The 71,697-nt window shown below is 47.8% G+C and overlaps 1 protein-coding gene across 3 annotated transcripts; it reads left to right on the forward strand.

The window, feature by feature from the left end:
• The first annotated feature begins 2,792 nt into the window (after positions 1-2,792).
• Positions 2,793-51,725, forward strand: TUNAR (TCL1 upstream neural differentiation-associated RNA). Of its 3 annotated transcripts, XM_057541989.1 has the most exons (3): positions 3,003-3,134; positions 3,410-3,733; positions 51,178-51,725. In XM_057541989.1, exons 2-3 carry the CDS (start codon positions 3,722-3,724, stop codon positions 51,361-51,363), a joined length of 198 nt encoding a protein of 65 aa, XP_057397972.1. In that variant the 5' UTR covers positions 3,003-3,134; positions 3,410-3,721; the 3' UTR covers positions 51,364-51,725. The 3 variants fall into 3 exon arrangements, with proteins under 3 accessions (XP_057397974.1, XP_057397972.1, XP_057397973.1); XM_057541991.1 differs by lacking the exon at positions 3,410-3,733 and having other exon boundaries at positions 2,793-3,134; XM_057541990.1 differs by lacking the exons at positions 3,003-3,134; positions 3,410-3,733 and adding an exon at positions 11,841-11,859.
• The last annotated feature ends 19,972 nt before the right edge of the window (positions 51,726-71,697 follow it).

Consider the following 71,697-nt stretch of genomic DNA (forward strand, 5'->3'; position numbering starts at 1 on the left):
CACATACCCAACATCTACTCATGCCTGGAGACCCAACTCAAATGCCACCTCCTCTGTGCAGCCAGCTGCAGTCCTGCAGACAGATGTCTGCACTTTTATCACTTCTGTCTATGCCTCCAAGAATAGTACTTGGTAATCCCGATAAGACAGAGCTTATGAATTCAAAATAAAATTGAGGGTCTAATGATGGTAACAATAGGTAGCTTTTATTGACAGTTGACTCTTCCAGGAACAAATCCTGGTGACTTTATACACACATCTCACTTGTAATCCTAAATGTCAGGTAGGCATTTTCTATATTATTGTTGTCTCCGTTTTTCTTTAGCCTGGCAGACAAAATAGGGAAATGGTTAGGAACGTGGCCTTTGGGGTTAGGGAGACCAGGTTGCAACTCCCAAGTCCATTCATTTGCCAGCTCCGTGACTTTAGGGAACCTATATAACCTTTTTGAGCATCCCGCGGAGAAGGGTTAATGAGGTTAAAATTAGCACTTGTAGATAAAGCCCTCAGTACCTAGAGTACCTGGCATGAGTTAAGCCCTCTATAAATGTCTCAAGGAGGCTTCAGAAGACAGAGGGTTTATCTAATTCATCTTTGCACCCCTAGTGACTAGTATTGTGCCTAACTTCCAGTGAACGCTCCTTACAAATTTGGGGACATGTTCCTCCACTGCCACGCAGATGGACATCCTGGAAAGATGTAGCCCTGGGCATTCACGGGTTTCCTTAATCTCAACGCGCTCACACATTCCCCACCTCTATTCAGAAAAGCATGAGGAATAACAATACGATGCAGAGGAAGTCCCACCTGTTGCCCTCTTGCCCCGCCCCCCACACACGCACTGTAAAGGGTGAACATGCCGGCTTTGGCTTTGACGCAAGCCAATATTTTTCAAATCTTTGTGCACAGTGAATGAGATGTTTGTACTGTCAAATCACATTTCCCCACAGGCTGCCTTGTTTGCTGAAATAGTGGGGCCCAGATACTGGTTGTGCGTGGAATACAAGCTCTGAGATTTTATTTATTGTGAGCACGGGGTTCCCTGACCAAATCACATGTCCACTTATATCTGCATATTGGGAAATCTGGGCTGAAGAAAGAGCCGGCTGCCAACATAGCACCAGGAAACAGTCCTTCTGCAGCTTCTGTGGACCAGCTGCCTGGCTGCCGCCACCCGTAAAAACTGGTCGGGCAAAAGCGTTGCTCCCAATTTCACCGGAAAATGTTGGATCTCACCTGGCACATGGGCTGGGATGCAAAGTGGTTTTCTCAGAAAAGTGCTGCCTTTGGGCCTCTGTTTCTCAAGATACAGGTTTCTGTTTGGATGGGTTTGCAGGGTTTTTCAACAAGAGCTACTGACATCTGAATAATAATTATGGTAATAATCATCACCATCATCATTATCATCATCATCGGAGGAAGAGTCCTGTCAATGGGCTGACAAAACCCACTCGGGTCCTGGTATTTCCCAAAGCATCCTCAGGGATGGGATCTGCCCTGGTGAGACCCACTGCTAGGATGTGGGAACTTTCTTGGGCAAAGAGGTTCCCCTTCTCCTCTTTGGGGTCATCTTCTGCCTCTTTCTCACCATATCCACACCAGAGAGGAAGAGAGGACAGTAGGGTGAGGAAGGGGTGTGGGCTTGGTCCAGGGGGTGAGGTGGCAGGAATGAGCGGTCTTCCCAGGAGCGGGGAAGTGAGGCTCTCTGCACCCAGCTGCTGAAGAGGGGCAGTGGTGGTGTGTGGGAGCTTGGAAATCAGGAGGCCTGGGCTCTGCTTGCTTTGAGGCTCCCAGGGGACCTGGGCAAGTCATCTCCCTCATCCAGAAAAGTGGTCCCTGCCTGCGATGAGGACTTTCACAGACCCTTGCCCCACTTTCCTGGGCTTTGGGGTGTATTTTGGGGGAGGTCCTAGAGGATCAGGAGACAGGCTGTAGCTTTACAGCTAATACGTGTTCACATTTGTGGGGCACCTTAGGTGCTAGCATTTAGCTACAAGCTTTGGGGATGAACACTCTATTTTACAGAAGATGTGAAGTAACTTAGGGCACATTCTATATACATATTGTGGGAAATTGGAGGGGCCCCAAATCCCAAAATAGGAAGGCATCCCGACCCAGATTAAAGGGTCCACCCCCAATGTGAGCAACTGGATACAGGGGTGGGGTAAGCTGGGGAGGTGCCAACACTGGGGTTGGTTTGATCACAACGAAACTGCCCCCTACATCCTGGGCCATCCTTTTGGTTTGGGGAAGGAAGGAGGAGCTCAGAAAAGGGAGCTGAGCGACCTGGGCTTCCATGATGAAGAGACAGCGCAGGAGCAAAATGTCCAGGAAGGAGTGAGAGAGACCAGAGGAAAGAGGTGCCTCTTCCACCCGCGTCCTCGGGTCCCCAAGTACGCCACGTGGGTGGGAGCGTGTCACACACACCCACGCGCCCACTGCCACATTCCTCGCGCTCTCGCCCCGGCCGGGCCCATATCCGCGCGCCTGTAGGCGCCGGGCCTCCACGGGCCACGTCGCCGCCACCTGCTGCTGCATCCCTAGTTAAGGGGAAGGCGCATCTCCGCGCCTCCCCCATCCGCCCCCCCCCCCGCCCCGGTGCGGGCCTTCTCCCCACCCCCATACTCCAGGGCCGTGCTGTAGGACGTCTTCCCCGGGCCCCCTCCCCAACGTAGAGGGGGAGGCGAAAGGAGGAGCTCCGGCTGCAGCCACCCGCCCTCCCCCACCTCCGGAGCTCCCCCTCCCCTCCCCTCCCCTCCCTTCCCCTCCCTTCCCCTCGGCTGCCGCAGCCCCGCCAGTCGCGCGCGTCAGCGTGGGCTCCCCAGAGCGAGTCGCTAGGTAACAGGGCGGGCTCCGCAGACCCGGGGCCGGGGAAGCCCAGGCGCGTCGTCAGCAGCGGCGCTGCGGGGCGGGGGCGGGGGGCGCACGGACCCTCCCCCGTCCGGGCCTGCGGACCCAGGCTGGCCCGCCGCCTCCTCCCAGGACGCCTTAACCCGCGCGGTACGCCGCCGCCGAGGTGCCCCTCCCTTGCAGGGACCCCGACGCAGCCAGCCCCTTCCTCCTTCCGAGCCGGTGCGCACAGCTTTGCGCGCGGCAGGGTGGGCGCCCCGCTGTCGCGGTCGCCGTCGCCGCCGGTAAGCTGCTCTCGGGGGCCGGGGCTGGGGCGGGGAGGAGGGAGAGCGGGAAGAGCGGGGCAGCTCCCGCCACCACGGCCGCCGGACCGGCCATGTGCTAAAGTTTCTGGGGCTCTGCGCCCCACCGGGCGGGCGCGCGGCGCGGGGCTCAGCGGCGCGGTGGGTGGGGCGGCGCGGTCCTGCCGGGTGCCTGCCACCCCCGGACCCGCGGGGCGCAGCTCTGCGCGCTCTCACGCTCTCTCTTCCTCTCTTCTCCTCCGCGCTGCCTCCCCGAGGTCCTCCTGCCGAGCCCCGGCGCGGGGCATGAGGAGCCCCGGGGCGCCGCCCGGAGACTACCTGGCTGCGCGCACACCTCGAGAGCGGCGGACCGGGACATGAGCCGCGCGCGCGGGGTCCGGCGCCCGGCGGCCAGCCCCAGCTGGCGGCGGCCAGCGGATCGGCGCTGCCCGGGAGAATGAGGCAGGAGCCGGCGGCAGCCTTCTCTTTCTCCTCTTCCTCCTCTTCGCCTTCCTCCGGCTCAGGCACCCCGGGCCCGGGCCAGGCTGTGGCTCTGCTGCGTGCCCCGCGCGCCCCCCGCCCGCCTCCGGATGCACTGCTCGGTAAGCCAGGCCCTCCGCCGCGGAAACAAAGCCCCTTCGCCCGGCCCCGGAGACTGCCTCTGAGACCCCTGCTCGGCCCCCACCCAGAGCCTGCGGCATTTCTTACTGAACCCCTGGATTCCCCTGTTCCCCAAACCCTGCCTAGAGGCCGAACTGCCCGGGCGCCTTCGAGACCTGGTGCTTTCCTGGGCCATCAGGGAGGCAGATGCGGGCTTGACACGCAGACAGGAGGAGACCTGTTTGGTCTCCATAATGCTATATGCCACCTGGGTTCAGACTCTTCATTTGTGGAGGGAGTCGACTCATATATAGTGACCTCGAAACTGGTGTCCAGGCTGTGCTGGGTAGTATGTCTCCAAACCACCGGAGGAAGTGCGTTTCCCTTCTTCTCTGGCTCAGATGAGGAAACTGAGGCCTGGGGAGGTTGAATGACTTAATCAAGGTCACAGGGCCAGGAAGCGCAAGCCAGGGAGACCAGGATTGGAAACCAGGGTGCTCTTTCCACCTCTCCCTCGAGCTGATCCTTTGGAACAAACACACCTGTCCCATTTCTTCTACTAACTGCTTCCGTCTGGAGTTACTGCGTGTGTGTGAAAATACTTGTGCTGATGAGTATCTGCTTGGATGAAATAAATTGCTGGTAGCATGTATTTTTTTTTTTTTTGCCCATCCCTCCATCACATAGCTGCTCACCCTTATGTGATCTGTAAGTGCATGGCTGCTTCTCTTCAGGTAGGAGGAGGATATGTTCCCCTGGGTGCTCTCTTTCCTGGGATTCTGTTTCTCTCAGGCCTCTGAAAGGTGGGAAAGGGCAGAGTTCAGATCCTCCTGTGTGCCTCTTCTATGCTGTGTGTGCCCAGCACATGCTCGGCCTCAGAACCATGTGGTAAACCTTTCTGTGGGGTGAGGACTAATCAAAGCTCCTGCCCCTGGTTGTGTAAGTCTTAGAGATGGTTACTTAACAGGCTGATCCCAGATGGCCACTGTGTAGGAACCAACCCTGCCCGAAATTTTATCTTGGCTCACATTTGCCAACCCTCCATGTCAGCAGAACTTCCCACATCTCAATCCAGAAGAAAAGGGGGGGGGGTTTAATGTAGACAGGAGGCCTTAGTTTGCCCCCAATTCTCTGGTTTTGTAGCTCTTAACTGTTTGCTTAGGTGCATTTAGGTCGACCCTGAAAGGGGAAGCCACGCGGAATCATTTGGTCCTGGTCTGAGTGGCTTGTTTACTCGGTTGAGTCACCAAGTGTTGAGCTTGGTGGTCTGCAGGACTCGGACGGTGTTGGTGTCAGCGCAGGGAAAGGCCATTGGTTTCCCTGTCAGTGAAATGATGGGTCACAGTGGATGAACTCTCTGATCCCTTCCAGTGAAATGATTGTTCGAGTGGCAGAAGAGGGGGTTACAGGCCGGAGCTAGGGGGTGTGAGCTGATCAGACCCACACATGTGGACAGATAGCTTGTTGGTTGAATAGGTTGTTGATTTCCAAGAGGAGGATATGGTGCCCGAGGGAGCTGCAAAATTCAGGTTCCACCCAAAGGAGGTGAAGCCTGGGCAGTGCTTTAGTGGATTATTTATTGGGCTAAAGCATGGTGGCTATAAAATGTCCCAACGTGCCAGATTGGGTTCATGGGACAGGTTAGGCATTTCATTGGGAGAGATGACATTGACCCCTAAGAACTGATGAAATACAACGCATCAACTAGATGTCCAGCCGGCTCGAAAGTGACCAGCTGGTGAGCCTGCCTGTTCCTTTCAGAAAGGATCTGTCATAGCTGCATAGGTAAAACCTTCTCAGCCTAAACAATTAAAGCAAGTAAATAAAGTGATTTTTAGACTCTCCTCTCTCCATTGTTTGCTGATTATATTAGGGAAGGGTGGAGCCTCTCTCAGCAGTAATAGAGGAACTGTCACAAGGAAGGGGGGCCACTAGGATGTTTAGACCCTGACTTAGTCTTTGCCTGTTGATTACAGCTAAATTCATCCACTTGACCTATGGGCCCTTAAGGGGGTTGTTATAGGTCTTTTAAAGATGTGGATCAATGAACCTTTTAAAGCGTTACTGAATCTCAAATGAAACGGGCATGTCCCACCTTTTTTTCCCAGAAACTAAGCTCCCAGCGGGTTTTATGACTGTTTGATATTTACAGAACCAGAGCAAAGCTTTCATTTTTGACAAGCTCATGGGGTCTGTGAATGGCAAGTAATGCATCTTGTGTGGACATATTAATCTACCAGCATTGTGTGTTTTAGCTCCCCATGACTAACGGGTGAGGTTTTGAATAAAAATGAATGCAGAGAAACAATCTTCATGAAGTTACTTTTGAAAATGATAATGTAATTATGAGAGAACAGTTTTTCTGTCACATATCATACTATTGCTACCCAGAGCCTGATTACACAGAAAAATATTACTCTTGTTCCTCATATTCAGTTTTTAATTCATCAGTTCTCGCTTATTTTTTGCTCTTTTTTACCCTCCTGGCGTGAAAGTGTGCAGTTGAGAAAAAGAGTCTCCCTTTTCGATTCTGTTTTGTCTTAAACCCACTTCTTTTCTGGAAGATCGCTAAAGCTGACCTCTTCCACACCATATATAATGGCGTCATGTTCAGGTATATTCTAGGTGCCTCATGTTTCTCTTGGGAGAGCAGGAGGGGTATGTATCACAAATGAATGACAACAATGAGACGTTTCCCTGGTGGGCATCCCATTTCTAACTCAGGAGTCTAGACCAGGAACTCTTTTGATCAGAGCTGACAAGCCCCGCATTGTGAGAACCCGCTTCGGATACTGCAGCATTTGTGCAATGTTAAGGATGTACACAGGTACCTATGGGGCGTGTTCCTTTTCTCTAAAAGGAACATCCTCCAGAGGCCAGGAGACCTGGGATTTATTCTTGACTCTGCTGTGAATTGGCTTTGTGACCTTGGATAAGTCATCTCCATTCTTGGCGTCTTCATTTACATCTGTGCAATGAGTGTGTATGTTTGTATGTTCCCCGTGTTCATGTGCATGTGTATATATTAGTGCCAGGAGACCCCCTCCAACTCTAAGCCCGAAGAGTCCTTGGAATCTGGATGTAGCTGGTTATTAATAGCTCCAGAGTGCCCTGTGCTTTAAGGTTACATAACATTTTCAATTAAACATCTGTATAAACAGTAAAGAACTGGTTATTATAAAAAAGTGTATTGATTATCCTAAGCAGGGACTCTATCCTGTGTGATGAACTTTTCATCTTAAAGGCAATAATGCCAGCTTTCCCATCATGGCATCTTGTGGGTGGCATCTTGGCACACAACGGAGAGGGCTGAGCCAGGACCCTCTCTAGGGTCCATGCGGCAGGAACCACAGGAGCCACTATGTAATTTGGGTCGACGGGGTAGGAGAAATGTCACATCTAGCTGTATAGCTCGAGGTCCAGGGGACATGGAGGTTTCGCCGTAGTCTTAGGCTGTTCCTGGAAGGTAGGAGGGGAAGTATTTAATTACTGTTTGCCGTTGTTTTGAAAATGGAAAGTACTTTAATTAGAGCCTTGAATTCAGCTGAAGCTGAAAAATGGTGAGAAGTTCGTAGATTTGGCAGTGGTGTTTTTGCCGGGTTCTCTGGGCAGGCTTGCTTGTCACACTTTAAATAGTCTGTGGTCAGAGGTCAGGTTTCCTAGCGAAGCTGCAGTCATCATCAGATAAAGAGAATGGGAGAAAGGAACCACCAGTCCTTAAAACATTTTGTCCCCCTGGCTCTGCAAAGTAGATCTTGCGAACCCTTGTTCTAGATTCGGAGCCTGAGCTTGGAGAGCTGAAGTGTGTCGCTCAAAGTCGCACGGTTATTGAATGGCAGGAACAAGCACGATTTCAAGTGCATTCTGCTGGGGTTGAAAGCATCCTTCCCTTACCTGCCACACTTCACGTCCACTGATGCTGCAGCGTGTCTGGAAACCAAATTGCGTCCTTCTTCCCGAATTTTTCAATAACACTATGTCACAGAGAGGGCATGCCAAAGATTTGGCGTATATAACATATGGGGGTGATTTGGCTCTTGAGAGACTTCTGAATCCAAAATGTTGGATTTCTTCGAACTCTATGTCGAACGTGTTAGATTTGAAAGATACTCAGAAATAAGCCAGGTGTTACCCTACAAGGGTTAGTGTTGGTAGTTCTTCGGGGGAAGCTAAAATAACTCCTTAGATGCCATGTCACCCTAAGTTCTATGGGAAGTGACCACAAGCTGGCACGTGGGATGTTTTGGAAGGCGTTGCCAGCCTGCACCTCGCGAAAAGGGACACAGGATAAAAGTTACGTAACAGCAGCTTTCGGAAAGAGCGTGACTCCTCTTCCAGCATGCCACACGGGTTAATCCTCCCCCAGACAGCAAACTAGAGAAAGAAGTAGGAGGAACATATACAGGAACTTAAAGGTTCACCTACAGCTTTTAAGAATTTCCAGGACTTAGAGGAGGAATGGTCAGTCTCAAGAACTTTTCAAGCCCCCAAATAGAGATGCCGTCACAGCAGATATTTCGTGGAGCCTGCGGAAGTCCACCCACGTTAGTATAGCTGCTGCCGTCTTTGCTGATAGCTCTACAAATCTGGGTGAGTCTCATCCATACCCAGGACAGGAGATTCCAGAATCCTGTCTGCAACACACAATTTGCAGAGTTAGGTAAAGGGAAGTCATTGGAATCACCCTTCCTTACATTCTAGTAATGATACTCAAGCTGGCTGTCTTCGCCAGCAGTTTAAATTCCTTCCGGCACTGATACTGGCCTTGCCCATGTCATAGGAGTGATGTCTTAACAAAAAGGACCTTCCCTCCACCTCTTCTGGATTCCTGAACGGCTTCTGGGCCAAGAGCTTCGAGTTTCATGAAAGGTGATTAATGAGAAAAAGCAGACAGAATGAGTTGGAAAACTCAATTGTGATTCACCTGTCATCTGTAAAATACCAAAACATCTTAGCAGCCAGCACAATTTTTCGATATGGTGAATGAGAAATTACATTGCATGTCCCTAGTGAGACCCATAGAGTTTGTACCCTTTGCCCCCAAGCCTTGAGAGAACAGATTCCTGGTAGCTTCAGTTCTGGGCCAGATTTTTAGTACCTTTGGCTAGTCAATGGCAAAGAATGCAAAAGTGGCCTTACAGAGGCATCGGCGGTTAGGCAAGAAGGCAGTGAAGTCCCTGGCCTCTGATTTGTGATTCCTGTGAACACTTATTTGGGGCCTAGTAAGTAGAAATGATTTAACACCCATTTCCAGCATTGAGAAGCACAGAATTTTACTAAATTTACTAAAGAATTTTATATATTTCATGCTGTCTTCATATGTGGCTTGTGACAAGTGTAAATGAGACTCTACATGGGTTTAAAAGCCTACACCTTTACAAGCCCTTCTGGTAGACTTCGAGGGCTTGCCTTAGTATTTGCTAGGCTGAATGCTTCTGCACTCAACATCATTGAAACCAGACTTACAGGTCAGGTGGGGTGTTTGGGAGGCTCTGTGTATTCTCACTTGGTTCAGTTTCTCAACAAACTGTGATGAGCCACTCTATATGCCTCATTTAACATCCCCAAGCAGAAGCACACATAAGGAATGCCCAGGGCCTCCTATTTTTCCATCATCCCAGGTTTTGAGCCTATGTCTGCTAATATAGTCTGGGATCCTGACCAAGACCATTTCGTTCTGCCACAGATAAACCACTCAAGTTACATTGGCTTCTGTGTGACCCGCCCCGCCCCCCGAAAGATTCTTGATTCCTTTTCATTCAGAAGATCGATGATAATGGCGATCATCTTTTAATGATCAATATTGACAAGTCTTCTGTTTTTCAATAAAGTGAATGTGTCTTGAGAGCATCATGCATAAGCTGAAAATGATTTATGAGTGCATGTAGTCCCATTAACTTGCTGAGAGGGCTTTATTGAAAACTTCTGAAAAAGTAAGCCCGGCTTTGCAGTGTTAAAACATTAAAGGTAGAAATGGAAGCCCGTGTTCTCCACCCAGAAAGCAGGAGTAGAAGAATACACTTGTTCTCTAAAAGGGAGTGTTGAGACTTTTCTCAGTTTTACCAACAAGATCAACGTCGGTCCGAAAATTTCCTGTAGGTGCTGAGGTGGTCATAAGCCTGCTCCGGGATATCCCTGGGGAGTTGGAGAGCTGCTCTGTCCATCTGTCCAGGCATGGTGTCCTCTCTTCCATTGGGTGTGCCTCCCTGGTCCTGCCCGATCACTTTGGTGATCACTGGGGTCATTCTTCCATCGGACAGGTGTTGATTGTCAACAGCAGAACAAAAATCCATTGAACACCAGCTCTGTTCCAGGCACTGCAGGGCACTGGGGCTGCAGTGGTGGACCACAGACAGCTGCAGTGTATCCACACATGGCTTCTGTTCCCGTAGGCCTGGGACGTCACCACTGCCCTTTAGGGCCCATTCCAGATCTGCAGCGGAGCAAGGAGGCCAGTGAGGAGAGCCCAGCCTGGGAGTGAGGGGGCCTGCTTGTCAGCCCTGTCTCACCTGGGCACCTGGGGACAAGCCTCTGCCCCACCCTGGCCCTCCACTGGCTTCCCTTGGCTGTGAAGTGCAAGGACTGAGCCATGCAGGGTTTTTTCCAAGCGGGATCCAGGTACCACTTCCACGGAAGCATCCGGGAGCTTGCTAAAATACAGATTCCTGGGCCTTGTGGCAGACCTATTGAGTCAGAACCTCAGAGGGTAGGGGCCCAGAATCTGTATTTTTAGCACCCTCCCAGTAATTCTTATCTCAGGAGCAATAAAAATGCGAGAACCACTGATTCTTACAGGTAGTTAATCACTCATCCCCCTTCTTGCTCCAAAATACTCAGAATATGGTGCACCCTCCCATGCTGGCCACTCTCCCCACCTCCACCCAAGCCATCCTCTTCTCTCCTGCTCTTTCTGCTTCCGTGCTGCCCTCTACAGTTTGCTTTCCAGTGGCCCCCAGAGGGAGCCTTCTAAAGGACCATGACCTTTTCTGCTCAGAGCTCGCCAGTGTCCCTGAGAGCAATGGCCAACAACTTTGGCAAGGCCTCCAGGGCCCTGCACAATCTGGCCCTGGGTCCGACCTCCACTCCTGCCACCTCCCCTTGCTTCTCCCCTTCTAGCCACACTGGCTTCGTGCCGTTCCTGAAACCCACACAGCTGCCCGAGAGCCCAGTCACTCTCCGTGAGCCCATGGGACCTGGGGACCGACAAGGAAGGGGGCTCGGCAGGTGGGGAACAGCCCCAAGGAGCTGCTATTCTCTGTCCCCCCACTGCTTTGAAACCCTGTACAGACAGATGCTCTCACGCTCCCTGGGGCCAGTCTCAGCTTCCAGGCCCTCCACCAAATACACGCTGTTTTAGGAGCAGTCCTTTAATTCAGAGCACCATATTATGGGGTGAGTCATCACTGGACGGGATCATTGAAGTGGGCCTGGAGATCTCTTTCAGAGGAATCTTCTAGAAAGACCCTGATCCCCTCCCCTTAGGCTGGATGTTTCTTCAGCCACAGTTAACCCCAGGGGCCCTGCCATCCCTCCTCTTCCGTCCACAAACATTCCCAGGGCAGCAGCTGTGTCCAGGCATCATTGCAGGCCTGCTGTACACGGGAGACGCAGTGGCTCTGGGGTCTGCTTTGTTTCGTCTCCAACTCCGGCTCTTGCTTTCATAAAGATGGAACAGGGAGGCCTGGACCACAGTCCTCTGGCCTCTGTCTTCTCCCACCGGGGAAGAGGAGCTCTGGCCTCTTTTTCAGGAGTGGCTCTCCTGGGGCCCGGGTGAAGCAAACCGATCTCAGAAATATTGAGTGCGTGCCGAGTAGGAGGGAGAGATGGACCATCTCATAAGATTCGCCTCCAAGGAGACCTGACCGCGTAACCTGGTGTAGAGATTTAAGACATAAAGAGTGTCTTAGACAAGTCAACACATGGCACTAGTTCAGGGTCCCTTGAAGCCAGCCTGCCCGGCAGTGTATCACATGAAAAAGACCATGAAATCCTCAGACCCTACTGGGTCCTGCGCATGGTAGGTGCTTCTCCTTGAATCTCGTGGAAAGAACCATTTTCACTCTTAGCATCCATCTCACAGGTTCCTGCAGTGGACACGTGGACCAGGCCGTCACTGAGAGGCCATCAGGTAGGATGGTTTGGGGATACAGGGAAAAAAAGATGCTCTCTGTCTTCAATAGACTCAGAGACAGTTGGGGAAACGCGTAACTACCCTATAGCTAATTAGAGTGGCTGACATGCCCCGAGAAGGCAAAGGTGGGAACGATGGCTTTGGATGGGGGAGGGTGGGGGCATGAGCCTTGAGAGATGAGTAGGAATTTGTCAAGCAGAGATGAGGGCGAAAGGCATTCCAGGCAGGAGGGAGAGTGTGAGCAAATGTGCAGAGGCTGGACCATCGGGGGTAGGTGAGCAGGTGGTGTAGGGCTGTAGCGTCGGGCTGCTGGAGCACAGGTGCGTCAGTCCTGTCCCAGTGGGAGTGGGCCTGGAGTGCCAGGTTAAGGAGGGTGCCCTGTCTCACAGGTGATGGGGAGCCATAGGAAGTGCTCGCGTGAGGGTGTGGGCTTTAACAAGACAGCTGGTGGTCCTGCTTCCTGCTCCCCTGTAATGTCTGTATTATGGTGAAGGTGTGTAAAAGGTATAAATGTATTAAAAGGTGTATAAAAAGAAGGCGTCGTCTGTGCAGGATGAGTGTGATTGTCTGGGGCGTGACCTCCAGGCCCTGTTTCTCTGATGCCCTGTGTCTACTGCTGTGTATCTGTTGAGTGATCCTCCAGGCCCCGCTGCCCAGACCCCAGCTCCACTGACCCTGCCGGACTCGGAGGGGAAGCGAGGTGGCCACTGGCTGTAGCACTTGCTGCCCAGCCGTCGTGGACTCCGGCCAACGGGAAATGGAGCAGGCAGTGTCCCAGCCTGATTCACTGAGCCGTGGGTCTCCCTGCACCCCTGCAAACGCATTCAGGCTGCTCCTGGCCTAAAAACAATGCTCCCAGACCTACAAACACAGCTGAGAGAATCCAGGGCATGCGTTCGCCGGCCAGCTTCCCTGAGCTTCCCTCAGCAACGGGCTCGATGGGCGGGAAAGGGGTCAGTTTCAGAAACCAAAGCCCATGCCATTCTGATCGTTAACTTTGAAATCAACATGCTCGGTGGGATGGGTGACTTCTGCAGAGCCAGTGGGGTGGACACAAGGAAGAGGGTCCCAGGGGTCCTCTACCTTCTCATTGCTAAGAGAAGGAGAGGGAGAGAAAAGGCGTGTTCCATAGTCCAGTGGGCAAATTCTTAGCTGTTTCTGGGGAGTTTGGTCCTGGAAAAGAGCCTTCTTTAGGAGAGGTTGACTGCAAAATCATGCCAAGGGCAAAGCATCCCGGGCAGTTTGAAGAGCTGCCGCCTGCTGGAGAGCTCACCACCCCAGAATGTGGGCTCGGGAAAGGGATGCAGCTCCACCCTCTCAATGGCCCCATTTACAGGTCAAAAAATTGAGGCCCAGGGAGGAGAAGCAACTGGCCCAAGGTCACACAGTGGGATTGGAACCCAGCAGGGCATCAAGTCATTCTGGAGTTGGTCACGATCTTTGAAGCTGGCCAGTGCCCAGTGTTGGCGGAAGTCCATGTGGAAATGGACAGTTTGTACTCACACTGCTTTGTCCGCAACCAGTCACAGAGGATGTGGCTTTCTCCTTGTTCCTTTGCCCTTCCTCTTGGAAGCCAGGCCCAGAGCCAGGGTCCTGGGCAACCAGAATTGGAGGGGGCTGGGAATACCCCTAGATCTCTGGCCCTTTCTTCACTTGCTCGTTTCTGAAGCTTGTGTGGATGTTTGATGCAAGGAGAGAACAGTATCAGAGCAAATCAGAATGCTTCTCAGCGTCTGGGCATGGGAAGAACTGACGCTGAGGTCCATTTGGAGCTCAGGGTATCATGAAAAGCCCCACCAGTTATCCAGGAAAGCCTGCCACCCAGACTCTCCAAGCTCCTTGGATGTACCCGAGTCTAGCCCAAACCGCCATTGGCATCTGCATCGGTGTCTCTTGTCTCCTCCCAACTGTCTGTTCCTGCATCTCCAGCACCAGGGACAGAGCTTGCTTAGTGCTAGGAGTGGCTCTAGGCCTCTTAGTGGCTGAGTGAGGGGTGCTATGTGGAAGGGGATCTGTTTGATGAGCTTCTGCAGCAACCCGGCTCTTCTGGCTGTGTTTCGCCTTATCAAGGAGGTTCTCCCAAATGCGTGAGAAGCTGATTGATGTCAGTCCTGCCGGCTGACTTCAAAACAGTAAAACCTTCAAGACTTTATTAGGCAGATATATAAGTACAGTTCCCGTTCATGAAGTGCGTCCGTCACAGCCCTCAGGAACATGAAGGAATTGTTTGCAAACTTTCCCAGGTTATTACCCCCAAACTTGGTAGATGTATGTTTTAGATAAATAATCTTGGCAGGCCCGTATGTTATGGCAGTTCGGGACAGAGGTAATCTACCTGCTGGCAGGTTTCATAGGTTTCACCACCTTATTTACACTTATTTTTAATGGAAGAGTAGAGCAGAGCTAAAAAATATTATCCTCATGTGGAGGGAGGCTAAATGTTTTAGAAAATGTATGGGTGCCACGCAGGTAGGCAGGGTGATTATTCTGAAGACATTTTGAGTGTCTGACCTCAGTCCCTCTGTTTTTCTGGTCAAGGACCTAACCCCTCCCAGATGGGAATGGCAGTTCTTCAATGAGATTTTGATTACTGTCACAGCCTCTTCCGGGGGGCATGCGTGTTTTAGTTGAACCTGTTTTCAGAGTCAAACCATGGAGCATCTAACTCACTGTGCAATTCTTGGACAATTTGCTTTCGCGTTTTTGGACCTTGTTTTCTCTTCTGTACGATGGCCGTAATAATAACAATTAGTGATAATCATAGCTTTTTTTTTTTTCTTCAATAGAGCCCTTTAATTTTTATTTATTTATTTTTGGCTGCGTTGGGTCTTCGTTTCTGTGCGAGGGCTTTCTCTAGCTGTGGCAAGTGGGGGCCACGCTTCATCGCGGTGCGCGGGCCTCTCACTATTGCGGCCTCTTTTGTTGCGGAGCACAGGCTCCAGACGCGCAGGCTCAGTAATTGTGGCTCACGGGCCCAGCCGCTCCGCAGCATGTGGGGTCTTCCCAGACCAGGGCTCGAACCCGTGTCCCCTGCATTGGCAGGCAGATTCTCAACCACTGCGCCACCAGGGAAGCCCCATAGCTTTTATATACTAGGTGGTTACTCTGGGTGGAGACTTTGTGCTGAATAAATACTTTCCATGGACTATTTTATTTAATCTGAGCAAGAGCTCAATAAAGCAGTTACTTTTCTTATTCCCATTTTACAGATGGGGAAACTAAGGCTTAGAGAGTATTTATTGCTGCATATAAAACACCTCCAAATGGTGGCTTCAAACACTAGTCATCCTTTAAGTCCAGGGGCCGCCTGGGCTCAGCTCGATGGTTCTTGCTGAAGGCCTGTGAGATCAGTCAGGTTGTGGCTGTGGCTGGAATCATCCAGAAGCTTCCTCACTTCCATGCCTGGTACCTGGCCCAGGAGGACGCACACAGCCTGGGGGTGTGGGGGGCTGTACAGCTGGGGCTCCTCGGATCTCTGTGCAGCCTCTCCACGTGGTCTCTCCAGCAAGGTGGGCCAGGCCAGCTGGACTTCCTACATCGTGGCTCAGGGCTCCAGTGCGCATGCCCCAAGAGGGAGGGCGGTGTGGGAGGGCCGTCTGTATCGCCTTTTATGACCAAGCCTTGGAAATCACACAGCATCACTTCCGGCATATTCTGTCCCTTAGAAACAAATCACTAAGGCTGCCCACAGTGGAGCCCACATTGATGGGAAGGGCGTTGCAGAATTTGGGGCACGTTTTAAGCCACCATGGAGAGCATAGGTGGCTTGTACAGGGGGTGGACTTTGGTAGGCGGCAGAGTAGGGTGTGACCCAGGCGATAGGATCCTGAGCACATCCGGTCACCCCCCTGACATTTATAAACACTGACCACCTTGCTCTGCGGGAAACCGGAGCTCCCTAAACCCCAGCACACTCCCGTCCACCTTTCAGGTGTGCTCCGCGAAGAAGCAAACAAAGCTGCTAAGAGCCCCATGTCTGCTTTTCGGTTCAAAGAGGTGCTGGTGCAGACCCTGTGTGTGCCCCACCTCGCCTCCCCTTTCGTCCCCTCGCCTCCCTCCCCTGCACCCTGGCCTCTGCTCACTTTCTTGGGCCCTTTGGCACTTTTGCCTCTGTGAACATTTCTACATCAACAAGTATTAAAAGTTGTATCTCATGATGGAGTTGATATCAAGATGAATATTTTAATGTTACATATTAAAGCATTTTCTTCTAAGTAAAAGTTCATTTTTTTCTTCTGATTTTAAAAGAAATGGAAACGTTTCTGTGAGTCCTGAGCCCTGTGCCCCCTGCATCTGATGGAAAAGTCAGGCCTGCCTGCACCTACCCTCCCTGCCCTCCATTCCCTCCCCGTCCTCTCCTTCCCTCTCCTCCCTCCACCGGCACTACTTCTCTCTCTCTCTTTTTTGTTTTTAATGCACATTCTTTTTTGAAAGTTATTTGTTTTATTTATTTATTTTTGGCTGCGTTGGGTCTTTGTCGCTGCACACGGACTTTCTCTAGTTGTGGCGAGCGGGGACTACTCTTCGTTGCGGTGCACGGGCTTCTCATTGCGGTGGCTTCTCTTGTTGCGGAGCACGGGCTCTAGGCACGTGGGCTTCAGTAGTTATGGCACATGGGCTCAGTAGTTGTGGCGCAGGGGCTTAGTTGCTCCACAGCATGTGGGATCTTCCCAGACCAGCGCTGGAACCCATGTCCCCTGCATTGGCCGGCAGATTCCTAACCACTGCGCCACCAGGGAAGCCGCACATTCTTTTTTTTTTTTAAGTTAGTTATCTATTTTATACACATCAGTGTATACATGTCAATCCCAATCTCCCAATTCATCCCCCCCACCCCTCCACCCCCACTTTCCCTCCTTGGTGTCCATCCATTTCTTCTCTACATCTGTGTCTCTATTTCTGCCTTGCAAAGCAGTTCTTCTGTACCATTTTTCTAGATTCCACATATATGCATTAATATACAATATTTGTTTTTCTCTTTCTGACTTACTTCACTCTGTATGACAGTCTCTAGGTCCATCCACGTCTCTACAAATGACCCAATTTCGTTTCTTTTTATGGCTGAGTAATATTCCATTGTATATATGCACCACATCTTCTTTATCCGTTCATCTGTCGATGGGCATTTAGGTTGCTTCCATGCCCTGGCAATTGTAAACAGTGCTGCAGTGAACCCTGGGGTGCGTGTGTCTTTTGAATTACGGTTTCCTCTGGGACTCCTTCACGCTCGATTCCAGTCCCCACTCTGCGGGCCGTTCTCCTCTCCTGGACCGTGAACCTCTAGGTTCTCGTCTGTATCCCCTGGGCTAGAACCAGAACTGGGAATGGAATGCTCCCCTGACTCTGCGCCTCTTCTTTCCACTGGTGCTTCACCGGGGATGGACCTTCCTTGTGAGAAGGGACTTAAGCAGGGGCTTCTTCCCCATAAGCCCACGAGCAGTCACCCCTGTCTGGTTCTGGTTTCTGGCTTTCTCACTTCTTGTTTCCTTGAAAGCTTTAAAGAGGTGGCAGCACAGAGAGATGACTTCTCTCGGGGTTGTTGCCGGAGGTCCTGCATCTTTTTTTTTATAAACTTATTTATTTTTTATTTTTGGCTGCATTGGGTCTTCGTTGCTGCGCACGGGCTTTCTTTAGTTGCAGTGAGCGGGGGCTACTCTTCATTGCGGTGCGCAGGCTTCTCATTGTGGTGGCTTCTCTTATTTCGGAGCACGGGCTCTTGGTGCGCGGGCTTCAGTAGTTGTGGCGCACGGGCTTAGTTGCTCCACGGCATGTGGGATCTTCCCGGACCAGGGCTCGAACCCGTGTCCCCTGCATCGGCAGGTGGATTCTTTTTTTTTTTTTTTTTAACACCTTTATTGGAGTATAATTGCTTTACAATGGTGTGTTAGTTTCTGCTGTGTAACAAAGTGAATCAGCTATACATATACATATATCCACATATCTCCTCCCTCTTGCGTCTCCCTCCCACCCTCCCTATCCCACCTCTCTAGGTGGTCGCAAAGCACCAAGCTGATCTCCCTGTGCTATGCGGCTGCTTCCCACTAGCTATCTATTTTACATTTGGTAGTGTATATATGTCCATGCCACTCTCTCACTTGGTCCCAGCTTACCCTTCCCCCTCCCCATGTCCTCAAGTCCATTCTCTACGTCTGCATCTTTATCCCTGTCCTGCCCCTAGGTTCTTCAGGACCATTTTTTTTTTTTTTTTTTTTTTTAGATTCCATATATATGTGTTAGCATACGGTATTTGTTTTTCTCTTTCTGACTTACTTCACTCTGTATGACAGACTCTAGGTCCATCCACCTCACTACAAATAACTCAGTTTCGTTTCTTTTTATGGCTGAGTAATCTTCAATTGTATATATGTGCTGCATCTTCTTTATCCATTCATCTGTCAATGGACATATAGGTTGCTTCCATGTTCTAGCTATTGTAAATAGTGCTGCAATGAACATTGTGGTACATGACTCTTTTTGAATTATGGTTTTCTCAGGGTATATGCCCAGTAGTGGGATTGCTGGGTCGTATGGTAGTTCTATTTTTAGTTTTTTAAGGAATTTCCATACTGTTCTCCATAGTAGCTGTATCAATTTACATTCCCACCAACAGTGCAGGAGGGTTTCCTTTTCTCCACACCCTCTCCAGCATTTATTGTTTGTAGATTTTTTATGATGGCCATTCTGACTGGTGTGAGGTGATACCTCATTGTAGTTTTGATTTGCATTTCTCTGATGATTAGTGATGTTGAGCATCCTTTCATGTGTTTGTTGGCAATCTGTATATCTTGTTTGGAGAAATGTCTATTTAGGTCTTCTGGCAGGCAGATTCTTAACCACTGCGCCACCAGGGAAGCCCTGGAGGTCCTGCATCTTGATTGGCACATGGGGTGGCAAGAATCAACACCCCCTCCCCAAGCAGGCTTATAATCATCCTTCCATCCATCCAGAGACTTTTCATTGAGTAGCTGTTGTGTGCCAACAAGTCCTACCTGGTGTCTGTCCTCGTGGAACCCAGAGGGGCAGAAAGACAGAAAAATCAACACGTGAATTATTATAATCACTAGGAGATTGTGGATAAGGAACCAACATTTCATGAAAGTCTGGCTTCACAAAGGAGAAACGGTCACAGAAAAATCATCATCAGCTGTCAGGACGTCTCCCTTCCCCGCTGTCTGGAGCCCCAGGTCTCACCATCTGGTTCCTCCCTTCTCCCCCCCGTCTCTCAACTCTGGCTTTCTCTTCCTGCTCCTCTGAGCATACGGCTCAGTAATGGTCACCCCAGAATGACAGCCTCAGCCTTATGTCTGCGTGACCTCACAACTCACTCCATCTCCTTGGGGGCCTAGATTCCCAGGAGAAAAGCTAAGTGGCCTGGCTTGGGTGGGGTCTTCTGTTCTAAGCAGCTGTGGCTGGGTGGGTGGGGTCACGTGGGGAGAGCTGACTCTCCTCACCTGTAATTGGGAAGGTTCCCCCGGATGGGCGTGCACGGGTGGCGTTTCCCTACCCCGTTTCATGGTTTAGGGTTGCGGTTGCCAGCCTTCTGGTATACACAGGTGGGGAAATTTGTTTAATGGAGGAATTGGCATGAGATCGCCAAATTCCAATCTGCCCTCTGTTACCACCATCATATGATAAATATTAAGAAAAAATAGGAAAACCCTACTCCTGGAATTTTCAAAGAGTAATTATTTTTCATGAATTCATTTATTTAGGTCTAATTAGCCAATCACCATGCATTGTTCTTGGTTTGTTTTCATTTTGCCTAAGAGAACTAAGACCTTGGTCATAGACCTGATCTGGTCTGTGGACCCACACTGAGGACCCGAGGGCATTAAGGAGCCCACAGAGGTCACTTAACCATCGTAACAAAACACTGGCATGTGCTGGCACTGGGCTCAGAGCCTGACAGCACTATTTAATCCCGAGCCTCCCATTGCCTCCACCTTGTGAGATGGAGAAAATGAAGCTCAGGGCCTTGTCCAGAGTGGCACAGACAGCAAGGAAAGGAGCGGGATTTGATTCCAGGTTGTTGACTCCTAAAAAAGGGTCCTTTCGGGTGAGGGAGATGGATGGGGTCCCATCTATAACAGAGGCAAGCCTGTGATATGGGTGAACTAGCAGAAGGAACGAACTGCTCAGGGACTAACAGAGCGACTCTGGAAACTTCCCCAGAGAAGTGTTTACTTAGGCCTTGAAGAGCAAGAAGGAAGCATTGGCCAGAGGAGGGAAGGAGGCACCCCAGGCAGGGGATGGACACAGGAGTGTGGATGCAGGTCTGGGAGAGTGTGGAGAGCCCTGGCCAGACTGTGCAGTCAGAGCCAGCCGAGCCTGGGGTGCAGGGAAGCCACGCCAGCCAGTCTGCGATTTAAAAAGACAGCCTGTTGGTAACGTGGAGGTTGAACCAACATTTGCAAATTAGAAATCTGTGCTGGAAAACACTTTTAAATAAAGCAAATGTTTGGCATATGCAGAGAGACGCAAATGGGCTGATTACTGCAAATGCATTCTGGTGTAAAAGCTACACCAAGGTTTCGCCTCCCTGGGGGGCAGCCTTGAGTGTAACCTCGACTTTGAATGTTAATTCCCTTCTTGGAGAAAACCGCTGCCTTTTAGAGCAACTTCCACCCTCTTCCCTGAGAGTCTCGTTGTAATTCATACAATGATTTTGTTTATAAAGCCCATCAGGGCACAGTCGAATTTAGCAGCTCTGTGGGTGGGCGGGGCTTAATGGCCCGAAATGACAGATGAGGAAAAAGGCTCAGGCTACCTTGGGAGCGTGCCTAAGGTCACACGGGTAGAGCGGGAATGTGGACCAGGGTCTCTGTACTGCCAAGTCTCACCCCGATGGATGACTTCTTACCAAGTTCATAGCCCTGTGATTATGCAGTACACCTGCAAGTGGGAGGGTTTTTCTGATCTGGGCTCTCCTTTGTCATGTGTCCTTGCCGAGTGCTTAGTTTCCTGGGCTGCAGTAACAGCAACACAAGCTGCGTGGCTCAAAACAACAGAAATGTAATCTGGAGGCCAGAAGTCCGAAATCAAGGTGTCAGCATGGCCATGCTCCTTCTGAAGGTTCTAGGGGAAACCCTTGCCTCTTCCAGGCTTCTCGTGGTTGCTGGCAATCCTTGGTGTTCAGTGGCTTATAGCTGCATCGTTCCAATCTCTGCCTACATCTTCACATGACATTCTCCCTGTGTGTCCTGTTTCTCTGTATCCAAATGTCCCTTAGGACCCACCCTGATCCAGTATGGCCTTATCTTAACTTGCTTACATCTGCAGAGACCCAAATAAGGTCATGGGTACCAGTGGTTAGGACTTGAACATATCTTTTGGGGGACACAGTTCAACCCATTCCCCTGAGAGACTGCCTGGGTGGCGGGGTCTCTAGTGGACCATGTCATGTCCTCAACCAGAAGGTTCTATGAGTAGTCACTTCTCTCCGGCCCGTGGGGGGTCTTACCTGTCCCCTTCTCAGGCTGACTCAGCACATACCCCCAGGGAGCCCCTGGATCCCTCTGGCCCCTGTGCCAGGATGGGGCGAAAACTCAGCTGCTGCCAGCTCAGCGCTCGCGGGGATGGGTTGTGCCGCTTTGGCATCTGTTTGGGATGCTGCCAGAGCCTGGACGCAGTGAGTGGGTGGCAGCATGGGCACATTGCGTGTTTGGGGGAGCAGGGTCGCCCCCGGCTGGCTGTAGCATCCTTCCCTGGGGCTCCAGACAGCACCTAGCGCCTTGCTCGGTCTGGGCATCATTCTGACTTCAGGGCGGCCAAGGGGCAGCTGTGTTTGGGGAGGTGGCACAGAGCTTAGACATTCGAGCTAGTCTGGTTCTTTCCCCTACCAGCTCACAGACATCTCCAGGGCAGGGACGTCTGGCCATCTCTGTTTTCCCTTCAGCACAGCTTTGGATGCGTGGGAGCTGCCATGTATTTACAAATTCAGTCACCCTGTGGCAGGCACTTGGGGCCCCCGAGATACCCCAGGGTGCATCTCTTCACTCCGTGTGCACTGCAGGGCTGCTGCGGGATTCGATGAGCTCGTGTATGTTAATTAAAACCACACGGTCGAAAAATGTCAACTCTGGTTATAATCCAGGGGATGTTTGAGGAGGAAGTGGCAGGACTTGACTGAAGATCAGAGCGTAGTCAAAGATGGCTCCTCGCAGGGACGGGTGGTAACGTGGCCCCGGTGGGAACAGATCACAGGAAAGGACGGTGGGTTTGGTCCCCTGTAGAAACTTGTTGCATTTGCAAGTGGAAACATGGCAGATGAGTTATGCTCTAGATCTGTCAAGTCTGCAGCAACTGTGGTCCATGAGGTGGGAACATTATGTCACTAGAGGAGACCAGAGAGAGGAGCACAGGCCGGGACCCTTTAGAGAATTCTATAAGAGGCCTTCTGCCAAGAGCTGGAGGAGACCCAAGAGGAGAGGGGGGGACAAGGCTGAGGGCAGCACGGGGGTCTGGGCAGGAGCAGTCTGTCCTATTGGTAGCACAGAAGGCAGCCTGGGACGTTCAGGTTTGTAGGATGGGAACTCAGGGTCTTAGGAAACGGGAGCCTGGGGCAACCTGGGCGGGCGTGGGGTTGGCAAACCTGAAAATATAGGCTGCCTGGCCATTTAAGGAAAAAAGTTTGCTGCAGAGAAGAATCCAAGTGGCCCAGGGCCAGCAGGGCAAGGGCCATGCTCTACCATCTCCTTACGGCTCTGATGGTTTGGATCTGTCCTCACCCTCCGTGTGGCCTCGAGCCCCCAAGTTGCTTGAATGCTCCCTGAGGGCAAGGGATGCTTCTGAAAGACCACAGGCTCCGCCAGCAGCCAGCAGAGTGCCAGATGCCTAGTCCAAGGGCGCAGTTGAGGAGACCTGTTGCCCAAGGCAACGTGCCAAGTGCTGAGTTCCCAACCCCCACTGCCTTTGAGGATATTTTTCCCAGGGAGCATTTGGAAATGCCTGGGCCCCCTCGCTTTGCATTGGGATTCAGCTAGTCTGAGGTGTGGCCTGGGCAGCAGTACTTTTGAAAGCTCCCACGGACCCCGCCTCCAGGGCTGAGATGCGAGACCTGGACTGATCATGGCTCCACTGCTGGGCCCGGGCCCTGCCCCGCTGGGCCTGACTCACTGTTCAGCCCAAGGCCCAGCCTTGCAGACATGATGCTTGTGGTGGGTCTAGCACAGTGCCTGGTCCGCAGACACCCTGGCTCCTGCTGATTGAAAGCAGAGAGCCGATTTTGCCACGCACAGTCTGGGCAAACTCTGCTCAGGGGAAGCAGCAGGTTTCTGGAAGAGGGAAGAGGGGCAACCAGTGCCGGGTGGTCCCAAGCTGGGTCAGTGGCCGTGGGCACTGGAGAAAGGGCCAGTGGGACGGGAGAGTGTTTCAGGGAAAAGTGCCCATCTCCTTGGACTTGGTGTCCTTTTGGGGTGAAACAAATGCCATTTTGTCAGAGCTCCTCTCCTTGGGGACAAGACGATACAGTTCCCGCTAATGAGCTGTCGTTGAACACCCGCTATGTGCCGCATCTGTGCAAGGGGTTGGGGACCCCTAAATGAATTGGACAGATTAGACAGCCATGCCTGTTGGAGCCCAGCGGACTCCGGGCTCCCCGGACCCCCGGCCCCGTCTAACTCTGGGCAGCCGGAGAGCAGAGGAGGGAGAGAGGCGGTGCCGCTTCGTGATGATCGGGCTGGAGGCTGGAGAGGGACGGGGCTTGTGGGGCCTCTGGTGGCCTTTGTGCTCATTAAAACATTTTTCTTTTCTTGGTATAAACTGTTCCCAGTCGACAGAGGAAGGAGGTTTGGAATCGGGCCCGTGACCTTCTGCAGGTGCTGAGCTGTGGGTCTATATAGATGGTTAGGTTTTTACATTTTTAAAAAATCCCTAAGGTCGTGCTGTGCCTGAAAGAACAAGCTTTTCCACCAGTTGACCTGGTTCTCTCTGCCTGTGGAGCTTCAAGAGGTCTAAAAAGAGGATCCTGCCTGCCGGGCCCCTCAGCAAGCCGCTGATGGGACTGCAAGGGTATACAGCCAAGGTCCAGAGGTCGTTACGGGCAGGATGGGAGGATCCAGGCGCCCGAAGTGTCCTCATTCCAAGGGCTCTGTTGGAGTCGCTGGGGCGCTCTGTGGCATCCCCACTGGGTGGACCACTCACCCACGCGTAACCCCTGCCCAGTAGCTCCTCTCTGCTGGTGCTGGCTTGGAACCGAGGGCAGATACTGATCAGGCAGACTCACCGCTCTGGGAGTCAGGTCAGACAGTGGTGTCTCTAGAGGATGTGACAAATGCTGTCGGCCAGGTAAGAGCAGGGAGCGTGGACCAGCATTGAAGCCAGAAGAGGCTCATCAGAGAGGCTTCCTGGGGAGGGGAACCTCTGAGCTGTGTCTTAAAAGAGGAGTAGCAATCAGCCATGTGAAGGAGGGCAGTCCAGGCAGGAAGAACTGGGGAGGGGAGAGCTCTAGGCAAAACGTGCGGGGACCTGGCATGGGCCAGTGGGAGGGGCGGGACGCCAGGCCTGGGGCGGGAAAGACAGATGTGCATGCAGGTTTGACCTGCTGGGAGAAGTGCTGGGACCCCAGCCTGGCTTGGGGTCCACAGAGCTGGGTTCCAGCAGAGCACGCGTGTGGACCTGTATTCGGTGCGTGTGTGTTCATGTTGGGGGTGGGGGGAAGGTCAGGGGAGTGGAGAGTTGCTGCAGGACGAGGCAAGCCAAAATCCAGGCAGTGGGATGGTCAAGTCAACCAGTCAACTGTGCTTTACTGGGTGGCTCCCAGTACAGGCTCACACGAGGTCCCAGGGGTCAACCCTCACCCCAGGGTCACAGTTCACTAAACCTCCCAACATTTCCACGAAGTGGGAATTACCATCGCATGTTAGCAATGATCTCAAATCCTTACAAGGCACCATCAGGGACTCAGCCTCTGCTCTTCCTGGCAGAGTTTTCTGGAATCTTCCCTCACCATTACCACTCTGTGCCCTAAACCTTCAGAACTTCTTTCACATCCATTTTTCCTTCCTTTGAGCCCCCACACCTGCTCTTTTGTCCTCTGGAGCACTTCTTTGCTTTTGCCGCTCCTTCCCATCTTGGCTCAGGTGCCACCTCGGGCAGCCCCTTCTCCTTGACCTTGGCCGCTCCCACCTCAGCCTGTGGTCCCACATCACTGGCTCCTCTAGTGCACAGGGCTTTCCCATCACAGCATCCACCCCCAAGTGTCTTTTACTTGCTAATCCTTGCATGCGTACATCGTGCCTTGTGCACCTAGCGTGGTACCTGGCCCCAGGTAGGTGCTTAGTAAACTATCTATTAAATAAATTCATGACTCGTTGAGAAAGCAAAAGCTCAGTGAGATTAGGAAATGTTCTCAAGGTCGTGCTGCCAGTGAGGCCTTCACATGCCAGTGATGGCATTCAAAGCCGGTCTTCTCTTTGGCTCCACACGTGTGCGGGTCCCCCCTGCACCACCCCAGCCTCTGCTTCCCTAACTCAGAGCCCAGGCTCATGAAAGCCAGGCAGAGTGTCAGGGCCTAAGTATTTGGGTTTCATGGGAGACTGAGGCAGAGCTGAGAAACAGAGATTGGACTGATCCATCTAATTCAGGGAAGTGTGCAGACCTCACTCTGAGCCCACTGGAGACTGTCTTGGGCAACAAGGTTCATTCCAGCCACATCTTTTGGGATGAGGTACCTCCTGCCCTGTTTGGTTCATAATAAAGCCGGGACTTTTCAGAAGGGGCTGGGGCAGGCTCGAGTCAAGCCAGGGCCTGCATCACGCCCACCTGAACTCCGGAGGCCATTCGAGCCTCCGCTGTCTCTCTTTTCATGAAAACAGAAAGACCTCTGCAGCATTTGCCTAGCTCTGCAGATAATGTAAGCACCAGAGCAGCTGTTTGAATCCCACTTGCAAATAGTTCTTTAAAGTCCCCAGGCCCCCCCCAAAGGTGTACAGACTTGTTTTGTGCTGTATTACTTGAAAAAAAAAATACTACTACTTTATGTCAATCTAATGCAGCAGTAGAGAGCTCTACAGTTTGCAAACAGTTTAGGAGCGCAAAGAAGAGAATCTCCTTCCAGGCTTCTCTCTGGGGAGCCTTCCTCACCAAAGCTCCCCTCCCATATTTTCCGGGCCACCCATTAGCTCCCAGCAGGAGCTGCCTTGCCCTGCTTATTAAGCAGCCTCTAAAATAGTACTTTACACTTCATGCCCTGATTCGAGTTCACTTTTGCATTTGTTCCTTCAAATAGCTCTGCTTGGCATATCTTTTAATTTAACATTTGAAAATTTTTAAAATCAATACATGTACATTGTAACAAATCAAATTGTGTAGGCAGGGATACAATAAAATACCTGATATATTTTGCTTGCTTATTTTGTGGCAAGCGCTGTTCTGGGGATGCTACTTATATAAACTCATTTAATCCTCACCTCGACCGTTCCCATGTCTGCGTGAGCCAGGATTCACATCCAGGCAGTGGATTCATCACCTTTAGGCCATAGCTGTGGATGTCAGCTAAAGTGAAAAAGAAGGTTTGACTCCTCCTCCGACCATTCTTAACCTATTTTTATTAAAGTGCTTCAATCAGTTACTTTTTCATCTTTTAAATAAATGTCTTTGCCCATCATCTTTTCACAGTGCTTCTGTCTCTGCATTTTGGAAGATGAGGTTATCAGTGTCTTGCCATTTTTCCTGCCTTCCCTCTCAGATTCAGAATCACACACCTTACAGGGTGGATATTACACTGGGGTGTTTATATTTACCTCCTGTCCTATATTCTCTGCCATATGCTTTGTCTGTAGATTGACTTTAAAAATCAGAAACAGCAGGCAACATTGATACAATTATTGCTCTATCAGAAGTATCTGATGCTGGGTTAAACCATGTGCTGGGATGACATTTCTCCCTCTGGAGATCAGCGTCACAAACCCTGGATCACTCAAGGCAGAATGTCCCGTTAACAGATTCAAATGGATTCTCTTTGCTTGTACTCCATCCATTGCTTAAAATCATGCCATATTTTCGTTTGCTTCATGTTTGGATCATGACCTTATTATGAAAGATTTTGTTTTTTGTTTTTTCTTCCCCCCTGGAATTTCTAGTTGCCTTTCTTTTTTCCTTCTTGCTTTATCTGCCTTTGTCATATCTTCGTTTTTTTCACACTCTCCCTTTTTTCATACCACCTGTTCTGTTGAGCCCCTCCCAGTTTTTTGTTTTCGTTTTTATCCTCTCAGGACCCTCTCTGTTCCTGAACCAAACGTTGCTGCTTCCTCTGCACATCTGCTGCCTAGAGATCTTTCTGGGCTCACCTTTGCTGCTTTCCTGGGTTGGAGCCTCCTAAGAAAAGACACATGGAAAGTAAACTGTCTGAAAATGTCTGTATCTTATACTCACACTGAGGGCAGACTTCCAGGTTCAAAATGATTTTCCTAAAGAATCTTGAAGATTTGAGAGCTTTCCATGTTGCCCATGAGAAGTCTGATTCTAGGTTCCTTGTAGTTTTTCTATTTTCCTGTTTTTGTTTCCTGGCAGATTTTAGGACTCTTTCTTCATCCTTGGCATTTATGCATTATATGAGGATACCCTTCATTCATTCATTCTTCTGGACAGTTAACAGATCCCTATAATCTGAAGACTTGGTCCTTTAGCTCTGGGAGATCCTAATATATTTGATTTTTTAAAAATCAATTTGTTTCCATTCCGCATTTCTGAACCCCTTATTTGTTGGTTTTTAAACCTTCCAGAATGGGTCTAGGTACTTTCCCTTTTTTTCTCGTATTTTCTTATTTCTTTGCCTTTCTCCTAGAAATTTGTTCTGGATTTTGTTAGCTTCATTTTCCTGTCCATCTTTTTAAAAAATTATTTCTAAAAAACACTTTGGCCCTGATATTTTTAATTAAGAGCTTTTACTTATTCTCTGATTGCTCCTTTTCCTAGTAGGAAATCGGTTTTTGTTTTACAGCCATTAATATACTGAGTGGTGGGGATAGTCACTAGAGCTTTTTGTTTGTTTATTTGCTTTAATCTGTGAGTTATTTCTCTCTCCTCTAAGGTCAGTTTTTTGTGTTTGTTTATCTGGATCTTTCTCTCGTGTTGCTCATTTGCTTATGTGCCTATTTATCCGGAGTTGAGAAAAGTCTAGCGGCTGTTGTGAGTGTCTTCCTTGGCTAATAAGTGATCAGACTCAGAAAGATTGAATAACTGGCCAAGGTCACACAGGGAGGAAGGGCACACAGCTGGTAAATCCCAGCCCTCTGATTTCTGATCTGCTCTTCTCTGAAACGCTGCTTCTCAGTAGCTGGGTGTTACTTTCTTTTCATACATGGCTATCCACCCCACCCCGTAAAAAGGCCTAGATCTTTCATGTCTGGATACCGTGCCCTCTGGCTTCCATACGTCTTGGAGGTTCTGGGACTCTCTCAATGTCAGTTATTCTCTTCTGCTGCCTCTGACTGTGCTGATTGAACTTGTGCCTCTCAGATCACGCTGACTGATTTAGGGTTTGGAAAAATAGACAGCAAATTTAGGGCATCCATCCCAGTGCTTTATACCTACTAGGCCTTCATTACCTGCTTTCCAAAAGACTCGATTGATTTTAGGTAGATTTTAGGCCCAGATTCATTCACTTTGCTGACCGTTGGAGCACTGGAATTTTCTGCTAATAGTCGGTTGTGGGAGAAGGGTGGCATCGGTGTGTCAGTAAGAGGATGGGAGATTTGATCCTCAAAGCCCTAGAAAGAAAAAATTGCAAAGACATCAGCTTTTCTGTCACCTTCCCCTTTTGCAATTCAACAGTTTTCTTTTCCATTTTGTTTTTTGAATGTCATTTGGTTTTTCTTATTATTCTTTTTTTTTTTTTATTTTTTATTTTTGGCTGTGTTGGGTCTTCGTTTCTGTGTGAGGGCTTTCTCTAGTTGCGGCAAGCGGGGGCCACTCTTCATCGCAGTGCGTGGGCCTCTCACTATCGCAGCCTCTCTTGTTGCGGAGCACAGGCTCCAGACACGCAGGCTCAGTAGTTGTGGCTCACGGGCCTAGTTGCTCCGCGACATGTGGGATCTTCCCAGACCAGGGCTCGAACCCGTGTCCCCTGCATTGGCAGGCAGATTCTCAACCACTGCGCCACCGGGGAAGCCCCCTCTTTCCCATTTTTAAAAGGGCAAAGATAATGTTAGTTAGGGCAAGCAGAAGGACTGTAACAAATGACCCCAAAATGTACTGGTTCAGACACAATAGAAGTTTATTTCTCGTGCGTAAATAGCCCGGTGGGGTGGGTGTGCCTGGTGGGTGGACAGCTGTCCTCCACGCATTGACGCAGGGACCCAGCTTCCCCATCTTGGGTCTCCGCCATCCTCTAGGACCTTGTCGCCATCCAGGCTGGAGGAAGGACAAAGAGAGCAGCTCGGCTGCTCGGCCTCCCAAAGCCCCGGCATACGTCACTTTGCTCACATCCCTTTGACAAGACCTCAATCACGTGACCACACCTACCTGCAAGGCAGATGGGAAATGAAGCCTGGCTGTGGGCCAGGGAAAAGTGGAACATGGATTTGGTGAGACAGTTAGCAGTCTCCACCAGAGAGGGTGTTGTGAGCCATCCTGGAGAGATCTGCCAGAGCCCCACGCATCTGTCTGGCAGGCGTTATGGCATGCCCACGGTGTGCCAAGCACTGTGCTAGGTGCTGGCAATCCAGAAAGGAGTAAGACACGTTTCTCATTCTGCAAAGTGTAGCAGAAGAGGCTGAGGGTAGTCAAAGAGCATCAGTGAGAAGCAGCGTGCTCTGTGCAATACCAGGGAAAGCAATTGGCCCAGCTTCTTTGCAAAGGAGGAAGAGTTATTTCTGCTGACAGATCCTGGTAGCTTCAATAGATGCCTGGCTTTCTGATCTCAATCTACTCTCTCATATATTTCTCCACTTAGACTATTGGATAATGGGATGCAGGAGCTGGAAGCAACCCTGGAGATTGTCTGGTATCTTGCCCACCCCACCTAATTTAAAGATGGGGACAGTGAGACCTGCACAGGGGGAGTGGCCTGCCTGAAGTCACACGGCTGGCCAATCACAGACCCGGTGCCCAGTCAACACTCTTCCCACACCCAACACAGGTGTAAACCCTCGGTTTTTTCTCCTTTTCTCTCATTTCCTTTGACTGGTGTCAGATTTCCCATCCACTTGTCTTTGTTGCCCCAGTAGGAGGCCTGCTTGAGTTCCTTCCAAACTTCCAAGTTCCCAAGTTCTGTGGTTGTCAGGGAACATGCAGATCAGTCCTGGGCTGGTTGCTTCTCCCTGGCCCAGTGTCCTTTGCCCAAAGGTGAGGGCTGCAGAATCTACTCCCAGTGTCCCCCAAACCCCCAGAAAATGCCCAGGCTCCTCCCTCTCAGGACAGGAGATCTGTCATTGGGGATGTCAATCTCCCATTGGGGATGCCACGTAGGGACCCCCCATGTACCAGCCTGTGGAACAGCGCCCCCTAGAGGGACTCCTAGGTCCCCCACGGCTTTCTACCTGCATAGGGAAGAATTCAAAGAGGTTTATGACTCCAGATAAGGTGCAGAATTAGGAAAATGTGGAATAAAATTAACCACATGTATTTTAGTTCATTTACCCTCATCTTCTGCTATTGAGAACTTTCTCCTTTGCATGTTCTGATTGCAGAAAGGAAACAGTAAAATCACTTAAAGGAAATTCACAACAGTCCATCAGCTTCAGGGAGGTCCTCAAATCACGCGGGATCCGAGATGGAAGCACTTACTGGGAGATTTTCGCTGTTCCTTGGTGGTTTTCATTTATTCAGCAAATGTATATAAAACCTTCTGTAAGCATAAAACTGTGCTAATTACAAGGGGTGAGGAAGGTACAGTCTTTGCCCTCAGCATGAGTCTCAGCCTCTGTGCCCAGTGTGAGTTGAATTTTTTTATTAGGTGAGGACAGCAGGACATGGCTAAGGATAGAGCAAGAGCCGGGGTCCAGAGGTACAGAAGGGCAAGGCCTCTTCCAGGGTCGCCAGGCCCCAGCAGGCAGAGCCCAGGGCAGCGGAGGACTTTGCCACTTGGAGGCTTGGGTTTCTTTTCTTTTCTTTTTTCTTTTTTTTTAATTGGAGTATAGTTGATTTACAATTTCGTGTTAGTTTCTGGTGTACAGCAAAGTGATTCAGTTATACACATATATATATGTTCTTTTTCATATTCTTTTCCATTATGGTTTATTACAGGGTATTGAATCTAATTCCCTGTGTCATACAGTAGGACCTTGTTGTTTATCTGTTTTATAGATGGTAGTTTGCATCTGCTTATCCCTAACTCCTGGTTTATCCCTCCCCCTCCCCCACCCCCCACCCCTTTGGTAGCCGTAAGCTTGTTGGATGAAGGCACAGTGGCCGCTGCGTGCACGGGGCTGTGCTGGGGAGTGAGCGGGTGGCCCGGACAGGTCAGCACTTAATCCATGGTAGCTGTTACCATGAATGACAAGCTGACTAAAGGTCCCAGGCAGTGCTAGTTTCAGAAGGGCGAGTGGTGCTGGATTTCTAAGTACTGTCAGCGTTAACAAATAGCAGCAGCAGAAGGGAAACACATGCCTTTAGAAGGGGCAAACCCCCCTGGCCCCCATCCCCACTTTATGGACAAACAGGCCCGTGGAGGGAAGTCTGGCCCATTTATTTGCCATGAGACAGGACTGAGGGCACGTGATTTACAAGTACCTTTAATTCCTTTTTTTCCTTTTTTTTTTTTTTTGGCTTTCTTTATCTCTTTTTTTAAGAACGTTTTTTCCCCAGCCTTTTATCTTCAGTGATCATTTATTGATTCTCTCTTTTATTTTCTAACATAACGTTTGAGATGAGTAGGAAGCGATCCAAGGAATAGCTCCAGAAGGCATGTGCTTCGCAGAGAAATGAGCACGAGCTGTTGTCTGGCTGGTGGAAGAACTTTCTGACTGGCGCTGACAAGAGCGATTGCTCATGGGAGGCAGTGATTCCTGAGCCCTGAGATGCTCCAACAGAAATCTGGGCAAATCTGGGCAAATCTGGGGAAATTATTAGAGAAGAGGGACTGAGTGTTCAGCCAGTGGTCAGATGGGAAGAACCTTAATGTTCCCATTCCCCCACCCCACCCCACGTGAATCCGGGGAAGGGGGTTCTGCTCACGCATTCATACCTATTTCCGCAAACGTTTTCTGAGCATCTTCTGGGCGCCAAGCTCCATGTAGATGGTAGCGGAGATGTCAGGGGAGCCGGTGTGCTTGGACTGAGTCAGGAAATAGAAATTATGCAAATGTAGAATGTAGGAATTAATCCAATAGCTTTGGGCTCACGACAGTGTAAGGGTTGATGCCTCTGGCTCCTGCAGTCATGGACAAATCACTTATCCCCAGTGAGCCACAACTTCCTCTTCTGGAAAATGGGCACTTATGCGTTTGTTTAAAACAACTTATTGAGTCTCTTCAGTATACTTGACATTGTTCTTGGCACTGGGGCTCCAGTGGAGGACAAGATTGCCCTCAAGTGGCTAATCTTCAAAGTGAGGAGGAGGAGAAATGAAAAATACTTTATTTTCAAGTAGTGATCATTACCTGGAGGAAAATGAAGTAAGCATGTGAATGAAGAGTAAAGAGTGAGGACCTTTACAGACAGGGTGGCCGGGAAGACTTCTCTGGTGGCACGATATCTGAGCAAAACCTGAATACTATGAGAGCAAGTCAGCTCAAAAGTTTGGGCAAAGTGTGTTCTGACAGAGGGGAAACAGCAAGTGCAAAGGCCCTGGGGTGGTATTTGCAAAAAAAGGTGGAGGGTGCTAGTGTAGTTGGTACAGGAATGACTGAGAGGGAGAGTGGGAGGAATTTGGACAGGTAGGCAGGAGCTGCGTTATGTATATCTTGGAGAGGATGACACCTGATAGCAAAATCCATTTTTAAAAAATTCCCCATTAATTTTGGACAAGTACTGGATCAAAATTGTAACCCTGACTTCTCTCTGCCTATCAGTAGCAGTTTCTTCAAAAAACCTATCATTCAGACGGATGCTATTTCCAGACAGGACACAAACACCATTGGAGAGATCCATATGCAGAGATGGGATTTTGGTATCTCGGTAGATGGTAAAACCCACCCAGCTGTCTGGTCGTGTCGAAAAAATCACATTAAAATGCAAATGCTCCTGAGAAAGTGAAATGTTGATAGGTACAGCCCTCCAAAGAAAAATATTGATGAAATACAGGCTGTTGATCCACAGCTAGCCGGCAGAGCTGTTTGCTCAGCAAGACCTGAGCGCTAAGAAATCTCAATTACAGGCATTGTTCTATGCTGTGCCCTTCAGAAACCGTGGGATCTCCCCAGGGGCATTTAGAAATGCGGACACCCAAGTGCCGGGGTGGGGAACCCACTTCTTAAAAGGACTTTCTGGCCACATCCCATCATAGTCTAGTTAAACTTCTGAGCTTGGACCGTGGGGCAAAGAACAGAGACTGATGCCTCCGTATCGTCTGCAGGGAGGGGTCCACATTCCTCTGCAACCACTTCAGCTTCTTCTGTTTCTCATCTGATCAAGATCTTCAAGTTGGATTTCCTTAAAAGGATTGTCCTTTCCCTGGTGGGATTTTTGGGGGAGAAAAAGGAACATACATTTTCTCAGTAAATACCCTTTATTTGCAACCTTCACCCATAAAGCGTGGCGGTGCGGAGAGGGAGAGAGGTGTGCTGGGCACCGAGGATGAGTTCTCATTTAATCCATATAACACTTAGCAGGTACGTGTTATCATTGCATTTTGTACACCAGGAAACTGAGGCTCAGAGATGAAAGAAGGGTGGGGGTCTTGTGGCCCTTTGCTAGGAAGTGATAGAACAGGGCACTTGGGAGCGTGGGCTTGGGGCCAGATGTGAGGGTTAAGTCCGGCTCTCTTACACCTGCCAGCCATGAGACCTGCCTGGGGACATCCCTTCCTCTCACTGGCCCGAATTTGCTCACTGATAAAACATGATGATAGCACCTCGTCCTCTTTGGTTGTTGTGAGGGTTAAAATTGTCAGTGGATGTAAAGTGCCCAGAACACGGCCTAGCCCCTAGGAAGGGCTCCGTCACCCCAGGCTCTGCTGACTGCCCTTAGTGTGTCCAAGGTCCTTCAGCTACCAGGAAGTAAGAGATGATGGCTTAGCCAAGCAGAATTGTCCAGGTGAAGGGCAACCAGACTCGATACCTAGAGACCCTGCTGGGTCTCTGGATCTGTTTGAACTGAGGTGCACGGATTCCAGAATGAATGCCCTCCTCACACACACAATGACACACATTGGACGCAAATCACAGATGCAGTCAGCTTGGTCCATTTTCCTGCTCACACAGGTCTCATCCGAATCCCCAGGGAATTATGGCTCCCATTTTACAGATGAGAAAATTGATGTTCATGAGCTTTGCTCTTCCCCCAGAAGGCTCTGTCTGCCTGTTTATCAAATTCCGCTGGAATCACTTGCTGTTGCTTGAAGAAGGAAAACCTCCTTTTCCTGAAGGATTGCAAACAAGAGCTTCTTCTAGCCAGTGTTACCTATTGCTGAATAACCAGCCTAAACTTCGTGGCTTGAAACAGAAGTTGTTACTGCCTCTCGAGGCTCTGTGGGTGGAGCGGGCTTGGCTGGGCTGTTCCCACGTGGGGACTCTTGTGTTGGCATCACTTGGCTTTGAAGGCTTTGGTACCTGGGCTGGCACAGCTGGGACCATTAGGCCTCTGTCTCCTCGTTCCCCTGCACGGGCCAGGCTTGCGCTTCTTCACAGCAGGCGGTCCTCGGGTAGTTGAACTTCTCACAGGGCCCCGGTCTTTCCCGAGAGTGGAGCGTTGCAAAGGCCAGGAGGTGGAGCGGTCCATCTCTTAAGGCCGGACCCAGAAACTGGCACAGGGTCACTGCCACTGTGTGCTGTCACCCCAGGGGAGGGGACAAGGACGCCTGCCTGTCCAGGGCAGAGAGTCTCAGAGGCTTTGTGGTCATCTGTGACTCACCACAGCTGGCGAAGAGGGCTTTGGCAGACGGCGTGGGGTGTGAACGTGTTTGACAGCTCATTTGCATGTAACGTGGGTTCTGTGAGTTCCCTGAGGATAGATCTGGGGCCCTGCCTGATACACCTGGAGGCAGGACGCTTGGCCTGGGTGCTTGGCTTAGGCCCAGAGCTGCCTCTCTGGGGAGCTGGGAAAAGTCAATCTGGCAGATGCACTGAGGCCTGGTAAGCAGTTGACATTGGGGGTCTGTGGGGCACTGGGCAGTGGGGCTCATGTCATAAGACGGGCAGTGCCAAGGGGCAGGTGGGCACAGGCAGGACTCAGGAAGGTGGTAGCCTGACCCCCCCGGCCTCAGGAGCAGAGCTCCAGCCACTAGGCGTGTTCTAGAGCAAAACACTCTTTCCCTGGAGGATGGAGATGGACACGAAAGTCAGTGGCCCAGGCCCGGGGTCACCAAGCGGGCTTCTCAGATGGGAAGTGCGAGCCTGTGCTCAGGCAGAGGCCTGGCCTTAAGAAGCGCAGCGCAGGGGTGTGCCGACCAGGCCTGGGGTCAGCCCGCAAATGTGGGATCTGAAGTGACCGGGGGAGTTACCTGGCGGCCCAGTGGTTAGGACTCCAAGCTTTTAGCGCTTTCACTGCTGAGGGCCTGCGTTCAATCCCTGGTCAGGGAACTAAGATCCCACAAGCCGTGTGGTCCGGCCAATAAAATAATAATAATAAAAGTAAAAATAAACAGGTAAAATGAATTAATAATTTTTTTAAAAAAATAAAGTAACCAGAACCCAGGGCCCTGAGACTCAGTCCCTGAGAGATGGTAGCTCTGGGTCCTGGTTGCTACTGAGAAGCAGGGTGGGGAGGGTCTGCAGAGCGGTAGGGGAGCCGAGGGGCAGCCCAGTCTGGGAACCCTGCAGGGCCTGAGCCCTTCTCCTCAGGACTCCAGCCCTGGCTGAGGACGTTGGACAGAACGTTCCATAAGTTCCCTTCAATTCTGGAGCTCCTTGTAACCAAGGACGGACCCCTTAGCATCTGTGCCTCTCCCTGCAGCACCGAGTGATTTACACTTCAGCAGACGGCTCAGTAGTGTGGCACACAGGCTTAGTAGTTGTGGCTCACGGGCTCTAGGGCGCAGGCTCAGTAGTTGTGGCACACGGGCTCAGTAGTTGTGGCACACAGGCTTAGTTGCTCCGCGGCATGTGGGATCTTCCCTGACCAGGCCTTGAACCTGTGTCCCCTTCATTGGCAGGGGGACTCTTAACCACTGCGCCACCAGGGAAGCCCAAATATTTGTTTCTTGAAAGTCGAGGTTTGTGTCCATCTCGAGTCAATTATAGATGTGGAGTGGAGACAGAGGATGCTGTATTTAAGGTGATACAGCTCCCTGGGGGACCAGCTGCAACTCACATCCAGCTCCCCAGAGTCCCAGTCTCTTCCCCTACATCCTGCTGCTCTCAGGAACTGGAGGTGGGGTCTGCTGTCAAGTAAGGTACCTGGCCCAGCGGAAGTAGCAGGCAGGCGGATGTGATGTTTCTGGGGGAGCTGTGTCTCATTTCCACTGCTGGGTTTAATCAGTCTCACCCCAGAGCTACCGGATGACCTGTTCCTCGGGGAAGTCTAGGCTAATATAATTAATTTTCCCCACAACTAAAAATGTATTGTCCGCTGAGCAAGAGAAATACTGATTAATTTACCCCTAAGTGTTTGTTAGTGCAGGGAGCTGTTTTTTCTCTTTATATCAGTATTTAAACTTTTCTTACCCCACACAGCCTCCCTTTCATCGGACTTCAAGGTGGAAAAGAAAATAAGCACATCGACTGAGGGCCCCCATATCTTATCATCTGAGCCCACTTCTCCTCGGTCACTTGGACAGGCTGAGCCCAGGGCGATTTGCCCAGGCTCTTCCCCAGGTGGGAGCAGGCACGAAGCTGGTCCCGGTCTGTCCAGCGCTCACTCTGAGTGCAAGTGGTGTCGCCATGTGTAGATGGTGGACAAGAGAAGGAAGGTTCCAGAAGCTGCTGGAGCAGGGCTGGTCTCCCTGACCTGGCCTCAGGGCTGATGACCCCTCGCTCTCCCCACCGTGCGTCCCCCCACACACACATTGACCAGCCCCTGCCTGGAGAGTTGGGAAAGATGGCCTCCTCTTTTAACACAGATTCTCCTCACGGCGTGTCTCTTTTTTTTTTTTTTTTTTTTTTAATTAATTAATTTATTTATTTAGTTTTGGTTGTGTTGGGTCTTCGTTTCTGTGCAAGGGCTTTCTCTAGTTGCGGCGAGTGGGGGTCACTCTTCATCGCAGTGCGCGGGCCTTTCACTGTCGCGGCCTCTCTTGTTGTGGAGCACAGGCTCCAGACGTGCAGGCTCAGTAGTTGTGGCTCACGAGCCTAGTTGCTCCGCGGCATGTGGGATCTTCCCAGACCAGGGCTCGAACCTGTGTCCCCTGCATTGGCAGGCAGATTCTCAACCACTGCGCCACCAGGGAAGCCCCATGGCGTGTCTCTTTACAGTGAGGTCCAACTGGGTGCGCTGGGCTGGACTGTCCCTGTCACCCATTCAGCTGTCCCCCCTGACTTTTCCTCCCCTCACCTGGAAGCTGGAGCTCCCCAGGCTACCTAGAGGTCCATCTTTTCATTCACTCACTTGCTGTCTCAATACACTGAGCGCCATTGGCATTCCAGGGCAGGTGCGAGGGCTGGGGGACACGGAGATGAATCAGACCCAGGCCCGTCCCCTGCCTAAGGAGCTCACAGTTTAGTGGGGAAGGACCCAGAAAAAGGGATGGTTACAGAGTAGGGCTGGAGATTCTCAGACACGGTCTGCAGTGGGCCTCCCGACGTCAGGAAGGGGTCCTTGGAGATGCAGCCAAGTGAGCTGAGCCTGGAAGGATGAGTGGCGGTTGTCCAAGCCAGGAAGAGAGAGTGAGCGGATGCACTGCGGTTAGAGGACACGGCAAGGACATGGGGGGTGGGGACTGCCAGCCCAGAGCGAGGGGCATGAGAGGGAGGCAGCAGGTGAGAAGCACGTCGGCGACTGGGCTTAATCCTGACTCAGTTTTTGATGAGTTCTTTGTTTTATTCACTGCAACATCCCTAGTACCTAGGGCAGTGCCTGGTGCGTTGTAGGTGTTCAGTAACTATTTTTAGTCTCAATTCCTTATCTCTTAAAGGGGACTAGCACTTCTTTTTGTCTGTGCTGCTGCTGCTGTATCCCAGTGCTCTAGAATAGGGCCTGGCATATAGTAGGTGCTCAATAAATATTTGTCGAGTGGCTGACAGGCTGGATGACAATATAGAGCTTGGCCCATACCTTGTACTTACTAATTAGCAGCTCTGATTGTTATCACTATGGGTAGCTGGAGAAGTAGTTACTGGTCACATCATGACAGGCCTCATGTGCAAAGCTAGATCCAGCAATATCTTGACAGTAAGGGACAACGCTCTGCTTGTTAATAATAATAATGTAATAAGGAAGAATCTCCGTATTTTATTACAAGTTAATCACTAAAGGGATGTTGCCTATAAGCTTAAATTATACATAATGGCCCATCTCTGGGAACCCTGCCTCCCAGATAATGACCGTTAAGCTAAAATATCTTTGTTTAGCTCACAGGAAACCCCCTGACTAGGCCCACCTGTGAATGACTGCAGGAAGGAATACATTAACACATCTCCTTCGAATGCTGACCGGAACCAGGAAATTTTTGACTTTACTCCTTCCCCTTTTAGTATAAAAGAAGTCTGAATTCTAACTCAGGCAAGACGGTTCTTTGGGACAGGAGTCCGCCGGCTTTCTCAGTAAAGTCACTATTCCTTGCCCCAACAACTGGTCTCTCATTTATTAGCCTGTCATGTGGTGAGCAGTACAGGCTTGAACTCGGTAATAATAATAGTAATAATTGCAAACCTTTGCTGAGCAGGTTAAATGCTTTACAAATGTTCTCTCTTCAATGGTTCTTCGGAACTCATGGGGGTACATTCACCAGGGATGTCCAGGCCGCCATCTCCCTTGAGTGGCACCTAATGAAACCCAGACCATTCTGTGGCCACCTAGGCTGGGCATGGGCACATGGGGAAGAGCTGGTCCTTTGGAGAACTCTTGCCCAGCTTCTGCAGAGGACCCTGCCTGGGTGCAAGGTGTCTGTCATTCGGAGAGTGGCTCCCAGCTGATTTCCTGAGTCCTCAGAAGGCAAGGATCGAGGCTTCACTGTGGAATGTTGGCAGAGCTGGCGTCCACCTGGCCCAAACATTTCATCTTGGAGAGCAAGTTACCAACTTTTACTTACTGTGGTCTGCTTTTAGGAGCTAAATGAGTTTTTAAATTTATTATGGAGTATCTCCTATATAAATAGTGTGTATGTATAGTTGAGATAATAAACATGAAATGAGCATCCATGTACCTGTTGCACAGTGTACTGAATAAATTCCAGCACTCTCTGAGTGGTTTACAAGAGCCCCTGTCTGGCCCCTTCTTCCCCCCGTGGCGTCAGCTCTCACCACACTCACTGTGATGCTTCATCGGCCAGACTCTGTGTGCAGCCTTCCACACATTCACATTTTTTTTGCACCTGTCAATCTCCTAACACCTAGTTTTCTCCTACTACGGGCCGAGTTAGTCCTGCTAGCCTTTTAGGTCTCAGCTTAGCTCCTTCCCATCTTCCCTCCCAAATAAATCAGGACTCCCCCATTCTGTGCCCCTTGCCCTGCCCCCCACCATGCCCTGGGCTCACATCACAATAGCGATGTTTGTGTTTTCCCCTCCTTGGGTCGTGAGGTGCTTGGGGGCCAAAGGCTTTGTGTCTCATTGGGGCATGCCCGTTGCTCTATGTGGATGCTCAGGGCATACTCATGGGAAGTCTGGCCTTCAGGTTCCCCAGGGGATGCTGTGTTTTTTTTTTTTTTTAAAGGAATTCATTTATTTTTATTATTTATTTATTTATTTATTTATGGCTGTGTTGGGTCTTCGTTTCTGTGCAAGGGCTTTCTCTAGTTGCGGTGAGCGGGGGCCACTCTTCATCGCGGTGCGCGGGCCTCTCACTATCGCGGCCTCTCCTGTTGCGGAGCACAGGCTCCAGACACGCAGGCTCAGTAGTTGTGGCGCACGGGCTTAGTTGCTCCGCGCCATGTGGGATCCTCCCAGACCAGGGCTTGAACCCGCGTCCCCTGCATTGGCAGGCAGACTCTCAACCACTGTGCCACCAGGGAAGCCCGGGGATGCTGTGATTTAAGTGACCACTGCGGCCTCTTCTGCAGGGAAAAGTTGCTTCCTTAATGCTCAAGCATCATCCGGTGGATTTGTCACCCAGCGTTTCTGAATTCCCAGGCAGAGGCTCATCCTTGTTAAATAGAATTGGAATGAAACTTCCTCACCCCACGATATCTAACTGTCCCAGAGATGCAGAAATTAGGAACTACAGTTGAGCCAGAGCCACTCCTGAGAAGGCAGTCAGCGAGTCATGGAAAGAATTTGGATGAAATAGTCCCTTCACTCCTTGTCTTCAATGTGTGGTACCTTTCAGCATGTCAGGGAGCACAGATTTAGTCCCAAGACTGGCATTATTTTGAAAAATGAGTTTCTACTAGAATTAAAGGGTACTGAAGCCAGTTCCATTCAGCCTGAATATCTCTGTTGTAATAGCAATGCTGTCAGAACCTTTATCATTTGTCTTCTCACACACACCCACGCCCCTTTCCCAGCTGGAATTCCAGCCCCTTCCCTCCTTCCTTGCCCCCAGCAGAGAGATACTGTCACAGAGGTGGCTGCTTGCCCACCGGCATCAAATGCTTTGTCCTTGTCACCTGGGTGGTAATGTTCTCTAAGGGTTGTAGAAAGACAGAAGCACTTGGAGTCTTCATGGTTTTATGTACGTATACATGTGTTTTGAATATAAAAGGGTATATAAAAGTAAAATAACATAATCAACTACATTACAGAAAACTTCCAAATATTCTTCCTCATGCATTTTCTCCTGTACTAGTGAGGTTTTAAAACTATTATTTGCAATCCTAAGTAGACCTGAATTGTAATATCCTGTGTTTTCCCCTTCTCCTAGCCTGGGCATCTGCCTTTAGGCCACTTGGTCTTTTCATCATCATTTTTAACTGCTGTGCAATGTTTCCGTGGGTCATAATCCTGTGGGTTTTTTCATTTCTTATTGGCTGTTGATCGCCAAGTGGCAGATGAAGGAAGGTCTGTGACTCTTAATAAAAGGCTGTGAGAAATTGATGTAGAGAAGGAGACCCTACGAGGGGACAGAGGGTGCCAGGACCCAGCGTGGGTCCCTAGGACTGCATCTCTCAGCCATGTCCTCCTCTGGCAAGGTCACTGGCCTGGTACACCTAGAAGTCCTAGCTGGACTTCATGGCATCTTATAGAAAAGATGGAGAAATATGGGTAGGAGGAGAAGGCAAACAGCTGGTGATGCTAATGAATGAATTAGCGCTAACCTGGAAACCTGGTCGAAAACTGGGAAGTGAGTCATCTAGGCAATAGCACGGAGGGTGTGCACATCCAGTTTTTGGATGGTCTGAAGCTGGCGGAGAATGACTGGTTGGGGAGAAGAGGTCATCTAGGAGCCAAGATGCTGAAACGTAATGCAGTCCTAATACTCAGTCCTGGCTTGGGTTCAAAACACTCACTTCCCTCTAACAGGAAGTGAGGTCCACGTGGCTTTGCAGCATCACGAATCCACAGCACGGTGCGGTGGCCCCAAAGCCAGTGTGGTTCTGGGCAGCATTAATGGGTGTGCTGCCTCAGAATGAGGAAGGAGATAGCTCTGGCCCATCTGGGCTGGGAAAACCTTTCCTGGAGTAATGCTTTTCTTGTAAATGCTGTGATTTTAGGATGTGCCTTTCCAAGAGAAGGATCATGATTAGGAGGGACTGTGTAAACAAGCGGGGGACGGGGGGTGCTTAGCTGGAGAAAAGGGGGCTCGTTGGGGCATGAGCACAAGCCTCGATCACCATCAACATCATCATCATTTAACCATAGTAGTTGCCAGTCCTTGAGCTAGGCAGTTCACAACCGTTCTATTTAATCCTACAAGCTGAGTATTACCCCCACTTTACAGATAAGGAAACTGAGTCTGAGAGAGGTGAAGAAGCTTGCCCAAGTCACCTAGCTGGTAAACCACGGAGCCGAGATTGGATGTCAGATGTATTTGAGGCCAGAGTTGTCATTTCTTCCCACTGAATATCAGTTTTTCAAAACCTGAGGTGTTGCCTTGCAAAAGATGACAAGGACTTATTTTTGCTGGTTCCTAGTGATGGAAGTAGTTTCACGGGGTGGGAGCTACAGCGAGAATATTTTATTCTAAAGCAAAGAAGAACTTTCCTGACTGAGCTGTCAGCAGGTAGAATAAGCTGTCCTGATAGGTGGTAAATTCCAGAGTGACAAGAGGGATTCAAGTCGAGGCCCAGTGAACACTTAGTGGAGTTCTTCTAGGGGGAATTCAAAGGTCAAATGAGGAAGCAAACAAAATAAACTTGAATGTCACTCTGTACGGGTGAAGGGTCTTTGTTTGTAAACAGCAGGTGTTGGTGAGAAACGGGATCTGCCTTAAGCAAAAACACACTATTTTTGCAGGGATTTGAGGTAATTCATGGGATGGAAGGAAATGGTGAACCCAACTTTAAAAAATGAACTTATCTACAAAACAGAAATAGAGTTACAGATGTAGAAAATAAACTTATGGTTACTGGGGGGAAAAGGAGGGGAGGGATAAATTGGGAGATTGGGATTGACATATACAGTAAGTCCCCTTCATATGAACCTTCAGGTTGCGAACTTTCAAAGATGCGAATGTGCGTCCGTGTGCCCAGTACGTTAGTCAGTTCACGTGTCTGGCGTACATTGTCATGTGCGTGCATCCTCTACACGTGGTTGTGCTTTTGTGTAGTTTACAGTACTATATAGAGTACAGTAGTACAGTATCTTTATTTCAAGCCCAGGATGTCTGGAAGCAAGTATAAAAGCAGTGGTGATGTAGCTGATACTACTGTACTTTTCAAGGTACTGGACTGTAAGAATGTTTTCTTTATTTTTGTGGGGTTTTTTAATGTATTATTTGTGTGAAAAGTATTATAAACCTATTACAGTCCAGTACTATATAGCCGATTGTGTTAGTTGGGTACCTAGGCTAACTTTGTTGGACTTAAGAACAAATTGGACTTACAAACGTGCTCTCGGAACGGAACTCGTTCGTATGTAGGAGACTTGCTGTACACACTACTATATGTAAAATAGATAGCTAGTAAGGACCTTCTGTATAGCACAGGGAACTCTACTCAATACTCTGTAATGGCCTATATGGGAATAGAATCTTAAAAAGAGTGGATATATGTATATGTATAACTGATTCACTTTGCTGTACAGCAGAAACTAACACAACACTGTAAATCAACTCTACTCCAGTAAAAATTTAAAAAAGGCCAGAAGTCAGGCTGGCTCCAGGCCCCCAGGCGGCAGCAGTTAGTAGAATCTCATTCGGTGCCGTGGCCGCGATGGTCAGCATCTAGGGTTGCCCCACCTTCTATCACCCCACCAAAGACTGAGTTCCAGAGAGAGCCTCAGATGGGTTTAGCCTGGTTCCAGGCCCATCTCCTTGGTACCTTGATTGACAGCGTCCATTGAGAGGTTAACTTTCCAGAGGGAAAGTGACACACTGATGCTGAAGGAAGGGCACGGGCGCTGGGCGTGTGCACTGCACAGCGACCTGGGTACCTGGCCGCCCTGAGCCGCTGTGTCTCCAGGAACCACACTGAGCCCTGACTTGTGTTCAGGGCTCTCCCTGCCGGCCCTACAGCCTCTACACCCAGGCCATACCCAGCACCCTAGACGCATGGGGCTGATTGTCCAAGACATACTAAGTAGGCCAACTACTAAAAACTCTCAAGTGTGTTTATCGGAAGCAGCCCAGCGGAGGACCAGTTTGCTGAGAGCCGTGTCCAAAACCGCGTTGTCCATCGCGCTCTAGGGATGCTCTGTCTTTGCAGAGAGGGTGGCCCCCTTCCTGCCTACAGAGCACAGGGTTCCTCCTGGCACTTAGCATGACACTCAATACCCCTAGTCTTTAGAACCCTGTGGATCTTTTTTTTAGTCATCTTAATAAATTATAAATTTGTTTTTATTGTAAGTGTTGTTTTATTATTGAGTATTCAGTTGAAATAATTATTTATTCATTAATTGATGTATTAATTATTGGATAGATAACAAAAGCCTATTTAGAAAATATAAGGTATAAAGCACAATCACCCATGTACCCACCACCCCACTTAAGAAATATTACCAGTACCTCAAGGGTTCCTGGAGCACCCCACCCTGATCCCATCCACTTCCCCTCTGCACTTAGTAGTAATTGCTCCCCTGGCTTTTGGGTTTATTATGCTCTCGCTTTTCTTTGTAATTTTATCACACTTATATCTCTAAACAACACATTGTTAGGTTTTCCCCGTTTCTGAACTTCATACAAATGGAAACATCCTTTATGTAGTTTTTGGCGACACATTTTTTTCATGCAACGTTGTATTCGTGATTCATTCTTGCAGGCTGCAGCATTTCATTCCTTTGCACGCCATGTAGAATTCCAGTGTATGGGTAGATGACAGGCCACCATGGACGGACATTTGTGTGGTTTCCAGCATGTCGCTAACACTGACATTGCTGTTGGTCAACATTCTTGGCTGCATACCCTGGGACAGCGGTGCAGGTGTATCCAGACGTGTGCCCGCACGTGGGATGGTGGTCACCAGGGTCTGAGTATGTTCATCTTTGTAAGATGATAGCATCCTGGTTTCCAAAGTGACAGAGACCAAGTTGTACTGCAGCTGGTGTATAAGAGTCCCTTTTGCTTTACAGCCTTGTGAGTATTGAGTGGTGATCTCGAATTTTTTAGCTCTTGTCGATCTGATGGCTGTTGGATGGTAACTCATTGTGTGTTAGTTTGCGTTTCTCTCCTTACTGAAGTTTAGCTTCTTTGTGGTTATTTATTCTTTTGAGAAGTGCCTGGACATGGTTTTTGCCCAGTTTTCTACTGGAAGCGTATCATTTTCTTGCTGACTTGACACTAACATGATATGTATGATATATATAGTGTATATAGCATACATATGATAGACACATAGTACATACACACACACACACATATATATTCCAGACTGTCGCTTAACTCTATTTTTTATGACATTTTTTGATAAACAGAGGTATTAAATTTAATGTTACTGAATTCATTAATATTTTCCTTTATAGTTTGAGACTTTATGTCTTTTTTTCCCCTCTTTTATTACCATCATTTATTTAACCAATCCTTGTTGTGCATTATGATTGTTTCTTTTTTTTCAATCTATTATACAAATCAGTATGGCAAATATGCATGTGCATAGATTTTTTTTTTTTAACATCTCTACTGGAGTATAATTGCTTTACAATGGTATGTTAGTTTCTGCTTTACAACAAAGTGAATCAGCTATACATATACATATATCCTGCTGGAATAATTGAGTATCTATATGGAAAAATAAAGTCAAACCAGTATTTCACCACTTCCAGTTGGATTATAGACAACCGTGAAAAGGAAAACTTAAGAACTTTTATAAGACAACTCTTATAAACTCCGCATGGGGAGCTTTTATGTCTTATTAAGGTATCCTTCTCTACACCAAGGTCATAAAGATATTCATTATATTGTCTTATAAAAGTTCTTAAGTTTTCCTTTTCACGGTTGCCTGTAATCCAACTGGAAGTGTTGAAATACTGCTTTGATTTTATTTACTTTTCCGTATGGATACTCAATTATTCCAGCGCTGTTTATCCAAAGGCGCATTTTCCCCCACTGATAAGCAGTGTCCATGTATGTGTAGCCCCACTTGCGTTCTTTTGGCTTATTTGTCTAAAGGTTGACTACTAAAGCTGTACAGTAATTTGTGATGTCTTATAAGGCAAGTTCCCCTACCTTATTCTTTTTTAGTAAATAATTTGGCTATTATTATCTCTTTGCACTTTGATATACATTTTAGAATCAGCCTGCCAAGTAGCACCAAAGACCCTGTAGAAATTTTTTTTTAATGTTTTCATTTTATGCCATATGGTTTGGCTTATATCGGATTTACACATTTGGAGTTTCTTATTTATTTATTTATTTATTTATTTTTATAAATTTATTTATTTATTTATGGCTGTGTTGGGTCTTCGTCTCTGTGCGAGGGCTTTCTCTAGTTGCGGCAAGCGGGGGCCACTCTTCATCGCGGTGCTCGGGCCTCTCACTACCACGGCCTCTCTTGTTGCGGAGCACAGGCTCCAGACGCGCAGGCTCAGTAGTTGTGGCTCACGGGCCTAGTTGCTCCGCGGCATGTGGGATCTTCCCAGACCAGGGCTCGAACCCATGTCCCCTGCATTGGCAGGCAGACTCTCAACCACTGCGCCACCGGGGAAGCCCCCCCTGTAGAAATTTTGACTGCAGTAAATCTATATGTATCACCTTAGGAAGAACTCATGTTTTCCGGATATTGAATCTCACACTCCTTGAAGATGTATATGTACCTTTTTATGTAGATGTACCTTTATGTCTGTTTGTAAACTACTCTTAATTTTCTTTATTAAGATTTTACACATTTACACATTGTTGTTAGATTTATTTCTAGATAATTTATATTTCAGCTATTATTGCAGATGCTCTCTTTTTAAAATAAACATCTTTATTGAGATATAATCCACAAACCACAAAATTCACCTTTTCAAAGTGTACAATTCAGTAGTTTTAGTATATTCACAGAGTTGGGCAACCATCACCAAAATCTAAGTTTAGAACATTTTTATCACCCCCAAAAGAAACTCCTTTCCCGTTAGCAGTTAATTCCCACTACCCCCTCCCTGCAACCCCTGGCAGGAAGGAATGAGTGAGTGAGTGAATGGATGAATTTATACCGGTGTAGCAGGCTTCATGTCAGACATTGCCCGGCCTCAGCCTTTGCTTTCTGTTTTATTTTGGTTTTATTTTCCCCTCCCATCTCTATTACTGGTCTGGTTTCCAAGCTAATCTCCAGTCTCTTTCATTCTCCTCCACTCCCTGGCCAGATAACTTTTCCCAAAGACAACAATGTTCCAACCACTTCTTTGCTAGGAAGCCCCCTGTAGCTCCCTTGGGAATCTAGCTGCACTCCCAACATGGTTTCTCTGGGGAAATTCAGGCTGATAACTCAAGCACCTCGGAAGCAAACTCTGGAGATGCAACTCTTTTGTGAGTCGGAGAAGACCTCTTCTGGGCTCTTGGTTTGCTGCAGAGACCTCAGAAAGTAAACACAGTCGACCTGATTATTCTCTTCCACTTCCTCCTAAGTCAGAGATATTTCAGGTTAACTCAGGCAAGAGGCTAAATTCAGCCTTGAAACCAAGCAGCCTCCATGACGGGCACTTTGTTTTGCTTGAGTGACTGCGATGATGGGTCTTTGGTTTTAAGGGCAGCACTCATTGTGTCTCTTTAGACCGACCTTGGTGATCTTTTCCCTGCCCTGCAAAGATGGAGGGGGGGATGCCAGATCCCTCTGCAGTACCCACTCATTCATTCAGGATGTTTTACCCAAATGCCTGGTCCCTGCCAAGCCCTGTGCTTAGAGGTGGAGATCCAAAAGCTTGCTCTCTCAGGACCTGAAGTCTAGCTAAGGAAACTCCAAGAAACAAGAGACCCATGAAACAGATAACTGGTGCTTGGGTAGATGTCTGCCCACGGCAGAGAAGGGAGTGGATGTACCTATGCCTTCCTGTGACTTCATGCAAAGGCTAGGCCATGGAATCACCAAACTAAAAGAAGGGACCAATCTAGCACTCACAAACAAGCAAGCAGATACAAGCACTGTCACATGCATACCCTATATCCCAGCAATTCTTCTCTTGGACGTATGCAGCCAATAGGAAATTGCACACACATAAATTTTACATCGAAAGAAACCATTGCAAACAAATATTGAACTCTAGTTAATACATGCATGCTGCAGTATCTAAGGGGAAGTGTAATTATATTCAAGGTCTACCTTGAAATATACCCCCCAAAAGATGGACGGATAGATGCATGGATAGGTGTCTGATAAAGCAAGTATAGTTACATGCTAATGGTGAAATTTAGTTGCTGAGTGTATGGGCACTCACTATAAATTGTTTTTAGACTTTGCTGTGTGTTGAAAATTTTCATTTAAAACATTGGGGAAAATGCATACGTGTGTTTGCCAAGAGAAATGTACAAGAATGTTCATAGCAGCATAATGGCTTCAAACTGAAAGCAACCCAAATGCCCATCAGCAGTAAAATAAATGCAGAAATATGTGAGTCTGTTTATATAATGGGATACTGTTCACACTGAGAATGAGCCACAGCTACACACAACATGGGTGAATCTCACCAACATAACGTTGCGGGGGGGGGGGAGAGTCAAAAGAGGACATGCTGTGTGGTTCTATTTCTATAAAATTCATAAACAGGCAAAACTAGCCTAGGATGTTAGAAGTCAGGATGATGGCTTTGAGAAGAAGGAAGAAAGAGATTGTGAGTGGAATAGGGGGCCATAGGGCCTCCTGGGGTACTGGAAGGTTCTGTTTCTTGATCTTGGTGACAGCTAACAGACATGAACACTTATCAAGCTGTACACTTAAACTCTGTGCACTTTTCTTTATGTGTATTACACATCATTAAAAACTGTACTAGGGAGAAAAAGAAAGAAAGACAAACAGTTCCAGTTAGAAGGTTTGCCTAGCCAAAGCTTTTTTTTTTAATTTTAAAAGCAATTTGTAATTAGAAATTACATCCTACATACAGGAGTTATTCCAAGAAGTTTCATTTCATTGTCTAGGACAGAGTGGATAGCTCTGAAAAGATGAAGTCTGGCTCCAATCACTTCAGGTGGGGTAGGAACCCCCTCTGAGCCTACCAAGTAAACCAAAGTTGTGAAGGAAATGAAACTTCCTGTTAAGACATTCATTTGTTCATACATTCCTGTTGCATTAATTCCCTTAGTCTTCACTGATTGTCTGTCTCTCCTCCACACAGACATCTATCCACATACGCTGTGTTATGAATCCAGACTTGATCCACAAGGCATGACCTGGCCCTTTCAGGGGTTCCCGTGCCCAGAGGAAGAGACAGGCAGACATTTCACCTTGCAGCCACACTCCTCACCTTCCCGGACTCCTTTTTGTGATTCTTCTCACATATTTGTCCTGAGATATCCTCTGACTCCTGAATTGATTAGTCAGGGTTCTCCAGAGAAACAGAACCAATTAGAGATACGTAGATACATAGATACATAGATAGCAGAAAGATGATAGATAGATATATAGATAGATAATAGGGAGGTAGGTAGATAGATAACAGATAGAAGGATGATAGATAGATATATAGCTAGATAATAGATACATAGATAGATAACAGAAGGATGATAGATGGATATATAGATAGTTGATAGATAGGTAGATAATAGATGATAGATAGACAGATAGATAGATAGAGGTTTATTATAAGAAATTGGCTTATGTCATTATGGAGACCAGCAAGTCTCAGGATCTGCAGGGTGAGTCAGCAACCAGGAGACTCAGGAGAACTGATGGTTTCCTTTCAGTCTGAAGGCCTGCAGGCTCAAGACCTGGGAAGAACCTAGGTTTCAGTTTGGATTCGAAAGCGGGAAAAAGCTGATGTCCCACCTCAAAGGCAGTCAGGCAGGAGGAGTTCCCTCTTACTCAGCCCTTTTCTGCTATTCAGGCCTTCAACTGATGAGATGAGGCCCACCCACACTGGGGAGGGCAATCTGCTTTACTCAGTCTACCAATTCAAATGTTAATCTCATCCAGAAACGCCCTCACAGACACACCCAGAATCATGTTTGGCAAATGTCTCGGCACCCCGTGACCCAGTCAGGTTGACATATAAAATTAACTGTCACAGCTCTAGAGCATGAATAGCCTTCCAGCTCTAAAGACACAGCTCAGGGCCCTGGCCTGGTCCGTGTCACATCCCATCAAACAGACAAGCTGTCGATACCTCACATACATTGGTCATTTCTTACATATTGTTTGGATTAGTAATCAGTGGAAAAGAAGGCTTCAGCTGCCCACTAGGCCCCCTGGATGGCCACATTTATTATTTTAAAGAATAAAAAGAAAAGATTTTAGTTATTACAAAATAAATCATACATTCCAGAGAATCTCTGAAACAGTTAAAAGGATAAGGATAAAAATGAACCCCCGTGTACCCCCCCATCCAGCCTAAAAAAATGGAAAATGACCAGTATATTGAAGGCCTTTGATGCTCCTCCCAATGGCTTTCCACTCTGTCCTTACCTATAAGAAGCCACTCTCCTGAATTTTGTGTTAATCATTCTCTTGCTTTTTAAAAACATCAAAGTATATGTCTCTAAATATATAGGTTTGGTTTGGCCTGTTTTGAGCCTTTGTGAATTGACATATGCTGTGTGTATCCTGTGCAATATGCTTTTCCACACTACCTGAAGTGTTGGGGCCTCATCCACACCGTCACGTGTAGCCTCAGTGCATATAATATTCTTTTTTGTGGACATGTCCATTGTACGGGCCATGTGTTGGTCTCTTCAACTGTTGGTGCCCGTTTGGGTAACTTCCGGTCCTCTTCTGTCACATATGAAGCTCACAGAAGTGTTCCTGTCCCCGTCTCCAGGTGCACAGGTGCAGGGGTTTCTCTAGGGTGGGCATCTAGGAGATCAGGTGCTCAGCCCAGTTGTAGAATATATGTCTCTTCGCTTCTCTAGGTAATGCCAAGGAACTTTCCAGAATGATTATACCAATTTATGCTCCTGCTGGAGGTGATGCAGGTTCCTTATGATGTTCTCCCCACCTCCTTTCCATCCAGTCTGGTCTCAGTTAATCACCTTCCCTAGGTGCAGTCACCCCTGCTCACAGGGCAGCCAGTGCTTAGAGCACGGTGTGACTGTGACGCCCTCCTACACACTTCGTGCATATGCCGGACAGCACTTTTCTAGGGTGGGATCCGATATGTGAACGTGTGTCAAATTGCCGTCGCTGTGGGAGAGCCCACACGTTTCAGTCAGACTACTGTGCAGCTGTCTGCTTCAAGGAAAAGGGCTAAAACAAAACCTCAGTAGAGTGGGTGGCGCCCAGGCTGGACTCCAGGGCTGATCTCTTTATGCCAGTGTCAGGACATTCATCCTTGAAATTGATCAGTCATGCTCTGCCATTTCTCCACGGCCAAGAGCAACGGGTCCCAAGATTGGCTGCATGGGAGATATTTCACCCCCACCTGAGATCTAGTCCCCAGACAGGAAATCACTGCCCTGCCCAATCTGCCTGGCTATGGAGAGAATTCTTATAAACCATCATCTTTTGTGCTGCCTCTTTCCAATTACAGGCTAGCCTGGGGAGGAAGATAAAGACATTTGCAACCAAGATGGTAATCACGAGTGGAAATGATGAAGACAGAGGAGGCCAAGAAAAAGAGAGCAAAGAAGAGAGTGTCTTGGCAATGCTGGGGATTATCGGGACCATTCTGAACCTCGTCGTCATCATATTTGTATACATATACACCACTCTGTGAATGGCCCAGAGGGTCCTCAGGCCTTGGCGTGGCCAAAAGACGGGAGTCCCGTGCGTCGGCAGGTCAGTGACGGGACACTGCGCAAACAAGCAGCGTTGACCTACACACACCGTTCAATCAAATGTACCTTCGAACTTGATAAAGGGTCCCCAAAATAAACCGATCAGACACTAAAGCACAATGGATCCAACAAAACTCGTTCACACAGCAAGGAACTCAACGTCGTTGGCAGGGGACCCGAAAGAACGCTTGGAAGACTCGCCTCTGACGCCGTCTGGGAGTGGATGGGTGCAGAGACTCATTATCCCAGGTCGCTGACGGATGTCACATGTTCAAAAAGAGGAACAGGGCGGACGCAGCTCACGGTGTGTCTCCCAGGACACGCAGTTCCTCCTAACTCGATGAGCTATTTGGTACAAAAAACCACAGGGACAATCCTTTGACAAGCATCCCATTCATCAAAAGTGTCTATTTGATACCGGGGAGATAACTTATTTTTCTTTTTTCATTGGCTCGACGTGTGTATCTGTTCATATCAAGGTTTATAAATATATATTTTTAATAAATGTGCTCTATTTTTCAGCATGAACCAAATATTTGGAGAGGCGCTCCTGGATCCATAGAGCTTTCTTTGGTTTTACCTGCTTAAACCCCTAGACTGCAGATGTTCTGTTGTGTAATCACTCTGGTCCTAATTCTCTCATCTTGTATTGTTTACCTTCTCTCTCCCTCTAGCTCTTCTCGGTCTGGAGGACGTCTTTCCATAATACCAGCCGTGATCTTGGTTGGTGCATGTTTTAAGATGGTCTGTTGAGCGGCTTTTTGTTGTTATATCGGAGATATAAAACGATCGTGGGCATGTGGACCTTGAATGCACCATATCCTTACTGAGAATTATGCATGAGCAAGGGCTGAGTGATAGATCAGCTTTAAAATTTTTTTTACAAGGACTACCATGGAGGAAGAGCGCGGCGACATCTGCAGATCCACTCTAGGATGGAGTATTCAGCTTCTCATTGGCAACATTATTATTTCATTCTTGTGACCATTTGTTGAGCACATTTGATTTTAATGGCCACATACTATGAAAGATGGGAAGGACAAGGGGGGGAGAGCTCAGCTTTAGGTGCATAATTCCTTCCTTAATGAGCCGCCTGGGATCCTTTTCAAAGTAGGTGGGGCGTAAGTGGCACAGAGACTCCCCACTGTAGGAGCTCACCTGGGTGTTTCAGGCTGTGAGGACACCCCTGAGACAGGTGACTTTTTCAAGGGCACTAGAAGGGTATGCAACGATCACCCTAAAAGATTGCTGCATTTCTTAAAGGTCCTGGTTTACACCCACATGAAGCTACTTCCTCCCTGGCAGGAACAGTTGAATAAATGTGAATTTGCCCTGTTCTGCTCCCCGAAATGGGCCTTTCACTGGCTGCAGCGGCACGGTCTTAAAAAAAGAGGGTTAGAATTCCTTCTGCTAGTGTCAGCCTTGCCCGTGGGCAAAAGAAGCAGCAGTCTGCCTAGTTGGATTCGAATGATGCCCAGGAGATCTCCACCGCCAGATCTCCCCATCCGTCTGTTGTGGTGTCTGAAATTCTACCGTTAGAGAGTCATTTCTTGGACTCAGCTAGGGACCAGACCCTTTTATAAAGCAAATGCCCTGAGCACCTGGCTCCCATCAGGTGTCTTCTCTTCCCCACCAGAAGAAACAAAGTTGATGTGCATTCAGGGAATACATATGCCAGGCACTGTGCCAGACCCTATATTCCTTTAAGTCACTGAATCTTCCCCGTAAGTGAGCGAGGGAGTCTTTATCCCACATTGTAGAAGAAGAAAGGAGCGCTCAGAGAGATTGGGAAACTTCCCTGAGATCAGGCGGCTTCTAGTGGTGAGTCAGGATGCAAAGCCCCGATCTGTCTGATTCCCTAGCCCAGTGAGGGTCGGTCAAATGCTGGGAAAAGAGGGAATGGAGAGGTGGGGATGGTCCAGGAAAGGGCCCTCGGGGGTCAGATGCAAACCATGGCTTTGCTGAGGGCAGTTCTGCACCCCTCCATCCCTCCCTCATAAAAATAAACAACCCCTGGGAACTCCTTGCACCCTGGCAGAATGTCATACATGTAAGGACGAGGGCCAAGAGGCTGGTTAGAAATATAATGGACTTTCAGGGGAGGGAGCCGTCTCACAGGTTCTGTGTGGTTCTAGAAAGACTGTATAAGAATTCTTAACAGTGAACGGAGTAAACAATAAAGGTGCAATGGAAAAAAAAGAAAAAAACTACCGACGTCCTTTTTCCCCCTGCAGCGTCCTGGTATTTTTAAAACTCCGTGTCATTCCTCTACCTATACATATTTTTGTTTTATTTAAAAAAAAAGCACACAAAACTGAACGTGACTGTTCAACTGAAACTGTTTCGTTTGGACTGTAGAAGCCCTAGTGAGTTATCAAGTGTACTAATTTGAAATTTATTGAGGGGAAGAACTGCCTTTCCAATCATCTCAACAGCTCCCCCGTGGTTCTTCTAGATTGTCCTAATCCGCAGCCTGGAAATAAAGCTGCCCGTTCAGTGACTGCCAACGAAAGTGGCAGCACCGTTCTCTTGCAGAGAGAGGCCTTCGTTTCTGTTCTAATTTAGGAAAGCCCGAGAACACACACTGGGCAAACTCGCAGCTTCCCCCAGGATCCCAAGGCGTCTTGAGGGGATGTGACAGGAAAGCAGCCCGTGGCCCTGGATCTTGAGTGTCTAAGCACGCCGAGCCCAGCCTTGGCACCAATAGCAACGACCTAAATGACACGAGGACTGTATACTTCCCACCCAGCATACGGGACTCCCACATCAACACCGTGAGGTATGCACGCCTACCCCCATCTTACAAGATAAAGAGAAAGGCTCAAAACAGCTAATTGATTTTCCAAGGTCGCACAGCTAGAAACCAGTAGAATTAGACCTGGCTCCGCATCTGTGTGCCGTCTGTACCTTGTGTGGTCCAGACTGTGGGTCTGAGCTCTGCTGGGGCCGTCTGGCTAGTCCAGTCCCAGCACACAGCTTCCCACCACGCCTGCCTCTCCTTCGTCACAAGGCAGCTGGCCTGGTCGGTGTGGCTGAATCGTTGTCTTTAACTTCTACCCCAGAAAGCGACTCAGAAAGCCCAGCCTCTGGCAGGGGAGATCCAGGCACGCGTGGCAGTGTGCCCTGGTGGTTTGGGGCTGCAAGGTGCTTGCCGATGGCCAGAAACAGCCTGGGCTTGAATCCCATCTCTGCCTCATATGATCTAGGTGATGGCAAGCAATTCACACCAGCTCTGTGAGCCTCGGTTTTCCTCATCTATCAACGAGGGGCGCTAATAGCCCCCAATCCCATCAGGTAGGTATTTTAACCTCATTTAACTGATGGAAAAAGCGTGGCCTGGAAAGGTGAGTTGACTTAGCAAAGGCCTGGGGACCATGACGTCAGCGGCTCCAGAAGTTGCTGCCTTCACCTTGACAGCCAAAGAATGACACTTAAAGCCCGAAATAAAGATCTCCAGGGGGCCTGAGTTTCAGGGGGCTGGGGACAGGATTCCTCAAAGACTTTGAAGTTCAGTGTGAGGGACCCGGACTGTGGGAAGGCAGAAGAGGGGCTTGAGGCCTCTGTGATTCTATAGGTTGGGGTGAGGACAGGGCAGAGAGACCCTTTTTCTATGTTTTGTTTTGTTTTTTTCTTTTTAGTAACCAATAACCAACTGAGGCCCAGACAAGATCAAGTCCCAAAATCACATAGCTCTGTAGTCCAGGGGTCTCAAAGGTAGCCGGGGAAAGGAAAATGCACAGAGATTTATTTTCATGAAAAGGGCTGTTGGTTATTGGGTGTTGGACCACAAGACCTTTCCCATTGCTTGTTCTGGGATTTCTGTGCAAAGCAAATGGCCTCTCAGAGAATCCGGGGCTCTGCCCCTGCTTCATCCTCAGAAATGTGACAACCTAACCCCAAAGTGCACAGCTTTGAGGTGCCCTCTCCTGCAAGGGGGCTGGAGAGAGGCCTTTTATGCCAACAATGAAAGGGGGCTGATGGACAAGCAACTCAGAACTACTCTTTCTTTCTTACTTTTTTCATAAGTCACACATGCATAGTTACAGTTGAAAAAATTGCAGTTAAAAAAGTTCTACAGAATTAAAATAATTAAGTTCTGTAGAATTAAGAATCCCCAAATACCACCACCTAGAGGCAACCACTGCTAGCGTTTAGCATAGAAATTATAGACAAGGTGGCCTGCATATCTGTTTGGTGAGACCATTTTCCTTGAAGTTTTAAAATTCCGTTGCCTTTAGGTAGGGCCACTCTTTAGGTCACTGTCCCCACGTTCCCTGAGACAGTGGACAGCTTCCCTCATTTCTGTTACTTGCTAGATCCAAAAGCATTCTAGATGGCCATCCTCAATGGCCATCCAGACATTCCCCTATAAACAGTAGGTTAAATATTACAATTCACACCAATGGTGCCGTGCTGTCAACATTGCCCCCATATATTTTTTCATTAACAATTGTGAATATGTGCCTCTATTCGTCAATCTATTTAGACAAACCACTTGTAAGGGCCGTTTGGTATTCTGCTGTTTAGCTGTACCATCACGTATTTCCCCATTCTCTCACTGTTGGGCCTTTTTAGGTGGTTGTCAGTGTTTCCTACGAACTACTCAGCCTTGCTCTTTAAAATATCCCAAGCATTATATGTGGAATCTAAAAAAATGGTACAAATGCACTTATTTACAAAACAAATAGAGTCACAGATGTAGAAAACAAACTTACGCTTACCGGGAGGGAGGGATAAATTGGGAGATTGGGATTGACGTATATGCGCTACTGTATATAAAATAGATTACTAATAAGGACCTACCATATAGCACAGGGAACTCTACGCAACACTCTGTAATGACCTATATGGGAAAATAGTCTAAAAAAGAGTGGCTATATGTATATGTATATGTATGATTCACTCTGCTGTAGAGCAGAAAGTAACATACCATTGTAAATCAACTATACTTCAAAAAAAAAAAAATCCCAAGCATTGCCCTTACTTTCCCCAGCACCCCTTAGAGTGGTCTGAGGTGGTATCCCCATAAGTCATTGTTTCCCAAATTACAATGAAGGTGGGGATCACTTGGATGCCTTTTTAAGAATGCATATTCTCAGGCCTCTCCCCCGGATCTCTGGTTAATAGCTCTGGAGTGGAGCCTGGCCTGGGGTCTTTTTAATGAGTCTCCCAGATGATCAGGCATGTTTGGAGAGGTTGATCCAGGTGAACCCAGGATGACCCCCTGGGCTCGGACCTGATTCTGAGCCCCTGGGACTCTGGTGGCTGTGCTGGTCTTGTACACGTCACTTCGTCTTTATTCAACCTGGGTTTCTTTATCTATAAAAAGCTGATCGCAACGTCTGCATCACAGGTCATTATGAAAGTCAACTGAGGGAAGGCAGATACAGCTCCCAGCAGAAAGCCATGCACATCGCTGGGTGGCAAAATCACGGACAGATAAGGTGGCACACCTGCTCGCTATTAGAACTCTGCGCTCAGTGCAGGGGAAAGTAGCCCATAGAAACACTGAAGTTATAGATCTTATCAACAGTTCACTTCATGCATCACACACTGCGTATGAGTACCATTTACTAAAGAAACGCTGGGCCAAAACTTTCTTTCAGGGCTTCCCTGGTGGCGCAGTGGTTGAGAATCTGCCTGCCAATGCAGGGGACACGGGTTCGAGCCCTGGTCTGGGAAGATCCCACATGCCGCGGAGCAACTAGGCCCGTGAGCCACAACTACTGAGCCTGCGCGTCTGGAGCCTGTGCTCCGCAACAAGAGAGGCCACGATAGTGAGAGGCCCGCGCACCGCGATGAAGAGTGGCCCCTGCTTTCCGCAACTAGAGAAAGCCCTCGCACAGAAACGAAGACCCAACACAGCTAAAAATAAATAAATAAATAAATAAATTTATTTTTAAAAAAACAAAAAACTTTCTTTCATATTCCTTCTAACAAACACCTATGTGTATCTAATATAGGAACAATTCTTGTCTGTCTCTCTGTCTCTTTCTCTCCCACATTTCCCTCTCACCCTCCTCTCTCTCTCTCCCTCTTTCCCTCCCTCCGTTCTTTCTTCCCTCTCTCTCTCCTCTAAACCCCAGCTTGCTTCCTTTCCCTCGCTGTTGCCATCACCCGTGATGACTTAGGCTCTCTTTTTCCATCAACGGCCTGAAGAACACCAGAAAGCCCACCCATCTCCATGTTTCACTGTTTTTAATAGAAACAATCTCATTGGCCATCTAAGCACTTTCCTAATAGCTGCTTTGGGAGCCCAGACTGGCTATTATAATGACACACATTAGGAAGAGAAAGTTCCAGAGGCCAGATTCTTGCTTTTTCTTCTGAGAGACTCTCCTAGAAGACCCTCTGGCCCCCACCCCCTAAAGGAAGGACTTCTATATGAGGCACCTCCAGAAAGATCCCCTTGGGGGCTGGAATACCCCTGGAATGTCCCTATCTGGGACAGCAACCTGCCAGGTATGCAGAAACTTGGCTCCAAAGCCTAGACGTTCAACTCTGTCACCTGCCCCTAATCGCTGCAGGATAGCACAACCCAAAGTCCTGTTCAGAGAGTCAAAGCGTCCCACCCCCAGCCAAGGGCAGGAAGCCAAAGAGTGACAGCTGAATAGTTCTAAGCACTGTAGCTAGTAAGCAATAAAAGGACAACGTTTTTAACTAGTATCTGTCTCATTGGGACTAAAAGAATCAAAGTTAGATCAAGCAGAGGTGAGCCAGCCTTAATTCTGCCAAGATCCAAAGGTTGCTCCTCAAATCTCCCTGACCTGTAAGCTGACATCTTTCTCTTAATCAGGAAGACGCTTCTATCATGAAAGGCCAAAAGCACAGACTGATGACCCACTGGTGTGGACCAGCCACAAATTAAAGCTGCTGAGATGCCTATAGGTCACTGAACCTCTGGGACCTCCAGCCCAGGAAAGGTGGACTTCAGACACTTCCTCACAAACTTGTATATTCCAGAATAAACTTGTAGGTTCCACTGGAGTGTCCATACATGTTAGCTTAGCTAACCCCTTGATCAGTTCCCAGAGACTCGTATTTATAATTCTGAACAGGAATTGGGCAACACGCCCCAATGCGCTTGTCCTTCCCCTGGTTGTATCACCTTCTTGCCAGCTGAGTCCCTATTGTCCCAGCCTCTGAGGTCATTACCTGACAACGTTGGCCATGTTTTTTCCTTGGTACCTTGTTTTCTGTTCTAAAGAGACCACATTAGTGTTTTTGGTTCTGAAGACTCTGCTGCAGAACTTTGGGTTCTAAAGCTCTAAAGATTCTGCCTCTGTAATAAAGAGACATGTGAACTCAGCTTCAATGCAATATTCTGGCTTGATGTTGGCCTGGCCACCCGAGCTGGGCAATAGTTCTTTCTTCCCACACTTTCCTCCAGAAAAGTCGGTGGGTGATTCCATGGCCTGTGGGTATTTGAGCAATAAGTGTGTGCACAAAGTCCATCACTCGCTCTCCTCACCAGGGACCACCGTCTCGCTTTTTTTGAGGACCAGGATATCATCCAGAAATGGGAATGGGGCTCAAAAGCAGAAAATCTGTGTTCAAGCCCCAACTCTGCCACCGATTGACTATTGATCTTGAACCGGACCCTCAATATTTCTGAAAGAATATTTCATTTTCATGTCATGAATTTAATAAATCTGGTCTCTCAGTGTAGGTGTGTAGATTACATTTTTACGTAATAGCATTTTGGGAAGTAAGGAATGTAAGCTTCTATTAGCTATTAATAAGAGCAATTTAGAGGTGTGTGTTTAAAATCTTTTTTTCCACTAAGGAATAATAATAAGGATAAAAGAATCAGATTCAGTGGTGTTTCAGAATCCTTTCACTGACGAAATTAAGTGTGTAGCTTCACCTGGGATGATGGCAAAGGTCTATTTAATTGAAAAACTAAATATTAGGGACTTGGAAGTAACTCCATATTAAAATATGGGCACAGTCAGCTCTCCATCAGTAATCTGAAATTTTAGCTCTGTTTTCTACTCACAAAGAAAATGAAAAGAGAAATAATTATTAGGAAGACAAAGGTGTGTATGTGTGTGTGTGTGTTGTGAACAATATGACAGGATGGGAAATTTTTAAAGTCCTCCGTGTCGATAGGACTTGCCATGTATTTTAACCCCCTGCATGCCAGGTGATCCTCAGAAGAACCTCTGTGGAATGGATGAAGCAGCTGGAGACCAGCCGTCAGTCTCAATCAGGAACGAGTACATCCTTCCCGAACCCCCAAGCCAGTGCTCCTGTCCCCTCTGCTGGGTCTTTACTTTTCCAGAAGACAGAGCCGTAGTCATGGCTGCTGAAGAGGTCACCATAAAGTTCTTTGTCTCTGCTACTCTCCTACAGTAGATGGCATTTTTATTTCTGAGGTACATCATTTCGGTGAGCCTCAATTTTCTTATCTATAAAATAGGATGCTACCTTGCAAAAATTTGGTAAGGTTTACAGACCACGCGTGTCTAATGCCCAGCACGGTGCTTGGCATATAGAATGTGCTTACTGAGTGGAAGTTATTTTCCTTATTTCACCAAGACAAAAGAGTAACGGGCTCCACTCAGTTCCTTTGAAGTCAGCCTTAGTAACCACTTCTTCTAACATGACATTCTAGCCCCCTTTTGCGAAGTGATCTGGCATTGGAAAGTGTAAGGAGTTGAAGAGTTCTGTTACTTACTAGTTGTATGGCTTTGAGACAAATTACTTGTCTGAGCACTTTTTTCTTAGAGGCAATGATATCTGAATAGAATCTCCAGGGATGGATAGTAACACACCAAGACTTATTATTCCTCCTTAAATTTAGAATACTTCCATTATACTTCATATAATTCTAACTATGTCTCCAATAATTGGGATGCAAAGTGATTTGGGAGTCTCATTCTAGATCTTCCCTCCTGTTTCCTCTCCTCCTTCCAGAGCTGGTCTTTAGCTGGTAGACACCAGCATGGATGTGCTCGCTGTCAGGGCTGACACCTGTTCTTATTGGTTGGAATCCCATTCTCATTAGCTAGTTCTTATGCCATACAGATGAGTAGATATTTTAAGTAGCTCTTTGCCTCCATCTGTTACCTTATGCCCAGCCTTCCTAGAAGGGGTCAATACACTCCTTCCTTTGCTGTATCCTCCACCACTATCCTGCAACCACCATCAGCTCCCACCACATCTCATGCTTCCTGCCACGTGGAAGAATCTTTGAGGCAAAAACGACTGCAGAAGTTCTTATAAATTAATTTGAGCTGCTATAACAGAATACCACAGCCTGGGTGTCTTAAACAACAGACCTTTATTCTCACAGTTTTAGAGGTTAGGAAATCAAAAGATCAAGGCATTGGCAGATTCAGTATCTGATGAGGGCCACCTTCCTGGTGCATAGATGGCATCTTCCTGCTGTGTCCTCACATGGCAGAAGAGGTGAGGGATCTCTCTGGGGTCTCCTTTATAAGGACACTAAGCCCATTCATGAGGGTTTCAACCTCATGAGCTAATCACATCCCAAAGGCCCCCACCTCCTAACACATTGGGGGTTAGGATTTCAATATGTATATGAATTTTGGGAGGACACATACATTTGGTCTGTAGCAGTAGTGGTGGTGGTGATACGTCAATCATAGAGAGTACATTGAACTAGTTTTAACTAGTATCAGTTTTAACTAGTACATTTAACTAGTATCAGAGAAGGGAAAGATGACCTCTAGTTCTAATTATAGAGCTAATTCTTGAAAGCTGATTTGCTCTTGGCATGAAGATGGGACCAAGGGCATTCCAGGTAAAAGGAGCAACAGTAGGAAAGACTCAAAAGTGCAATATGCAGAATTACACAGAGAACAGAGAAATTCAGTTCTCAGAGCATTGGGTGAGTGGAAAAAGTAGTGCAAAGTAAGGAAATTTGGAGCCAGATGTCAGCAAGTGTTGTCCGCTATCTCAGTGAGCCTGGGCTCAGCTCAGTTGGAAAGGAGGAGACATTGATAGCTTTTAAGCTGGCTAGTGGATTTGGCTGAGCTGTGCTCTATGAACATAACTCTGGCTGGAGTATGGGGGACGGATTCAAGTGGTAGAAATCACACCCAGGGAGGTAAACCAGTTTGGGACTATGTTAGAGATGTAAGAGTTTAGGGACACAGACCAGTACCAATGCAATAAGAGGGGAAAACATTAAGGGAAGTGTGAGAAACATGCAGTAGCCTATTGGCTGGTGCTCTGGTAATCTGCTACACATTGCCTTAGCAACAGCACCATGTGGAGTCCCGCACTTGAAATTAGTGATTTTAGGTAAAACAGCCTAAAGAGGGAGCGAGGAAACTTCACTCATTATTGAATATGTGCCCAAGAATATGCGTATATCATCTCAAAAAAAAAAATGCAGTAGCCCAGAGTGTTACTTAAAAATTGCAGTAACCCAGAGAGCTAGGTAGGTATGATTATCATTATGTTATAGGCAAAGAAACTGAGGCATATAGAGGGTAAATCATCTACCAAGTGACTGACAAAGCTGGAACTTGAACCAGAATTGTCTGAAGCCAAAAGCTTTGGACTTAGGCTTCATGTTGCTAACAGATTCCACTAGTTCTCCCCTGGGATGAAAAGTAGGGACAGACTGACCTCATGGGACTAGAATCACACACACATTCTGGGAACAAACCCAGTATCCCAGTGCACATATCTCTTGCACATTTTTTGCCATTGTCAGGCACTCAGAATTGCAGCTGACACTCCCTATTGCACCCAAAGAACAGACAGTTTTCAGTGGAATTTCTTACAGAACCTTACTGAGCCCTTCCTCCAACACTGAAGATAGCTTCCTCTGAAACTGTAGGCTATATTAACTCATTTATTCTTGCATCCAAAGTGTGTGGAGCACCTACTACGTTCCAGGCATCATGCTAGGCTAGATATGATCGTGACATGGTCTCCTGGAATGACTGTGACTTGGTCTCTGGCCATGAGGAGAAGCTAATTCACAGTCTGGTGGGGGAGAGAAATAGATAACTATCCTATTACCCAAGAAGCTTCACTCTGCCTGGGGTGAAATGGAAAATAATGAAAGCCTTCCTAGAAAATGTGATACTTGAAGAATGAGTAAGATTTGGTCATTTGATTAAAGGTAGTGGATGTTATAGGCAGAAGAAACATCGAGTGCAAAGCTACCAAAGGGATAGAGAGAATGGGGCCATTTCCAGACCTTGGCAGACCTATTGGCACATACACCAGAACACATACCCTCATCTTTTTCTGCCACTATCTAGTAACACTGGGTTGTCCCAGACCTTGATGTTTTGGTGTTTTTCATCTCAAAATGTCCTCAAAGCATGGACTTTCAATTTCCAGGATCATATGATTCTTCCCAGAGTCAATATTTTGTGACCTGAGTGAACTGCCTTCTATTGGTTGGATGCCATCAATGTTCATAAATGTACCATCATCTTGATAGTCAGCCTCAACTTGTAGAATAATTACGAAACGTGGCATGGGCCCTTATCCACTCTAAAATATTTAACTGCCAGGGGTGAATCAGGCCAACAAAGAGTGGGTTGCAGCCCTGGGCTCAGATTGGATCCATTCTACACCACAGCACTCTTAAAGTCGGCTCTTTTGTTAGAAATCAAATATTAATATGAAAGGTGAATAACTCATTGGTGAGGCCTAGTGCCTGAGAAGCTCAGTGGAAATCCCTGAGAGGAGCTTTTGGTGTACCAGTGACTTTGTAGACCCAGCTCTTTCTGCCAAGTTCAAAGTGAGAGGTGCTGGTTCTAAACATGGGCCCTGGAACCAAGTGGCCTGGACCTGCCTGCCAGCTCCATCACTTATTAGCAGCGCTGAATATCTTCCATTTGCTTCTTCAAATCACTCTCTACCATTCTCCACTCTGCTCTGTGGACTACTCGAAGAACTACAGCAATAGGCGCCCTTGCCCCTGGCTTCCAGTTAAGTTCAGACAATGGGGAGCCCCAGCAGAGAACACAGGAATTGAGAAGAAGCAGGTTGAAGAATTTACTCCCCCCCCCCGCCCTCCCTGATGGATCACTATGTGCTCATCAAGGGCCACAACTCCTCTTGGGTGGCTTCTTCATATCTCTCTCTCCCTCTCTGGGCTCTGGTAACCACTCCCTCCTCTCAGTCTTTCCGACCTAGTGGTGGCCACAGCTCCTGAGCTGTTAGCTTCAGGGTACTGCACCATCACTTATTGCTTTCCCTAAACTCTGCCTTTACATTTGTATTAGGTTTAATCTTTTAAAATTGTCATTTTGAAAGTCAACTGAAAGATTATCAAATATTGGCAATGTCATGTTTCAACCTAACAAATTATTCTTTTATTAGATCTTCCTCAATTTGCCAGTTTGTGTGTGCTGTTTCCTACCATAACATCAACTGATACTGAAGCTGTGTGACCTTGCATGAGTTACTTAAATTTTCTGTGCTTCAGTTTCTTCATCTATAAGATGGAGATGATGTTAACAATAGTACCTACTTCAGACAGTTGTTCTAAGGACCAAATAAGCTAATGTACAAAAGGGGATAAAACAGTAGCTGGCTAGTAATATGTGCTCAGGAGATGTTAGGGAAAGCAATACCCATTCATTTGAGATAGAAGAGTCAGGAAAATGAACTTATGACTTGATGGTGGACTACCTGAGCAGGAAGGAAATGAGATCCTCTGCAGTCCTCAGGGGAGAAGAATGAAAATCATTTACGTTTATGTAGTCGTCTATTGCTTAGAAAGTTCATTTGTATGTTCTATTTTAGCTATTCAATTTAAAAAAATCTGTTGAGTACCTACTATATGGCTGCCAGGCACCGTGGAAATACAATAGAGAGCACATCAGGGAACCTCATCCTTTCCACCCCCATCTCCTGGGGAAGATACAGACAAGGAAGCTGAAAATTACATTGTAGAGTACTAAGAAATGCGATGATGAGGAGAGTCAAGGGGGGCATGGGATCCCAGGGAGCACTGACCCCCAGATTCAGGAAGTTAGAGGATGACTTCCCACAGAAGGAACTGTCTGATCTCTGACCTGAAGGAGGAATAGGAATCATCCAGGCAAAGGGTCCAGGTGATGGAGGGAACAGTATTCCCATAGAGGGAACAAGATGTCAGAAAGCTAAGAAATGAGAAAGTATGGCATATATAGGGGAGTAAAAGAAATTGAGTGTGGCTGAAGCATCTCCTTGGTGCTGAGGTAAGTCCCTGGTATACAACAGGTGCTCAACAATTAATGAAGGGAAAAGTTACAGCCATGTCTCTAATACATGTGTATAAGGAGGAGAATATTCTCTAAGTGGAGTATTTTGTCTTCCCACAGGTTTATTGGACCCTGTTGTTCATCTCAGGGAAGGGCAGCTCCTGTGCCCCTTGGGTAACCCTCTTTCTCCCTGTCCACTCACCCACCTTGCTTTTGTCAGAAACAAAGAGACAAGATCTCTGGAGCTCAGAAAGCAGGAGAAGGAGGATGTCAAGACTATGCCAAGTCTTTGGGGAAAAGCCTTCAAAAGCAATTCACTAATTCATCCATTCACTCATTCATTCATTCAACAGATACTTGAGTGCCTGCTATATGCTGGTAGCTGAGCAAAGCTACACTAATAAACTGTATAGATACATGGTCCATTCCCATGGAGGGTTATGTCCATGAAGATAATCCCAGGTGAGTGGCCAGGTAGGAATGACAGAAGAACCAGTGCAAACACCTGTCTGACTCAGACATTCAAGAGTGGGTTCCTGTAAGGGTAGCTCTTGGTCAAGGGGCCAGGGTGAAACCTACAACAGACTTCTTAGGGCTATTTATTTATTTATTTTATGTTTTGGCTGCATTGGGTCTTCATTGTTGCACGTGGGCTTTCTCTGGCTGCCGCGAGTGGGGGCTACTCCTCGTTGCGGTGCGTGGGCTTCTCATTGTGGTGGCTTCTCTTGTGGAGCAAGGGCTCTAGGCGCATGAGCTTGCGTAGTTGTGGCACGAGGGCTCAGTAGCTGTGGCACACAGGCTTAGTTGCTCTGCAGCACATGCGATCTTCCCGGACTAGGGGTCGAACCCGTATCCCCTTCATTGGCAGGCAGATTCTTAACCACTGCGCCACCAGGGAAGTCCCCCCAGGGCAACTTGAAACATAATGATATAGTGTAAAAATCAGGGAATTTGAAGTCAAAAGATTTGATTTAACCCAGACTTCCCTACTTTCTAGCTGTGTGACTAAGAATAGGTTGCTTTCCCTCTGAGATTCAGTCTTCTTGCGTGCAAAATGGGAATAGTTACACCCACCTTGCTGGCTAGTTGTGAGAATTAGATAAGATCAGATATGCAAAGTATCTGGCACATAGAAATCACTCCATAAATTAAGGTTTTTTTATAATTATAGAACCAGAGTTTTAATTTCACTTTCATTAACCAAAAGCCCACGTTCCGTTTTGGTGACTTGAAGGAGCTCTCCGTGGTGCTGATCTGTTTTAGGAGAGCCGGGGGCCTCCGTCTTCTGTCAAGAAAAGTCTGCAGCAGCACCTACAGTTGGATGTAACACACACGTGTCCCAGACAAGATACTCCATCAAGGGTTTTCCCCATTACTCGCTGCTTACATGGTGGTAGTACACCCAAACTTCAGGAAGGAAACAGTGGGGAAATATCTATTACAAGAAGACTGTTCTTGAAAAGCCCATTACTGATGGGAAGCATCACAGTGAGAATAATAATAGAAAAGAATAATAATGAGAATGTCACAACAGTAGGAGTAATATTAAACAGCGAGAGGCAGAATAGTATGGTGGTTAAGAGTGCAGTTTTCCAGAGGATTTGACATCAGATCCTAGCTGTGTAGACCTTAGGTGAGTTACTCAAATTCTCTGGGCTTCCTGATCCACTGTTTGACTCTATTGTCAAAATAGTACCTACCTCATAGTGTCATTGGGATGATTAAAATAATCTATATATTAAAGGTCTTTAGAGTGCTGTTTGGCACATAGGAAATGCTCAGTAAACATTAGCTCTTAGCACAGTAATAAGTGCGTTTTAGCGCAACTGATAAGCGGCACCAAGTGAGACATTTTCTATACATTATTGCTAAGCATCCCAACAACTTGTATCGACAATTACTATAATAAATTGCACTTACCCTGTGCCAGGCACTATCACATGATCTTTACATATATCATCTCAATTAATACTATATAATAGGTTATTTTTTATCTTCATCACACAGATGAGGCCCAGAGGGAATAAATATGATTTTGAATCCAAACTTGCCTGACTTCTGAGCCTCTTTGCTTGAATGTTTTGGGTGAAGCTGTCACCATCCAAGAAAGAGCCGATGCTTCTTGGTCCCTTCGTATTCCAGGTTGTTCTAGACAGGTTTAGGAGCCCCAGGCCTTCTGCCCAGTGGACTTCTGACCACCTCTCTCTGCACCTCCGCTCAGCCCCATGACCTAAAATGATATGGGAGTGAAACCTCAGATGGCATTATCTTACATATCAATGATCATCCAAAAAAGAAGTATTAATAGCCACACATACCTCTTCAGTCTCTCCTAGAATCACTGAGCAGCCACTTGTCACCTAACACTCTCCATTCAAAGGCCCCATTCTGCTCCTGGAAGCCACCTGTCTCTCTGGTTCTGCTCCTTAGGCTGACTCTGCCACTGCTTGCTCTGTCACCTGCACCAAATCTTTTCCCATCTCTGAGCCCCCTTTCCTTATCTGCGAATTGGAAACTACGACCACTACACTGATACCTTCTGAAAGTGGTAGTGAGGAGGAAAAAAGGCTTTAGATGTGTTTTAGTAAACTGTAAAGTTCTGTATAGATAAGATATTATTGTCATCTCTTCAATACCGTAGAAGAGAAACAACTATCAGAAGGACCATTCCAACATGTGCAGAGATCCCAAAACACAGGAAGATTTTTTTCCCCATCCTAGATGCCACTTGCTACAAAATATATGCTCTCCCTGGTCAGTTTGCCCCAATCACAACCCATTGTGGTTCATTTCCTTCCAATATGCTGCTACTTCAAGGGTATAGATGCCTAAGACAAGCCATTGGCAGGTTGGAAGAAAATGTAAATTCCTATCTTTTCAAATTAAATTGTATATATTGTTATGTGCACATAAATGTTGCTGCAATAGTAAATGTATACAGTGGGTAAATAATTTTTACATGTATAATACATAAAGAGAAGTGGCCCAGCATGGTAGTTTAGAGCAGGGGCTCTAGAACCAGGCTGACTGAGTTCTAATTCCATCTCTGCCATGTACTTAGCTTCACCGAGCTGTTTAATCTCTCTGTGCTTGTTTGTTCATTTGTAAAATGGCAATAATAAGTGCTTACCACACAGGGTTGCTACGAGAATTAAATAATTTTATAAATGTAAAACACTTAGGATGAGGTGGAGAAGGCAACACTAGTTTAGGCTTTTGTGATTTCATGATTTAGGCTTTCATGGTTATTCCCTCACACTAAAATAGCCTTCTTTACCCTTCCTTTAATGCTAGGCTTCACCTCTTCCAGGAAGCCTTCCTTTCCTGCCCCTGCACCTCCGCAGGTGGGAGAATTGACCTCTGTGGACACCCACAGCCCGTCCCACACTGTACTGGGATTGCCTGTGTCTAGGTTATTAGCATCCTCTCCTAGCTGACAGTGGAGCTCTTGGGGCAAACACGACCTTCCAGATGTGTTTTGATCGTTCCTGGCGCGTGTGGTACACAGTGGATGTTTTCAATACAAGGGAGTTAATATAAACTGAACTTACCTGAATTAGAAACAAAACTACCTTCAAACCCAAAGCAATTTGCCAGCACAGCCCATGTACCTAGGGGGAAAAATTTTGCCAGCTATTTAGAAAGAAAATTAACAAGATCTACCCCCCCCACTCCCACTGGAAGAGGCAGCTGAGATCCTTCCCTCTAAAGAGAAATTAATTCCACCCAGAAATAAATCCCCAGGGAGCCTCCCAAGGAGCCCATTAGTGAACCACGGTTACCCACTGGCAGGAGTTTCTTCCTGTGAAAGTCCCACTGAGTTGCTGCTGAATGCGTTTCTCCTGCGCAGCAGTTTGCCTGAGCCCGAGGGATGACCAGCAATTACAAGAGAGTAAATATTTCAGCAGCTCAGTGTTAGGCTTCTAAACAGCCAACAGGAAGCTGTTTCTCTTTCCTTTAAACTGTTTATTAAAATACAAGGTTAACTCCAGCAAGGGAATACATTTTTCTGCCTCCTCCTTCAATTAGCTAGCTATTTCAATGCTGAAATTTTTCTTGCTTTTGCAAAACCTCTGCAAAACAGCAGGTAGAGTGCTTTCCCCTCAGAGGACTGTGGTGGTTCTGAACCTGAAATCAGATTCAAATCCCAGCTCTCCCAGGAACCAGCTGTGGGACCATTGGCAAACCACTATTCAACTTTCTGGGCTTCAAGTTCAAGGAATGGGGATAGTAATACCTGCCTGTATGTTGCAGAGAGGCTGGTGTGATTTAAGGAATATGGAAGAGGCCAGCTCAAGGGCTGGCACACTGAAGCAATTAGTAAACCTTTGCAACTGCCCAAAAGCCATTCCTCTCTTCTGTGCAACAAAGATCCCATTTTGTTCAGGCTTTGGGGGAAGGTATGGCCTTTCCAGCCCAGGACATGATTCCTGATTGATACACACTATCATGATAATCTTATTCCCCTTCCATGAGTGGTTTAAGAAAAATTTAGGACACAACTTATTGGCCAATAAGACATGAGGAGAAATATGCTGGAGCAGAATCTTCTGGCAGTGGTATCTTCACTTCCCAAAGGGAAACCTCAAGGAATAACATCAGCAAGGGGGCTGATCACCTTCAGCAACAATAATTTGGCAGCCATCCATGACAAAAGTGCCTTTGTAGGAGCTTTGAGATCCAGGGAATAGGTTGTGAAACCCTGGTAAAGCCCAAGACCGAGGAGGGCCATATTGCAAAGGCAGACCCTTGCCCAGATGGCAGACTCACTGACCTTGGTCCCAGCTACAGACCCAGAAAGTCTCATCCCACTTGTGGACTCAGTTACAGCCCCATATGGCCATGGTCCTGTCACCAACATTCAACACAGGACTCAACAGGAGTCACACCCATCTGTGTCCCATGTAACAAGCCTACTGACCTCAGTCCTGGCTATGGACCCTTAAGCAGCCCATGATCTGGCTCTGGCTTCTCTTAGCCTCCAATTCTGCCTGCCCAGTGACCGGGCAGGACACATGCCCATCCATGCTCCTGAGGCAGGTCTATAGACCACAGTCTGACTGCAGATTCTAAAGCAGCCTGTAACCTGGCTCTAGCCCCTCTCAGCTGTGATCTGGGCACATTGCTGCCTGCCCAGAGCCCCTCTAGGAGACACAACCTTCTGTGTCCCCAAAGACAGACCTCCAGACCTCAGTCCCAGCTCAGATTCTGAAGTAGCCTTGTGACTTGGCTCAGCCCCTCTTGGCCACAGTCCAGGACCATTTCTCACTGCCCAGGAACCTTTCCAGTGATCTGTCAGGAACCCTCCCAGGCACGGAGGGACCCATACCCATGTCAAACCTGGTAACAGCCTGCCACCTGTTGGTAGGTTGAGTAGACCCTTGTCCCACCACCAGTCCTACTGACTAGGGTCCTGGAGGCAGTCTCATTTACCCAGGGACCAGACAGAATACATGCCTACCATGCCCTGGTAACAGGCTCACCAACTGCAGACCCCACTTCAGAACCAGTAGCAGCTATGTGACCTGGCTCCAACCCAACTCAACTGAAATCTCAAAAACATACCATCAGCCTGAGTACCTGACAGGAGAGGTGTTTACCAGCTAGAATCAGTCTATAAGGATTGGAAGAGGAGTTTGCTCCTTTAAATGCATGACTACTAATGAAAAGCCACATGGATCACAAAGAATCAGGCAAATGTAACACCACAAAAAGAAACTAATAAAACTCTAGTAACCAACCCCAAAGAAATGGAAATCTACAAACTGCCTGACAAAGAATTCAAAATAATCATCTTGAAGTAGTTCAATGAAATGCAAGAGAACATAGACTAAACTAAATGAAATCAGGAACAATGTATAAGCAAAATGAGAAATTTAATAAAGAAATAGAAATCACCAGAAAAGAACCCAACAAAAAAACAGGAGCTGAAGAACACAATGTCAGAACTGAAAAATTCAATAGAGAGCTTCAACGTCAGATTTGAACATGTAAAAGAAGGTATTCAGTGAACTTGAAGACAAGTCATATGAAATTATCCAGTTACAGGAACCATTATGACTTTGTTAAATTAACATTTGTTAAGTGGAACACAGGGTGCCAGATGGTGAGCTGCAGTTCAACAAAAGACCACAAGAGAAATTGAAATAGAGAAGCTTATTACCCACGGGTTCTGAAGGAAGCACACAGCATGCCTTGAGGGGCCATGTGGGGAGTTCACAGCAGGGTATAGGCAGAGAGAGAGAAATAGGACCTGGGACACAGCCTTTATTAGGGTTCGTGGGTGGAGTGCTTTGCAGTTCCCAAACCTAATCAGGATTGATCAATTCAAACCAAAAAGAACAGGCTTTTGGTAAGCTCCATGGGGTTCTTATCTAAGGTGTGCACAAAAGGAAGGCCCTGGGATGTTGGGAAGACTGTTGAGCACAAGGGCTTTTGGGAAATCATATCAGAACTTACATTTATTTGTGACTCTTCAGGCTGTTATCTATGTGCTTGCATGAGGGGTTAGTGTCAGTTTAAGGCCCCTGCAGGCTGCTTGGCCAAACAAAATGGATGCCAAGACAGCAATACTATGAAGTAGCTTAGCTAAACTCTCAACAGGAACAAAAAGAAAAAAGAATGAAGAAAGCATGCAGGACCTATTGGACATCATCGAATGAACTAATTTAATGCACATTAGGGGAGACCCAGAAGGAGAAGAAAGAGAGAAAGAGGCAGAAATCTTACTTAGAGAAATAATAGCTGAAAACTTCTCAACTCTTCAGAGAGATATAGACATTCAGATGCCTGAAGCTCAGAAAAACCCAAGAAAGATCAACCCAAAGAAAATTACCCTAGGCACAGTATAATCAAAAGTTGTCAAAAGGCAAAAGGGATACCTCAAAAAGAAGCATGTAAACGTAGTAGGTGTTTTGTATTACCAGATGTTGATATCTATCTGTGATGTCTGGAAGTGCTGCAGCCATTTTGTGACCATGAGGGAATAGCTTGAGAACAAAAGCTACCACACAGAGATGACAGAGAAGAAAGATGGAAGAACCTGAGGCCCTGATGGTGTCCCTAAGTCTCTGAATTAAGCAATGTGGA

The sequence above is a fragment of the Balaenoptera acutorostrata genome, chromosome 3, assembly GCF_949987535.1.
Source record: "Balaenoptera acutorostrata chromosome 3, mBalAcu1.1, whole genome shotgun sequence".
Classification (NCBI taxonomy): domain Eukaryota; kingdom Metazoa; phylum Chordata; class Mammalia; order Artiodactyla; family Balaenopteridae; genus Balaenoptera; species Balaenoptera acutorostrata.